This window comes from Diabrotica virgifera, chromosome 4, assembly GCF_917563875.1.
Source record: "Diabrotica virgifera virgifera chromosome 4, PGI_DIABVI_V3a".
In the NCBI taxonomy this organism is placed as follows: domain Eukaryota; kingdom Metazoa; phylum Arthropoda; class Insecta; order Coleoptera; family Chrysomelidae; genus Diabrotica; species Diabrotica virgifera.
In genome coordinates this window covers 180210877-180271824 of record NC_065446.1, presented here as the reverse complement: position 1 = coordinate 180271824, position 60948 = coordinate 180210877, and the positions used below count along the sequence as shown (strand labels likewise).

Below are 60948 nucleotides of genomic sequence, written 5' to 3'. Positions count from 1 at the left end.
TATTTATGTAACCTTTCTGGAAACTCCAGGTTATTGTTGAGACTCGCATTTGAACCCCTCGCCGGGGCAGATCGTCAAAAGCTTCCTAACGAGAATCATCTCTAATCTATCGACGCTCCCGCTATTCGTAAAAAGGCCGCATTTTACCGGCTTTTTTTTGCTATCGTTTTATACCGCTCAGATAATTCAATCTGCTCAGTATTATCGACGATGATTTATTTAGCGTATTAGTGAGTGCCTTACAAATGAACCAAATGGATTATGGAATTCAATCAGAGCTCTGATGTGACACGTCATCAAGGAATAAAACTGTAAGTACTCTACATGTATGTGAACATAACTTATTAGTCGTGATACTGTATGCATTTTGAACCATATACCTCTCGTAGCAAATATTCTTTGTGCCATTTATGCAGATAATACTTTAAATTACATATGAAAAATCGTTATCTACTCTTAACCAGCTTACCTATGGGAATATACTCTATAACCGTACAATAAGTATAGGTTACTATTGTTAAGGATACTTTACGTATTGCCTAAACAGAATCCTTATGCCTAAGTCGTTTTTAGTCTCTCGTCTCTCAATCACTTATTCGTCAACTACCGAGCTAATCGGTCGCGTCTCTCGCTCAACTCTGAAAGTGTTCACGTCTCGTATTTTCCTATCGCATTACACGGTTTTTCACGCGAATCTTCTCTCACTTGTTACTAATCACATGTTTCACTCTTAAATCGCGGTTCACTTTACTGTCAATTGCACATAGCAAATTTATGTATGTTTTTTTGTTGTAGTAAAAACAATAATAATTATTTTGTACGATACTTGTAAATATTAGTGTTTGTGTTAAATAAACTAATTATCTCACACGTATTTTAATCATTTCAACACCGATTTACACCTTGCTTCGACTCGACAAAGAATATCAGAGTCTAATTATATCAACCACTATAGAAGCTGGTTCCCCTCTTGTGTGAAGGACAGGAGATATTCACCAGGTCCTTTTACCACAGGTGAAGCGTCCTACACATAATTTGGTACCCCTGGTGGGACGATTCAAAGAATCGTCTGCATACCCAGAAGCAAGGCTCGCGGTGTTGAAATTGAATCGAATCGTTATCGGCTGTTCCGGTGATCGTATTACCTCTACTTGGACCGTTGCTGTCCCGCTGACCGCCTCCACCTTGGACCGTTGCTGTCCCGCTGATCGACTCCACCTTGGACCGTTGCTGTCCCGCTGATCGCCACCACTTTGGACCCTTGCTGTCCCGCTGACCGTCTCCACCTTGGACCGTTGCTGTCCCGCTGATCGCCTCCACCTTGGACCGTTGCTGTCCCGCTGACCGCCTCTACCTTGGACCGTTGCTGTCCCGCTGATCGCCTCCACCTTGGACCGTTGCTGTCCCGCTGACCGCCTCTACCTTGGACCGTTGCTGTCCCGCTGATCGACTCCACCTTGGACCATTGCTGTCCCGCTGACCGTTTCCACCTTGGACCGTTGCTGTCCCGCTGATCGCCTCCACCTTGGACCGTCGCTGTCCCGCTGACCGCCTCCACCTTGGACCGTTGCTCTCCCGCTGATCGCCTCCACCTTGGACCGTTGCTGTCCCGCTGGCCGCCTCCACCTTTGAACCGTTGCTGTCCCGCTGATCGCCTCCACCTTGGACCGTTGCTGTCCTGCTGACTGCCTCCACCTTGGACCGTTGCTGTCCCGCTGAACGCCTCCACCTTGGTTGGTGTCCCGCTGACCGCCTCCACCTTGGACCGTTGCGGTTCCGCTGATCGACCCCACCTTGCACCATTGCTCTCACGCTGATTGCCATCCAACTTGGACCGTCGCTGTCCCGCTGACCGCCTCCACCTTGGACCGTTTGCTGTCCCGCTGACCGCCTCCAACTTGGACCGTTGCTGTCCCGCTGATCGCCTCCACCTCGGCCTGGTGCTGCTCCCGCTGCCCGCCGCCACGCTGACACCGTCCCATTCTTCAAGAACAACGCTTTCTTGACGCATACTAAGGTAACATCGCAATAATAAAAAACTTTATGAACTTTTATTTTATTTCCTTAAATATTACTCCACATTTTATCATTAACTCAATAAGTTTGTGTACGCATGTGTTTTTAAAGGACAATTTATTTGTTTACTCTTTATTTTTTATATATATCTGCTCATCTCCTTTTTAAATATTTTGCATAATTTTTATTTCTTTTTACACTACATACTCACTATATTTTCAACCACGATCTCTCTTTGTGTACCGTTAAAATCACAATATTTACAGATTGTCACTGGACAATCAATATTTTAATTTTTTAAATTTTATATATTTTAATTATGGACGCACTGAAGAGGGAGATTGGTACATGCAAATCATCATTTGAACGAAATGTAAACTGGATAAGCAATTTTCTCGAAAGTCAAACTGATACATTTGAACTTAGTCACAGAAGAACGCACTTAATTAATGCATTTAATAATTATAATGACATTTGTAATAAGATAGACACTCACAAGAATGCTGATTTGCACACAGAAAATAGAGAAGAAGTTGAAAATAAATACTTCTCTGCTATGTCTCGAATTGACGGTAAATTGGCGCAATTTTCGAAAGTTAATTCTTCTTCTTCGGTACCTTCTCAGTATCAACACGGTAATCATGGTAATTCCAACGTACGCCTCCCCCCTGTTTCTGTTCCAATATATCATGGCGAGCCCAGTAAATGGGTCTCATTTTACCAATTGTTTTCCTCCATTATAAAGGATAATCAAACACTCACCAAAGCTCAAAAGCTAATTTATTTGAAATCTTCCCTCCGCGGAGAACCCTTAAATTTAATTGATTCGCTTGACGTAACTAACGAAAACTTTGATCTCGCTATTGACATACTCGAAAAGAAGTACGACAACAGTCTTGCTATTATCAATTCTCACATCAATCTTATCATAGATTTCCCTACACTCACAATGAGCAATTATCGGTCACTAAGTGATTTTACAAACGATTTAAAAAGAAATATTGACTCCTTAAAGGCTCTACAAGTTCCCGTCGAATCGTGGGATTATCTCTTAATTAATTTAATAACAAGAAAGCTCGATTTTGCCACCAAACGGTATTATGGGGAAAGAAGAGATCGAAATTGCACTCCCTCAACTGTCGAACTCTTTGATATCCTCAATGAACGCTGCAACATTCTCGCAGACTTCACCAATATCCCTGAAACAAAAAGGGACAAACCACATGCTAAATCTCACGCCACTGCTCTTCTCTCAAATACCTCTCCACCTCTCTCCCCTAGTAATAACATCAAATGCAATTACTGTAATAATTCAGCGCACAAGATATATTCATGTAGGCAATTTGCTGCCCTCTCTCACTCAGAAAAATATAATTTTTTAAAATCGCGACACATGTGCTCTAATTGTCTTGGTACAAAACACACTTATGCTCAGTGTACTTCTCGCGGTTGTTTTATTTGTTCTAAAAACCATCACACCCTTCTGCACCAAAACTCATATGCAGAAAACACTAAACGTACTCGTTCTTCTCACGCTTCTCACCCCGAAGAGAATCGCAATGCAAGCACAGATGTAAATTCTGCTAGATTTACGCCCTATGCACAAACCGATCAACAGAATAGTAACATAAATACACGTTATAATGCTTCTCGTTTTAATAATGATGCAAATTCGCAAGCACAAGTTGCTGATGCTCGCAGTCTCTCACACCTCACCACAAATGTCATAAATTCCACTAACTCACTCCACGCAAATATTGCTCAGCCATCTTATTTTAATGACTCCCAAGAAGATGAATGTAACCCTAACGTAGCTCTAACCGTCACAAATAAACCTTTTACACACTCTTCGACTCTTTTACCCACCGCTCAAGTAATTTTAATTGACAAATCTGGAAATGCCATATTTGCTAAGGCAATCCTTGACTCTGGTAGTCAAAATTCTTTTATAACGGAAAATCTCGCTAATAAAATTAATCCCGAAATTTCTCGCAATGAACTACAAGTTTGTGGCATTGCCCAAAGTTCTCTCACTTCGAAATCAATGGCAAAAATCATGCTTTACACACCTGGTTTCGAACGTAATGTCAATTTAAACTGTGCAATACTTCCAAAGATTTCTTGCCAGCTACCGCAATTAGATATCAACCCTGATCTTCTTAAAATTCCAAAAGATCTCAGCCTGGCTGATAAATATTTTTATATGGAATCAAATATTGAAATTCTGATAGGAGCAGATGCTTACTACGAAATCCTCTTACCGGGTATCGTAAAATTAGGAAAAAATCTACCCACACTCTTCAATACAATATTTGGATGGGTAATCGCCGGTAATATTCCAAACGCAGCCCATTCTAAACAACAAAACATTTCTTTATTTTCTCACTCTACAAATGTGTATTTTGACAAAATCAATTTAACCCATAAAACACCATCCGAGAATTTGAATATTGACGAATCATTTCCTATCCCAAGAAAACGTCTAAAATCTCATTTTAAAAGGCATTAACAAAAATGAAAATATTTCTTCCCTTTTTAGGAAACACAGTTCAATAACCGACCTTACCCTCAAAATATTACCGCTAGCATTGTATAACTAGACAATGCCTCTATCTACTCAAGTACCCAAGTCACCCGCACTTTCACTTGTTGACAATAAATTTGAAAAATAAAAACACCACAACAGTTCACTCAGGGCAAAACGCCTATAATTTATGACACATTTACAGTTACCCGCGACAACTGATTTGTAAATTTAGGTCAAAACCCTTTTGTACAAAATAGTATATACACTAAGAAAAATGAAAAAAAAAACAAGTTTTGTTTATTATTGTAAAGAATTATCTCTTGATTTTTCGCAATTTATTTGTAAATATAATTTTTAAATAACTCACAACTGAAGATAAAGTTTCCCATAATCTCTTCTTCTCTCAAGCAAATTTACTAAAAACCGCACTCTCTCTCTCCCTCTCTCGCTCTCTCTCTCTCTTTCGATCTCTCTCTCCCAATCGCTATCTCTCTCCATCGCTCTCTCTTTCTCTATCTTGCTCTTAACATTTATTTTTCCTCCTCTGGCGCGGGGGGCAATTTATGTTAGATTTTCTAACATAAAGCTAATTATCATTTCTACTTATATAAGAATCTTAATAAAATTCGTCGAATCATTGATAATTTCAAACGAACACATCTGCCCTTTGTAGCTTCCAAAATTAACCAATTCCGAGAAAACATTTGCTTGTCCCGTGGCCTCCCATTTCAGTCGGCGATACAAGGACCCGTGCACTACGAAAACATTCTAGGTTAAGATATATCCGGTTCCCAGGGTTTGGATCGAAATTAAGAACAATTCTTTCAACTTGACAATGTGTGAAGCTGTCTTGCTGTCGGATTTATGTATCCTTAAACCAATAAAGGCCTTTGTCGTTACTGGACTAAATTAAACCTTCTGTTTATTTCTGAACGTAAATTAGACACGCATAGGACATTGATGAATGAGTTCCACTTCTTTTTGGGGACCCAAAGGAAAAAGGAATCCTTATGCCTAAGTCGTTTTTAGTCTCTCGTCTCTCAATCACTTATTCGTCAACTACCGAGCTAATCGGTCGCGTCTCTCGCTCAACTCTGAAAGTGTTCACGTCTCGTATTTTCCTATCGCATTACACGGTTTTTCACGCGAATCTTCTCTCACTTGTTACTAATCACATGTTTCACTCTTAAATCGCGGTTCACTTTACTGTCAATTGCACATAGCAAATTTATGTATGTTTTTTTGTTGTAGTAAAAACAATAATAATTATTTTGTACGATACTTGTAAATATTAGTGTTTGTGTTAAATAAACTAATTATCTCACACGTATTTTAATCATTTCAACACCGATTTACACCTTGCTTCGACTCGACAAAGAATATCAGAGTCTAATTATATCAACCACTATAGAAGCTGGTTCCCCTCTTGTGTGAAGGACAGGAGATATTCACCAGGTCCTTTTACCACAGGTGAAGCGTCCTACACACTAAGTATGTTATCGAAAAAAATATTCTTAGTAAAAATATACCTTATAAAAAAAGTGTAAAATATGTTGTATACGAATTCTTTAAACCCAGTAGGTCATGAAATGTAGGTTCTTATTCGTCAAATTCCAAATCGAATATTTCAACGTGAAATAACCAAAAATTAATCAATTTTCGAGAAAAAGTCATCAGAACTTTTTTAAATTTTTTTAAAAAAGCTATATTTTTGTCATTTTTTAGTTTATAGCATCAATATTAACTATGTAACGCTCAAAATAAAGTTGGACACTTTTTTTTTGGTAAACAAATCGTAAAAATCGCCCCATAATTAGCATCCCAAATGAAATTAATCGTTATCGCTTAACAAGTTACTTGACTTATGTATTGCTTATATGATCTGTAAGTTTTACCGCTTCAAAGTGCTCATTTTGAAAACAATTTTGGTTTTAAATTAAAAAAATTATAATTGTGAAAAAAAAATTTTTTTTTTCAAAATAACTTATTAGTTATTGGTGTTACCAAAAATCTCAACTAGTATAAACAATAAATATAGGTTTTGCTATTGTGAATATTTTGGACTTTTTGTTTTCCTGAAGACAAAAATTAGTTATAAAATATGTCTGTTCAAATTTTGCATACACTCGTGATTAGTGACTCGTTTAAGCCCATTTGACTACAGCCTTTTCAAAAATAGGCACTTTGAACCAACGAATATTACATATCTTATAAACAAAAGTAAAGTAATTTGTGAAGCGGTAATATCATTTCGGCTGCTAATTAGAAGGTGATTTTCACCACTTTTTTTACCAACCAAAAAAAAGATGCCAACATTATTTTGATTGAAATTTACTTACTCTTGATGTTAGAAACTTTTTAAAAAAATAATAGACTATTAGAACAGTAAATTATTATTTATCCTATTCTCAAATTGCATAATAAATATCATACATTTATAAATAAGTTAAATAATTACATACAAACCTCTAGGGAGATAAAACGCTTAAAAAATATATCAAAACACCTTGGAAACGGTGGGGTTGATATCTTTTATCAAACGACGAGATTTTCTTAAGAAGAAATTAGTGTCTATATAATTATTATGGTGTCTTGTTATCCTTACCACTATTATCTATATTTAGAATTTAATTTCAATTTTTAAGGATTACCTACCTATATAAAAGTACAGGCTGAATGATGACTGTTCTATAAACACGAGTATCGTGCCTATTGTATTGGGATTAGTTTTATGACCCTATAAAACCTGCAATGCATATTTACAACTTTGTAGTTTACCTACATCTTATTCATGAATCTTGGTAATATACAAGTGTTTTAGTTATCACGTGTAGTCAGGCCCAGTTGGTTAGTCTTTACTTTTACTAATCGGCTCTTGAAACATCGGCTTTGGAAAGCAGGTAAAAACGTGTAAGGCTACGGCTCCACGGGCGAGAAATTGACGCTAGCAGTAGCAGTAAAATGAACTTAAGGTTCCGCGGAACGGAATAGGAAAAGACGAACTGTACCGACTACAGGATTTGTGAGTCGTCGGTTCAGTTCGGCTATTCCCATTCCGTTCCGCGGAACCTTAAGTTCATTTTACTGCTACTGCTAGCGTCAATTTCTCGCCCGTGGAGCCGTAGCCTAAGGAACCTTACGACAGCGTTCCCAGTATTTCAATAAATTTTGTTTTTAAATTTTTTGAGGAACAGGATATTCTATTCCTCAAAAATTCGTTTTTATATTAATAAGTACCTACACAAAAATTAAAATCTATTAAGCAGTTACATTTTCTATGTGTGTACTTGTCTAGTTCAAAATGTCCTTATCAAATTAGAAACAAAAGAAGCAAAAAGCACATTAGAGCGTGCCCCTGCGGGACCCGGGCCCTGGTTCCGCGGAACCATGCTCAGTACGCCACTGATCTTTACTCCATAATAATGAGTTTATCTGACTTGTGATGGCTCTTCCTCTACCCAATTTTTGTTGTATGTCTGTTTCGTCGTTTCCATCTTCCGTCAATGTAACTCCCAGGTATCTATATTCTTTAGTGTTTTTTATTATTTTTCCTTCTAAGTCTAGGTCTTCGCCTGTGCAGCCTATTGGCATGTATTCTGTTTTGTTTGTATTTATTTCCAGACCCTAATCTTCATATTCTTCCATCAGTTTTCGAACCATATAAGCAGCGTCCTCTGTATCCTCCGCTAGAACCACCTGATCGTCAGCAAATAACAAAGTAGTCAGATTACCCTCTTCTATTTGTACTCCCATTTTCTTACATTTTCTGAACCATTTCTTCAGAGCCGTGTTTATATAAATTTTGAAGAGGATAGGGGACAGGCAGCATCCCTGTCTTAGACCCTTGTTAACCTGAAAGTATTCTGAGTCTCCATCTCTCGTTTTTATATAACTACTGTTTCCTTGGTAAAAACTTTTCACCGCATTAATGTACTGTGGGTGTACATTGTTCTCTATTAGAGATTCCCAAAATCTATTTACTGCTACACTGTCATAGGCATTCCTCAAATCTATAAATACTAGATGTAGCTGACTCCCATATGCTAGTGATTTTTCAATTAATTGTTTTATACAAAACAGGTTATCAATACACGATCTTTCTGCTCTAAAACCACTCTGCTCCTCCCAGTCCTCATATTGACTTTCTATTCTATCTCGTAGTATTCTGCCGTACAGTCTACCTGCGGAAGCAATAACACTGAGTCCTCTGTAGTTTGTGCAGTCAGGTTTACTCCCTTTCTTGTGTATGGGGCTTATGCTTGCAGTTTTCCATTCGGATGGTATCTTTTCTCCATTCAGGCATTTATTAAATATTATCGTCAAGTTTTCCAATACTACATCCGGGGAAAATTTAAAGAGTTCCACAGGTATACCTCCTGGCCCAGGAGCTTTATTGTTTTTCATTTTCGATAATGCTTGTTTTATTTCCTTCAGTGTAAATGGATCACAGTTATTCTGAGTCATTTGGAAGTCGTAATTAACATTCTTAAATTTCTCTCTTTTCTCAGTTAGTAAGTCTGCATAATAGTTTTTCCACGTTTCTTGTCCAATTGGGTCTATCGTTACTTTTTCGTTTCTATTAGTTTTGAGGGTTCTTACAGTTTTCCAGGCTTCTCTAGATTTTGAGCTCCCTAATAATCTGTCAATCTCATGGCATTTTCAAGTCTAGGTCTTCGCCTGTGCAGCCTATTGGCATGTATTCTGTTTTGTTTGTATTTATTTCCAGACCCTAATCTTCATACTCTTCTATCAGTTTTCGAACCATACAAGCAGCGTCCTCTGTATCCTCCGCTAGAACCACCTGATCGTCAGCAAATAACAAAGTAGTCAGATTACCCGCTTCTACTTGTACTCCCATTTTCTTACATTTTCTGAACCATTTCGTCAGAGCCGTGTTTATATAAATTTTGAAGAGGACAGTGGACAGGCAGCATCCCTGTCTTAGACCCTTGTTAACCTGAAAGTATTCTGAGTGTCCATCTCTCGTTTTTATATAACTACTGTTTCCTTGGTAAAAACTTTTCACCGCATTAATGTACTGTGGGTGTACATTGTTCTCTATTAGAGATTCCCAAAATCTATTTACTGGTACACTGTCATAGGCATTCCTCAAATCTATAAATACTAGATGTAGCTGATTCCCATATGCTAGTGATTTTTCAATTAATTGTTTTATATAAAACAGGTTATCAATACACGATCTTCCTGCTCTAAAACCACTTTGCTCCTCCCAGTCCTCATATTGACTTTCTATTCTATCTCGTAGTATTCTGCCCTACAGTCTACCTGCGGGAGCAATAACACTGAGTCCTCTGTAGTTTGTGCAGTCATGTTTACTCTTTTTCTTGTGTATGGAGCTTATGCTTGCAGTTTTCCATTCGGATGGTATCTTTTCTCCATTCAGGCATTTATTAAATATTATCGTCAAGTTTTCCAATACTACATCCGGGGAAATTTTAAAGAGTTTCACAGGTATACCTCCGGGCCCAGGAGCTTTATTGTTTTTCATTTTCGATAATGCTTGTTTTATTTCCTTCAGTGTAAATGGATCACAGTTATTCTGAGCCATTTGGAAGTCGTAATTAACATTCTTAAATTTCTCTCTTTTCTCAGTTAGTAAGTCTGCATAATAGTTTTTCCACGTTTCTTGTCCAATTGGGTCTATCGTTACTTTTTCGTTTCTATTAGTTTTGAGGGTTCTTACAGTTTTCCAGGCTTCTCTAGATTTTGAGCTCCCTAATATTCTGTCAATCTCATGGAAATTTCTGTCCCAGAAATCGTTTTTTGTTTTCGCTGCTTGCTTCTTGGCCATGTAGTAGTTCCTTTTGTACATTTGTCTGTCTTCTAGGTCTTGTGAGGCTAGCCATTTATTATAAAGTTCTTTCTTTTGTTTTATAAGATCCTCTAGTTCCTCATTCCACCAGTAGTTTTTCCGTGTATCTACTAATGATTTTTCTCCTACAGCCTCATTTGCCGTTTCGTGTAGATACGTTTTAAGAGTGTTATACATTTCTTAAGGCGATCCTGTAGGTTCGTTTTTCATCTTTTCGGCTAATCTTATTCTATACAAGAAGACTGTGGAGTCGTTGTAAAAATTATCTAGGTTATATATAGGTTGTCTAGATGGAAACTCAGGTCTTGATTTTTCCTCTTTTTGCGTTACCTATATGTTTGTATTTTATGAAGGTAACGGTTTTGAGTAAATGGTGATCTGATCCACAGACTGCACCTCGTTTCACAATGACGTCAATTATTTTTGTTTGTGATTGTTGTCTGGTTATACAGTAGTCAATGATAGATTTTAACCCCCTTGTTCTTTGTTTCTACGTGAATTTGTGGATGTCTTTATGTCTAAAATATCCATTTTGTATTTTTAATGAATGTTGCTGACACAGTTCTATAAGACGTGTGCCATTGTCATTTAGCATATCTTCTCCGTAGTCTCCTATCACTGCACTATGTTTTTTCCTTCCAACTCGTCCATTAAAGTCCCCTAGTAGGAATATATCTTTCCGATTTCCAAAACTGCTTATTAATTCACTTATTCTTCAAAGAAATTTTCTTTCGCGTCAGCAGTGGCGTCATCGTTTGAAGCGTATACACCTAATATTATCAGGTCTTGTTCTCGTAGTTTTAGTTCCATTGTGATTATTCTTTCGTTGATGGCAGACCAGTTCTTAATATTTTTCAAATATCGTTTCTTGATTGCTGTGGAAACGGCCGCTTTTGCTTGTTTTTCTTTTTTGACTCCGCTATAGAAATGTACATAATCTCCTTTTATTTCGTTACCTTCTCCTTTCTTCTTTGTTTCACTGAGGACTACGATATCCATGTTGTATGCTGATAGTTCTTTGAAAACTTCAGTTTCTTTTGTTCGAATTCCTTGTACGTTCCAACAACCTAAATTCATGTACCTTCTTTTTTGACGTGTTCGTTGTAAGTTTGTTTCAGTCCATATTCGAGGCTTGTTCGAATTTTTTGCAACTATAATTTTTCCGGAGAATGAGGAGCAAACCCATCGCTCCAACCCCCATTCTAGGAGGACCCGGAAGATTTATGTAGGAGCCTTCTACCCTTAGCCGATATGTTCCAGTTTTATGTCGCCAGAAACTTGCCTATCACCCTCTCTCGTCTGCTACATACCGTACACCCATTGTACGCCATGCACCCAGTGGTTACGCGACATAAATGTCTTCGTGGACGTGAGAGTAGGATTTGTTGGCAGAGCTGAGTTCTATTCCTAGAACCCCCAACTAAAGTCGGGAATCAGTGGTAATTTCTCAGAGTTTTATTGCAAAAGGATTATCGACAAACTACTTTGCCTCCAAGACCCCTTACGAACCTTAAACCACTTTGAGCGTAACTTGCTTATTTCTGAGGATAGAAACTTGTTTAAAAAAAACAAAAATAAAGATTTTTTTTTAAATACTTTAAAAACATTGTGATGAGTTTTCTCCAAAAAGTGCTTGAGTTTTTGGTTATTTTACGTTAAAATATTCGATTTGAAATTTGACGAATACGAATCTAGTTTTTATTACTTAGCCATAAGTCTGCTTCTTCTGGGTCTACAGACTTCGTATATACCTACACCATTTTTTTACTTTTTTATATGCTATATTTTTGCTAAGAATATGTTTTTTCGATAAAATACTTATTTTTTGAGTTATTTGCAAAAAGTCTAAAAACGTGTTTTTTTTTTATTGAAAAATAAATATATTCACTCGCAAATAACTCGAAAAGTATTGACTTAGTGAAAAAACTCTATAGAACAAAAGTTGCTTAGACTTTAGTCAGTTTATCAAATTCCTGACTTACTTTGAACGTATGCTTTTTTACCCCTTAAAAGGGGTGGTACTCTCACTCCCAGTGCAAAATCACACATCAGCATAATATCACTTCTTTCCTTTAACATGTTAGCTATGTATGTGCGTGCCAAATTCTATATTCTATATCAATCCAGGTTAAAGTTCTTTAAAATTTGGAGGTTTTGCAATATTTTACCGTGAGTGAATGGACTAAAACATAAATGTAACAATAAAAACAGAATCATCAAAATATGTTCCATCTACTCCTATATTATGTTATCAACAGGTTTATTTACTTATACATATTATTTGTTAAGTGTACAAATTGCAATTGCACTAGAATGTTTTAAGGAATTCGTATCCCCTCCTTTGGTTAAACATCTTATTATCACATAACCAGCTAATTGTTTTTACGAGATAAGTTCTGCTTGTACTCGATATATCAATATAACAAAACATACTTATTACATTTTTGAGACAAGTTACCGATGTATACTGCATCTATGTCAGCACGTGACACAGTTAAGTGCAGAAAGGCGCCGAACGTCATGACGCCTTTGAAAATCGATTTAGATACACGCTCACAGGATTATTGCATTAATTCGGTATGTTTCGAAAAATGGAGCACCGTGTTTAATTTAACAGAAAAAATCGAATATAATATATTTTTACAATTGTGCGATGGTATTAAATGGTATAATACAATAAGTTTTTATAATTTATAAACAATATGGTGAAGCACCTAAGGAATAGAATAGAATAGAAATATGCTTTATTGTCACTGAAAATTATACAATTTTATGGACAAAGCTTAACATAGAGTCACGAAAAAGATATACATAACAATAACAAATACAATTTTATAAAATTAGACAAATCGTCAATAAAAAAATAAAAACAAGTTAAAAAAGTGAAGTAAAAAAACAAAAACCAATATATTGCAAAATTACTATAAATTGCAAAATTGAACATACAACATAATATAATAAAACACAAACAAAGGAACTAATAAGTTTAAGCTGCTCTATGTGACTCCCAAATATAGATAAATACACTTTAGTTACTTGTACATTACTGTGATTTCTTAGTTAGTTATTAAGAAACTCTTCTACTGAATAATATGGTCTTTTAGATAAATGAGCTTTTGTCATTTTACGGAACTTGAGAAAGGATGTTACAGATTTGAGTTGTAAAGGGAGATGGTTGTATAGTTTTTTTGCGGAATATAGTATAGATTTCTTTACTAACTCAGAAGACGGGATCGGTAAATAGACATCAAAAGTTGAATTTCTGGTGGAGTAGTCATGATGAGGCCTTGCTGGAAAGACATGCATGTGTTTACGAATTAAGCAAACAGTTTCTAAAATATACAAAGATGGAAGGGTTAAAATTTCGTGATCTTTAAAGTAACTTCTGCAATGGGTTGTTCTTCTGAGGCCAAACAGATATCTTATTGCTCTTTTTTGTAATTTGAAAATAACATCAAATTGGGCAGCTGTACTAGCCCCCCAAAAAGGAAGACCATATCGAAGATGAGACTCGAATAAAGAAAAATATGTTATTTTAGAAGATGCTAAATTGAGTTCCTTCGAAACAGATCTTATGGCATAGCAGGCTGAGGCGAGTTTCTTACTTAACAAATCGATATGGAGGGACCATTTGAGGTTGCTGTCTAAAAGAATATCAAGAAATTTTACAGAATCAACGGTAGAGATCTGGCTGCTATTCACAAGCAGGGGTTGAAGAGCACCTTTATATGATAATGCTACCGTTTTATCCACGTTAAAGGAGAGTAAATTAGAGTCCGAGCAGGTTTTTATCGTAAGAAGATCAGAAGTTATAGTTGCATGAAGAGTTGCAATAGTTGAGTTGCTCCAAGTGATACTGGTATCATCAGCAAAAAGAAAAAATTTTCCATCGATTTTTAAATTAGTGATGTCATTTATAAAGATAAGGAAAAGTAGAGGACCCAATACTGAACCTTGTGGTACTCCACATACAATGTTTTTGAGACTAGAGTCAGCATCATTTGCTCTAACCCGTTGTTTCCTATTATCTAAGTAAGATTTGAAGAACATCAAATCACAACTTATAAGATGCAGTGTCGATCTAGAGGACCCAGAGTCATATAATGAGTATATAATATACAGGGTAATTGATTAGTGTGATTAAGCTTAGTAGATTCGCTATAGTAATAGATAGCAATAAAAGTTAATAACAAGAATTGTAGCCAAATTTGATCTTTACATTACAAAATTAGTTAGAATATTACAGGGTGTTCGATAACAATGTTCGGTAAAAATAAGCACAACAGCAATGGGTTATTGGTGCCATATTTTTTATTATATACAGGGTAATTGATTAGTGTGATTAAGCTTAGTAGATTCGCTATAGTAATAGATAGCAATAAAAGTTAATAACAAGAATTGTAGCCAAATTTGATCTTTACATTACAAAATTAGTTAGAATATTACAGGGTGTTCGATAACAATGTTCGGTAAAAATAAGCACAACAGCAATGGTTTATTGGTGCCATATTTTTTTATTGATTCTCAAAATTTTCGAGAATGGTTGATACTGCTAATTCTCTTTATTCGTATTGAGTCGATTCATTTAAACTTATTTCTAAACTATCCACTACATTTCAATAATTATTATTATTGTCACACTTGTCCTCAATGCATTCAGCGCATACATTTCTGCGGGTCGCCCACGTTTTCTCACCTGTCATCAATACTACTAACTTCAGGCGTAACTTTGATACAAGAATTATAAAAAAATAAGCATTGAAATCCAGATCCCGTAATTTTTTGAGCGTTATAAAATGAGTACAAAGACATACATATTTCTTTTTTTGTAATTACAGCTTCAATTTACCGTACACTTCTCGTAGACTCTGAAGATAAGGTAGTCGTGTTGAGAAATCCTGGCGCGCCCAATTTCTGCAATAAAGTCCACGCGTTTTACACCCTGCAAATGGTTCTGTAACTTCGTTTTTCATTCATTTAAAAGCATGTTTAGCAAGAAATAAAACCTAGTTTATTTGAGATTCTCTATTTCCAAAGTAATAGATACATAAACCAATACTATTTTTAGAAATAATTGAATACTAGAATATTGGTAATTTGTTTTTTTTTTGTAAAATCTATTATAAATAAATTATTTACAAAGTTGATTTAAGAAGTACATATAGCAATGATAAATAGGTTTTATAATAAAAATTACCTCAAGTTTTACTAAAAAAAATAAAAAGTTGTTAACAAAATGTTTAAACAAATTAGATGATTTATTTAACAATTTATTTATTTTGAGGACCACATTTTGAAGTTTGTGGACGATTCTTCTTGTGAAAGATAATTACAATATCCTCCTTTATTGTACTATCACATCGCAATGTTTTTTTATGTTATGTAGTATCAGGTCAGTTAACAGTTGTCAAATTAAAATTATAAAAATGTTCTATACGCCAGCGAATGGGAGCAAGAAAAGGATATTACCTCCGAATTCTATCTCTACTGCTTGGATTTTAATGAAATTTTGGCAATAGCCTCTACTTATCTTCTAATTCAAAGTCTACCCGATGCCGATGTGTGCTTTTATTTTGGGGGTGGTTCCCACCCCTTCTCGGGGGTGGAAAATTTTTTGGTTAAAATAACCACGGAAGTCGCTAGAGAGCCTAATTCTAAGCAAAAACTGTTCTATAATATTTTTTGGAAACTTAATAGTTTTTGAGTTATTCGTGGTTGAAAATTTGCCATTTTCATTGAAAAATGACACATTTTAGAACGGTTTTTGCGATTACCTTAAAAACTATGCATCTAACGAAAAAAACTATAAAAAATATTTTTGCAGCTTATAAAAAACAAAGAGACTCGCTCCTTCATAAATCTTCTAGTTATAATATAAAAAGAGATATGGTAGGTGAGAAGAGTTTGTTTTTTTTTTGGTGCATGCTTAAATCGGTGTATTCAACTTAAAATAACAGAGAAACGGTCGATTTAAGGTGTATAGTGCTACCAATGCCTTTTAGAGTGTTTGAAAAGACCTTTAAAATGAGCAATATTAAATATCGATTACACTCAACCTAAGCGAGATATGCTGCAAAATATTGATAGCTAATGTATTTTAAGAAAAAATGGGAAGTATATTTTTCACCCCTCATCCTTCAGAATAGAATTTAAATACATCGTTTTCCATCTACAATACTTCTTATTATAGTGTTATTTCTATGTTCAAAAAGTTGGACGGGTTTTAAATGAATGGTTTTTGAAATAAAAATAAAATCAAATTATAGAGCGCATTTTTAAATTTTCTTAAAAAGCTTCCTTTTTCTCCCTGTAACTTGAAAACAATAAGAGATACAGTAATGAAAGGCAAAAACAAAATTTTTAACTAAAAAAACCGTACGGTTATGTTTTTGTTTGGTATCTTTTTTTCGTATCTCTTATCATTTTCGAGTTACATGGAGAAAAAGGAAGATTTTTTTAGAAAATTTGAAAATGTCCTCTATAATTTGAGCTTATTTTTTTCAAAAATCATTCATTTTAAACCAGTCCAACTTTTTAAACATAGAAATAAAACTGTAATAAAAAGTATTGTAGAAGGAAAACGAATTATTTAAACTCTGAAGGATGAGGGTGAAAAATATACTTCCCATTTTTTTCTTAAAATACATTAGCCATCAATATTTTGCAGCATATCTCGCTTAGGTTGAATGTAATAGACATTTAATATTGCTCATTTTAAAGGTCTTTTTAAGCACTCTAAAAGTTGTTAGTATTATTATACACCTAAAATCGACCGTTCCTCTGTTATTTCAAGGTGAATACACCGATTTGAGCATGCACCAAAAAAAAACAAACTTTTCTCACCTACCATATCTCTTTTTGTATTATAACTAGAAGATTTATGAAGGAACGAGTCTGTTTTTTTTTTTATAAGCTGCAAAAACATGTTATATAGTTTTTTTCGTTAGAAGCATAGTTTTTAAGGTTTTTAATTTTACTTAATTTAATTTAATTTTAATAAATCTGAAAAAAAATAAAAACTGCACCCATCTCCAAAAAAATATGTTATAATCTTTAAAAAGAATAAAAAAATTTTAGGTTTGTACACTTAACCTACTGGTCTATAAAAAATAGACGTGTTGAGTAAAAGCCTTAACAGAACAATGCGTGTGAATTTTTCAAATTTTATAATTGATTGCATGCCACCTAAAAAAATACAAAACGAAAAATAAAGTTTTTCGCTACTATAATATCCTCCTTTTTCACTTCGCAATGTTTATATGTTATTGTTATGTAATGTCAGTTCAGTTAACAGTTGGCAAATTAAAGATACAATAGTAATTTTTTTTTTAATTTAACAAATTAAAAGTATTTACTCAAATAACGCTAATTAGATTTCTTAGTTATATATTTTTTAGTCAAAGCCCGAATTTCAGGCACTCCTAGGTTTGACCAGGCAATCCTCAGGTCTGACTGACGGTCTTAGTCAAAGCACGAAATAAATTACAGTTTCGGGTTTCGGCCTTTGACTAGTCAAACCTAGGAGAAACTAAGTTGGTCGGGCAAAGGTCGAAATTTATTTTTATGAAATCGGGGTTTGACTAGTCAAACCCCGATCAGCTATTAAAAAGTCGTAATTTGTTAGATTAGGTTTTTAAAACGTATTTTTTTAATTTTAATATTTATTATTTTTATATTGTCGTAATTAAAATAAAAAAAAGTTAGTGTTTATTCTAACATGTTGAGGCATTATGGCATTTAGAGTTGCACAATACGTTAGACTTTTTACACGTACATAATTTTGAAGAGTATTTCTTATTACAGTAGCATTTTATTAAGCCTTGTCCTCCAAATTTAGAATCTTTTGTACTAATTTCTCTTAGAGACAGCTTAACGTCTGGAACATCTTCGAAATAGGACTTTTTATCGATTGTCATTTGTTTCGAGCTTCTGTCATATGTCGTATAATCCGTGTATAATATTAATATACACATATTATACAACATATGATAGAAGCTCGAAACAAATGACTGTTGTTGAAAAGCCTTATTAAGAAAATTCTCTTTGCATTCTCTTATTTGATTTCTTGAAAAAAGTGTGTTTATTGTTCAGTATTTCGTACCAACTCTATGTAAATAGTCAATTGTTGTATCTTGTATCATACCCAAAATATTTCGAGCATCTCATTTGGCTCTATAAAAGCTGGGGATAGGTATTGCTACAGTTTTTCCGATCGAAATTGAAGAAATTTTTTTTTCTCTTAATTGTTTCATAGCTATAGCCCGGATATGATGACCTTCAATCGCCTTTCCCTTAGTTTAATCTTTTCTGTCTATGCACAACGCATGCAAGTAACTTTTCTTTCAAAACCTTCATAGTATGAGTATGTCCTGTCTGTGTACATAACATGTACCACCTGATTACAAATTATGTACGTATATGCGTCAAAGCTCTCTTTTTGGCAAATACAACAAACCACATCTGAAAAGGTAATCTGAATTCTTTGACAATTTTCTTCCTCTCCCAGTGACGACGGTCCAGGGGCTTCGTTAGTATTATGGTGATCCTTAGTTTTTTCTCCGATTGCAATATATTCTTTCACAGTTGACGATGACATTCCCCTTCCATCTGTTTGTGCTAAAATAAAATTCATATACTTAGTCAAACCAAATTACGTGTAAATAATAATCAAACTCCGTTCACTCAACTCAGACGTATTTTGATAGATTCCGAGTAGAAAACGTACAATACAAAATTTCATACTTCACAATATAACAGCTCAAATAAAGTTTCATTAAAAAAAGAAGAATTGTTGAAAATATTGGTAGTGTAGGTATACTAAACTAATACAATTCTGTGGAATTTATAAATAATTTTCTCATTTTTTATGGTGTAAATAAATTACGCAAAAGCAGTAGGCCCAGATTAGATACCCACTGAGCTAACTAAATACATTGACGAAGAAACACTGCATATTCTTTTAGATCTGTTCAACAAGGTATATACAACAGGAGTAATACCCCAGGATTGGTTGCTGTCCACATTTGTAACAGTACCAAAGTCAATACATGCGACAGAATACTTCCAGTACAGAACAATTTCTGTAATAAGCCACACACTTAAGATATTCCTCAAAATAATACATGGAAGACTATACAAAAAAATAGAGGAAGATATAGATGACACCCACTTTAGTTTCAGAGGAGGACTAGGAACGAGAGAGGCTCTGTTCGCTTTTAACGTTCTCGCGCAAAGACGACTAGATATGAACCAAGATCTCTATGTCTGCTTTATAGATTATCAAAACGCTTTTGATAGAGTACGACATCAGAAACTCATAAAACTTTTAAAAGAGAAGAATGTGGACAGTCGAGATATACGGGTTATTGTTAATCTGTACTGAAATCAAAAAGCAAAGGTTAAAATCGAAAATGTCGAAACAGCGGCCATAAAAATCAAGAGAGGTGTTAGACAGGGTTGCGTGTTGTCTCCATTGTAATTCAATCTGTACAGCGAAGCTATTTTTAAGGAAGCAATATCGGAGGAAGAACAGGAGAAATATATCAATAAACGGAGAAATCTTGAACAACATAAGATTCGCAGACGACACCGCTATTTTTGCAGACAGTCTAGATGCACTGCAACTATTAGTAAATCGATTACATCAAGTCAGTATGGACTATGGACTACAAATGAACGTTAAGAAAACCAAGTTCATGATTATTTCTAAGCAACATACAGTAGGAAGGTTGGATATCGAGGGAAAACAAGTAGAAAGAGTGAACAACTACAAATATCTGGGAACCTGGGTTAATTAAAACAATGACCAGGGCAGAGAAATCAGGGCACGCATTGAAATTGCAAGACAAGCATTTGTAAAACTGAAAAAGATGTTTGTTAGTTGAGACCTTCCTCTGGAGCTGAGGATAAGAGCCTTAAGATGCTACGTGTTCTCGACTTTGTTGTATGGAGTGGAAAGCTGGACACTAAAAGTAGAAAATATAAAGAAGTTGGAAGCTTTTGAGATGTGGTGCTACAGAAGGATTTTGAAAATACCATGGATCCAACGAGTTACAAATGCAGAAGTGTTAAGAAGGCTGCAAAAGGATTGCGAGGTGATAAAGAACATCAAAACAAGAAAGCTAGAATATTTAGGCCACATTACCAGAGGTGCGAAATATGAGATATTAAGGCTCATAATGCAAGGTAAAATAAAGGGTAAACGATCTATAGGTAGAAGAAGAATTTCCTGGCTGAGAAACTTAAGAGAGTGGTATAGTTGTAGCTCAGTAGATCTTTTCAGAGCAGTCGCCAATAAGGTACGGATAGCTGTGATGATAGCCAACCTTTGATAGGCGAAGGAACTACAAGAAGAAGAAATAAATTATAATTATTTATTGGCGTAAGATGTATGTTATTTATGTTTGGTTAGATACTAGCTTAGACACTGGTTAGATAGATATTGGTTATGAGCACATGTACTTGGTTGTATAGTAATTTCCAGCCACGTCTAGTCTGCAAGAAAATAATTACTAAGATTACTAGACGGTTGTGTCTGAGATTAGCGAACCGACTATACTAGTTACAAATTTAAATAATGTAAATTCGTTCAACCGAGATTCATTTTGACAGATTCAGAGTAGGGAACATACAACACAAAAATTCCTACTTGACATTATTAACAGCTCAAATAAACTTATCCTTTCATTAAAAAAGAAGAATTATTGTAAATACATAGTGGAATTTGGGGAATTTGAAGCGTAATCTTAACTTTTCTGATTGACATGTGACGTTTTGTGGAATTTATTTTCTCAAAGTATTTTTATTTCGTACAATAAATAATTTTCTCATTTGTTATCAATACCATTATATTATGGTGTAAATAAGTTATTATTTATTTGCCTAAAATTTATGTTTGTTTACTCTTAATATTTACTATGAGCACATGGGTTTTGTTGTGTAGTAATTTGCAGCCACGTCTAGTCTTTCAAAATGTAACTAAATTGGCAAAAAAAATAATTACTAAAATCACTATTGTTTGTTTTTTAACCAAGAGGAGTGATTCAAATTTACCGCGTCGTAATGCTTGTTTCTAGTTGGTCCAACCGCAGGCAAGTTTACTCCACCGCAAGTTATTAAATTTTGACACTAATGACATTTATGAAATTTTGGCACTTCTGTCATTTTATAGGTTAATTAAGTATATCGGCGATTTTTTGTGTTTTCTGCATTATTCCTTTAATTTTAAGATTTTTAGTCTACTTTTATATAAAAACAGTTGTTTTTAGAACTCTTTAGCGTTGTGTTAGTATAATATAATATGTATGGATTATCATCGAAAGCTGATATGATCAACGAAAAAAGAAGATGAATTTGGTGACTTATCTAGTGACTTTCTTGGGTGTATCTGTCTTTTTAGTTTACTCCTCTTGGTTAAAAAATCAACTATAGCCACATAGAGGTATATATTAACATAGAGGGAGTCTACCTTCCGCGCTTCCTGACGACAAGATCTCATGCACTGGTTTGCTGCATCTCTTTCTAACACATTGTATCGAAAATCTATGATGACATTCAGTGTGAATATAGGCACGGAAGAGGAGGATAACTGTAGCAGCTTTACTATGCGTAAGAGTGAAACAGCACTAATCCAAATAAAAAAGATGGTGTCGTCACTTCGCTCTGAATGACACTCTCTCTATGCTAATATTTAACTCTATGTATAGCCAGTTGTGTCTGAGTTTAGCGAACCGACAATATAGGGCTTTTCATCGATTGTCATTTGTTTCGAGTTTCTCTCATAATATGTTGTATAATCTGTGTATAATATTAATATATAGTATTTTTACTACAAAAGCGATATTACGTAGGTCAAAATTTTTGAAGTAAGAGAACTGTCAAAACATTAGAATGTGACTTTTCTTTATTGCCATGTTTATTATAAACATGGCAATAATGAAAAGTCACATTCTAATGTTTTGACAGTTCTCTTACGTCAAAAATTTTGACCTACGTAATATCGCATTTGTAGTAAAAATACTATACACGGATTATACGACATATGACATAAGCTCGAAACAAATGACTGTGAATGAAAATCCCTATTCGCGATGTTAAGTCACAATTACGACCTATCGTGGATATTTCCAATAATTCTTCTTTTTTTAATGAAACTTTATTTGAGCCGTTAATACTGTGAGGCAGGAAAGTTTGCGTTGTATGTACACGTTTCCTACTCTGACTCTGAATCTGTCAAAATGCGTCTGAGTTGAGCGAACGGAGTTTGATTATTATTTACACGAAATTTGGATTGACTAAGTATATGAATTTTATTTTAGCACAAACAGATGGAATGGCAGAACAATTAACAAAATCATAAAACACAATAAAATACCGGAAGAATGGAGAACGAGCGAACTAATTCTATTATTTAAAAAAGGAGATGAAAAGCAGCCAGAAAACTACAGAGGTATCAACTTGTTAAATACTACCCTTAGGGCCGGTTGTTCGAACGCTAATCAACAATGATCATTATCAAATATTTAATTACTGTCACCAAAACTGTCAATGTCAACTTTTTTTGGGTTGCTGAAAACATAATTAATTACAATTATGAGATTTATTATTAATTATGTTAATAATTATTGTTATATTAATTGATTATAGTCTCAGAATTGTAATTAATTATGTTTTTAACAACCCAAACAAAGTTGACATTGACAGTAATTAATTATTTGATAATGATCATTGTTGATTAGCGTTCGAACAACCGGCCCTAAAACTTACAACTAAAATTTTACAAGACCTAATGAATCAGATGATAAGTTTAGCAGATGAACAACAGGGTTTTCGTACTGAAAGATCGTGTATAGAGGCAATATTAGGCTATTGATTATGTATTTTAGACAAGAACTACAACGTTAACGAGGTTTTATTGTTTCATATGTCAATGAACCTCTAATTATGAAAAAACCGCGGAGTACTATCATTCAAAGGGGTGCGTTTTTGAGAAAGGGGTGAATTAGTCCCTAGGCACAGGGCGAATTAGGTTGAGTTCTATGCACTTTTGGTACAAACACGTCTACAGGAAAATTGTTCCAGGTTAAATTTACTATCGAAATATCACATCTTAAAGTCAAAAATATTTTCTTTTTGCAAAAATAAATTCAAAAGAAAAGCAAGAGAAAAATACCAAAGATAACAATTTTGTTTTTTGCCCCATAACTGTTTTCCACGGGGATGTAGGTATAGACATTGCTTTATCGAAAAAAAACTTCCCTCCTTCGTTTTTAAAATGACATCTGGTAGAAGTCTCTATCACTTACAGTTTCTATAATATGATTTTTCAAACTTCGCCACTCACAGCGATTTTGGCCCATTTTCCTTGTTACTTCGCAAACATTGTTCTGTAACTTTTTTCTATGCAGCTTTGGGTAATATATGTAATGTCATACTTAATAGGAAGAAAAGTCAATTACCTTTAAAATGTTCTATTGTACAGTATTTCTCATGATCATCTTTCAGTGCGTCACAGTTTTTTGATTTCTTTCTAACGCATTAAATTGTATGTGACAGAAAAAAAGGCACGTCGGTGATTACATTTCGTCGGTGACATTTTTAAAACATTTATTCTAGTTATTCTAGTTGTCGATAGATGGCGCCATAATAAAAAAATATTTTTTTTAATTAGATAATAATATTACAAATATAATCTGTATAATTTATAAGACTATACAAATCAAAGAAAATACCATTTTATAAATGCAAGAAACACTTTTGATTTGTTTTTATTCCAAATTGAAAATAAAATGTGACAACTGTCAGATTTAACTAAAATGTCATGTTAGAATAAATGTCTTCTTCTTCTTAAAGTTCCCTCTCCTATCGGAGGTTGGATATCATAATGGCTATGGTCACTTTGTTGGCTGCTGCTCTGAATAGTTGTAATGAACTACAGTTAAACCATTCTCTAAGGTTCCTCAGCCAGGAGATGCGTCTTCTTCCTATGCCTCTTCTTCCTTGGATCCTTCCTTGCATAATAATTCTCAGCAACTCATATTTTTCTCCTCTGGTAATGTGACCCAAATATTCCAGTTTTCTAAGTTTGCGAAAGAATAAATGTCATAAATGTGTATTATCACGGACTTACCCTTTTTCCTATCATTTGAGCACTGAAAAAATGATCATGAAAAATACTGTAGATGGCTGTATGTGTATGACTATCTTTAAGCAAGATATTGTTTTTCAAAGTTTTATACTTTTAATGATTTTTGATATTATTTACGATTATTTTTAAATTTCTCATTATAACTTGTTTTATTGTACATTTAGGTACAGTCGGAAAAATGAAAGAATACCCATGAACGATCACATCAATCACTTATTTGCTGTCTTTTTCTACAAATAGGGCTTTTCATCGACTGTCATTTGTTTCGAGCTTCTGTCATGTGTCACATAATATTAATATATCTACGCCATACGTCTTTGGTTTGTATCATTGTTATAGACCAATAACGTATGACGTAGATATATTAATATTATGTGACACATGACAGAAGCTCGAAACAAATGACTGTGAATGAAAAGCCCTATAACAAAGGTTTGTTATAGAAAAAGACAGCAAATACAAAATAAGTGATTGATGTGATAGTATATGGGTATTCTTTCATTTTTCCGACTGTATGTATAATATACATTGTGCAATAAGAAAGAAAGCATAATTTGTTTACTTTAAAATGGTGTATGGTAAAAAATTTTAGGACTATTTTTAAACTAGATAATGCTTTTTCAATATGTGACATGTACACATGCAATAGGTCCCACTAAGTTATAACCATATTATGGAAAACTTTTCATTATTAACTTTATGAAAAGAATTATTGTTTATAAAATGCTCTGTATAGTCTAAAACCTAAGATGCAATCATCAAAATCAAATTTTATCAATAGTGTACGAGGTATGTTAAAAAATATGAATTTCGCTAAAGAGTAAAGTACTTTTATATTTCACAATATCGAAAAGTGTTATTAAGAAAAGTTATTTGGAATAAAAAATTATGTTTCAATATACAATTATATTCTTCAAATAAAAAAAAATAAAAAAATGTATAATTTTTCTCAGAATACGGATACGTTTGAATATTCTACGGATATCCTGTTTAAAAATAGTCCTAGAATTTTTTGCAATACACCATTTTAAAGTAAAGAAAATAAGCTTTTTTCTATTCCACAATGTATATACCTAAATGTACAAGAAAAAAAGTCATAATGAGAAATTTTAAAAATATTCATAAGAAATATCAAAAATCATTAAAAGTATAAAACCTTGAAAAAGCTATCTTAAAAATAGTAGTACAACCTTACACAGTAGACCGTTATAAAGGTAATTGACTTCTCTTTCTACTAAATGCACCATTGCATGTACCTAAAAATGCGTAGAAAAAAGTTACTGAACAATGTTTGCGAAATAATGGGGAAATGGCCCAAAAATGCTGTGAGCAGCGAAATTTGAAAAATCCTATTTCGGAAACTATAAATCCTGGAGACTTCTACCAAACGTCATTTTACAGAGGAAGGATGGACGTTATTTTTCGCTAAAGCAATGTCTATACCTATGCCACTGCGGAAAAAAGTTATCGGGCAAAAAAACAAAATTGCTTTCGTGTTTTTTTCTTGCTTTCTTTTGAATATATTTTTGTAAAAAAAGAACATTTTTTACTTTAAAATGTGATATTTCGATAGTACATTTAATCTGGAACAATTTTTCTGTAGACGTGTTTGTACCAAAAGGGCATAGAACTCACCCTAATTCGCCTTGTGCGTAGGGACTAATTCACCCCTTTCTCAAAAACGCACCCATTTAAATGGTAGCACTCTGCGGTTTTTTCAAATTTAGAGGACCATTAACCACATGAAATAATATAATCCTGTTAACGTGACATTTCAACTGTTGAAATGTCAACAGTTGCAAACCTCTATTTCAAAAAATGTTTTCGAAGTTAGCTTTCTATTAACATTTGTGCAACCAGACAATGTTCTAACTCTGGTTTTCTTTAATTGTAGCATTTAACTACTTGTAACGCCGACCTGAAGATGATCTGAATAATGTAGAGATCGAAACCGGTCGTCAAAGTATAATTAAATGATTGTGAGTAAGTCTGTGTTTCATTACTACATTTAATATGGACTCACATATGCAACCCATTCAATATTAGAATACAATTACTTCGTTAAAATTATATAATAGAAGAATAACTTCTTACGTGCGTACAAAGTACACACACATTCTTTTTTTTATAATCTCTTGGTATATATTCAAATTTTGGGTACCTGAATGTAGTAACTAATAAAAGAGCGGCTTATTATATGTAGGTACACAGTTTTGTCACGCTTTGGTTACAAAGGTTCCAAAATCAGCCCGTTTATATCTCTAGGTAAAAATTTTTATTTTGACGGCCCATTTCGCTTTTGTTGTAAAATAAGCCGTGAACACGTGTCTTCGTAATTGTGAATAATTATTGTGCTTTGAAAATGCCGCAAATAGACAATTCAGTGTCGTGGTGTCATTCATAAAATCTAACTATAGTTTTGTTCAGAAAACTATTACTCAATCAGAATCCTCCAAATAATTATCGTTGTTAGACAGTACATTTTAAATAAAAGAATTTGAATCATTGTTTTAAAACGTTAAAAATAATACATATTGGATAGGAAATTTTTCAAAATTTAAAGCAACCATGGAAAAAAACAGTGGTTATTACTAGATTCTTTCTCAAGTGGTTCAAGTACTAGCTGTGACATTTTTCGAAGCACTTAATTTAGAACCAACTATTATCGTAAATTTGAACAATGCCCCAATTACATCAGTTAATATCGCAAGAAGTTTTTCTATGTATCAGATAGAAGCCATAAGTATTTGTTAGAAAATTTTGAACAGCATTTGATATTTATTTATTGTTACCACAATTCGAAATAAGATCAATTATTTATTTGTTAAAATACTTAAATATTTAATTAATTAGCTTAGTTAGTAAAATATATACATCTTAATTAATACACCATAATATTGTAAATATGTTTGTAAATAAAAAATACTGTAAATATTTTTTTAATTACAGTCAAACCTGCCATATCCGGATCAATGTGGCGACAGACCGATCCGGATATGAAAAAATCCGGATATTAAGACCACTACTTCTTTTATAGTCTCTGAAACGTTTTCTCCTTCATAGATTCCAGTAATCAACACCGTCAATAACTTTCGTCGATAGACACGTTTTATAGATTCTATATAATACATTATTTCGCCATCTTTTAGTTCTTCTTTTAGTGCGTTCTCCAACAGCAGGACTGCCTGTCTCGGTAGATTTCGGTAAATCCGGACGGCGCAGAACCGTCCGGATATGGGGAGGTCAGGATATGACAGGTCCGGATATGGCAGGTTGTACTGTACATACATATTTTCTAGATAAACGTGCATATTTTTGGGTAAAATACTGCATATTTATGCGCATACTTATGCGCTACTAAGAATATAGATGTAGTAATTAGTCTAGGCGCCAAATAGAGGTCACCGTGTCCTTTTCAATTCTGATGGACAAACTCAACGGTTTCTTATGAATTTTTGGCTGCTGATTACAAATTTCGAGGGTGGAATTCGATCCGAGTGGTCAAAAAAATTGTTATAAACAATTTAATTGTTTATAAATTTTTTATAAGGCTCTGGCTCATAAACTAAAAGAGATCAAAAACATGTTTCAAGTAAAATTTGTTTGTTAATGAAAAACGAAGAAAAAAACGTTTACTAAACTTAAATCCAACAATTAGAACTCAAGATATTGTAAAATTAGTGCACAATGCAAATTGAAAATTGCAAAATAAGTATTTTTCGAAGCTTTATCGATCGTAAATCGATCGAAGGTATAATTATAAAGTTTGATGAATATGCTTCCAAACAAAGTTTGTTAAATTACCTTGTCTTCATTTGTTTTAAAGTTATATCCGTTTAAAGTTAAAATTTTCTTTAAAAAATTGTTCATTAATTTGTTTATAAGAGTTTCAAGCAAATTTGAGCTATAAACATTTATACTTTAATTAACCACAATGATAGAAAAACTCAAAAGGAACATTTTGAGCTCAAGAAAACATTTGTATGTTTATTTTTGGCCAAGATATCGATATTTTAATAGCGCGCTCTGAGGCGCGAGATTGGCTCACCGTGTAAAGGTTCACCCGCTAAGTTCTCGATGCAAATTATAATTTCTATGTATATATGTGTTACCTTCATTTTTCATTTTTGAAGATCCTAATAAAATTTTATCATATAATTCTTATAATTAAATCATCATACTGTACATCGTATCACTTTTTATTCTATTTACTTTGTCTTCTATTTTTTGTACTAAATGAGAAAAAAAAACATTAAATAAAAACTAATATTTCAGAAATATAACTAAAAAGTAAGTTGATATTAATTATTAATACTATTTTTACAAACATTATCTTTCATGCATCTGCATCGAAATATACAGAGAATCTCAGCTTTTTTAAATCTGCATAAGTTCTTAGAGCCATTTTTACAGTTACATGGTGGTACTAAGTCTGTTCTTGTAGGCAGTGAAACTAAAACTTTCTGGGGCTTCAGAGTCTAATTATCTATATGATATCCATATAAAGTGGATCTAGTTCTTTTGCAACATCATCAAGGCACGTCAATTGTGTGTATGCCGCCACAACATAAATGCTCGTTTTATATATGTACAATGATGATGCTGTAAAAGAACTCGATCCATTTTTATATGGATATCACATATTGGCTCATTTGCACTCGTAGAAGCCGAGTTACGATCGATAAAGCGTCGAAAATACTTACATACTTGACTGTGAGCCGATTTTGCGCCTCATAACGCGCCATTAAAATATCGATATCTTGACCAAAAATAAACGAACAGACATTTTAAAAAGCTCAAAATGTTCCTTTTGAGTTCTTCTATCATTATTGTTAATTAAAGTATAAATGTTTACAGCTCAAATTTACTTGAAACCCTTATAAACAAATTAATGTACAATTTTTTTTAGAAAATTATAACTTCAAACGGGTATAACTTTAAAACAAATAAAAATAATGTAATTTAATAAACTTTGTTTGAAAGCCTAGTAATGAAGCTTTAAAATGAGACCTTCTAAGGCTCATTTACATGCGTAGAAGCTGAGTTACGATCGATAAAGCTTCGAAAAATACTTATTTTGCAATTTGCAATTTGCATTGTGCACTAATTTTACAATATCTTGAGTTCTAACTGTTGGATTTAAATTAAGTAAACGGTTTTTTCTTCGTTTTTTATTAACAAACAAATTTTATTTGAAATATTCTTTTTTATTTCTTTTAGTTTATGAGCCAGAGCCTTGTAAACAATTTATAAACAATTAAATTGTTTATAACAATTTTTTGACCACGCGGATCGAAATCCACCCTCGAAAGTCGTGATCAGCAGAAAAAAATCCATAAAAAACCGTTGGAGTTTGTCCATCAGAATTGAAAAGGACACGGTGACCCCTCTGGCGCCTAGACTAAATAGGGTTGCTGAACAGGTAAATGTCATTGTATATCGGGTGAAACAATGTTTTTCCTGAAAGTTCGTAACACCCTGTGGAATATTCAAGCATTTAAAAAATATTGAAATTAAAACTCAATTGTAGTCTTAGCCTTTCTTAACATTCTGTTTTTTGACTCATTCACTTATTTTTGGATAATGAAAAAGTTAAGTTTGACAACTAGCCATTCTTCATCAATACAGGGTGTTTCTAAATACGTGCAATAAACTTTAAGGCTTAATTCTGCGTGAAAAAATAATGAGTTTGCTTTATGAACATATGTCCGCAAATGCTTCGTTTCCGAGATACAGGATGTTGAATTTTTTCTTACAAACTGACGATTATTTATTTATTGCTCTAAAACTGGTTAAGATATGCAAATGAAATTTGGTAGGTTTTAAGAGGTAGTAATTTCACATTATTTGACATACAACTAAAAATTTTATATAAAAAAAAACTAAGTTTTCAATCTAAGAGCACATAAAACAACACCCAAAAATGTTATTCTACATCCTACCAGACTGAAAACAATGGGAACCTTCTCTGGTAACACCTCCGAGGCTTCTACAATTTGCAAGCCATAACGGATGCTGAGGCTAAGGAAGATGAGGGAATTTTACAATTTATAATTCACGTCCCATCTGCTCAGCGCGGTAAAGTTCCAACGAGAATGGTTCCCTTCGTACTCCAATCGGAATAAACATGTAAATCAAAAATGAATATCGCCATTTTCAATTTCGTTGCAACACAAAACTACAGCCGCATCATTATTCCAGTTCAATCAGAGAGTGCAGCAAGCACCTCTACCGGTTTCGAAACTTATTAGTCTCTCATCAGGAGTCACATATGCTGCTCTCTCTGACCCAACTAAGACAAACCCCGGCGTGCAGTCACGGATTGCAACGAACGAAATGGCAGGGATGCCTTAGGCAACTGCTATCAAAAAACTAAGTTTTCAATCTAATAGCACATAAAACAACACCCAAAAATGTTATTCTACATCCAGGGCAGCTTTATCCATTAGCCAATATAGGCAGTTGCCTAGGGCGGCACATTATGACAGGGCGGCAAGAATACTGTACAAAAAATATTTGTATATAAAAATTATGCATCTAGGTTCTGTCATTAAAGAGTATATGAATCTCTTTCAAATTACTTTACCGCAAGGAAGCCAAAAAATTGTGCCCAAATAAAAATATAAAGAAATAAGAAAGAGAAAAAGAAAAATTCAATTTGACGAGGAGGCCGATGATGAACTAAAGTTTTCAGCTAGTGATGAGATGAAAATCCACACATGCTATATTATAATCGACACTCTGATAAGACACCTGAATAGACATCTGGAATCTTATCGACTTATTTATCAACGTTTTCGTGTTATTAACAGATTTGCCAAAATTAAGCAATGAAGAAATTATTAAAGAAGCTGAAAATCTGATACAAAATAATGACGACCAAGATACATCATTCATACATGAATGCATTCACTTAAAGTTTAAAGGGTCATTTGGATATCACAATAAAATTAGCAGTTGCTAGTCTAGAGTGATATCACAATAAGAAGAGTTAGTGCAGTCACTGAATGTGGATATGAGCTATTACCTCCGATTTCGTTAAACCTCTATTGATTTGCATGAAAATTGGTTAGAGGATATCTCAAGGAACAAAGGTGACATGGTGTCAACTTGCACTTTTACCTTGGGGGTGAATGCCACCCCTTCTCGGGGGTGAAAATTATTTTATTAAAAATATTCCCAAAATTAGATAGAGGGACAAATTCTAAGCAAAATTTGTTACATAAAGCTGTTGAAATAAATCAAAACTTTTTGAGTTATTAAAGATCAAAGATTTTAATTTTTCGTGAGAAAAATGCATGTTTTTAACCTATTTTTCATAAATAACTTAAAAACTCGTAAGATTTTACTAAAAAGTTATTATTACCAAAATTGAAGCTAATAAAAACTGAAATAAACTCCTTACGGGAAAAACCTTTTAATGTTAACTAAAAGTGAGTTATATGTAATATGTAATTGAAAGTATATTTTTTTCGGCGAGTACCCAAATCTAAGTACCTACCTATTCAAGCTTAAACGGGAAATTGATGCATTTTATAACATAACCGTATTAAACATTTGTCAAAGTACTTAGAAATATCTATAAAATGAGCCTCCGAACAAGGTGATAGCATTAAAATTTATGCACCAAATATTTTTCAAAATATATCTTTTAAAAAATTTTTCCAAAAAAATTATTGTTTTTTTTTAATAACTCCGTTAATTTTTACGATATCAGGTTTGCCTAAAAACCATTTGAAAGTTAATTTTAATGGCTATTAAACCACGTTGAATTTAATCTTTTAAACCCCTTACTTTTTTAAAAATAAAAGGTTGAACGGCCCCGGTTACATGGTTCTCGCAGCAAAATTTAAGCTTTAAACGTTTCTATCTCGGTTATTTTTTACCCTACAGAAATAGTAAAAAGGTAAAATATTTGATACAGAAAAAACTAAAATTTTGTTATACATATATCACTTTTTACGTATATTGAGTATTTTTGGAGTTATTATCAAAAGAAAATGAAAATTACGATAATTTTAAAAATCCTGATTTTTTTAAATTATATCTTTTTTTCATAAATATGAATTCTAAACCGGTCAAAATTGTTGAAAGCATTATATTTTACGGATATATTTTATAAAATGCATTGTTTTCCTGGTATTTAAGCTTGAATGCTTAGATTTGCGTACTCGTCGAAAAAAATATACATTCAATTACCCATAACTCAGTTTGAATTAACATTAGTTTAGTGCTTTAAGTGAGATTTAGTGCTTTAAGTGAGTTTCAGATTTTTATTATCTTTAATTTTTGTAATAATAACTTTTTTGTAAAAGCTTATAGTTTTTGAGTTATACGTGAAAAACAGCTTTAAAACATGCATTTTTTTATTAATAACTTTATATAACAAATTTTGCTTAGAATTTGTCTCTCTATCGATTTATGGTATTATCTAAAAAATAATATTTTTCACCCCTGAGAAGGGTGGCATCCACCACCACGGTAAAAGCGCAAGTTGGCATCAGGTCACCGTTGTCCCTTGAGCTATCCTCTAACTACTCACCAATTTTCATGAAAATCGATGGAGGTTCAACGAAATCGTAGGTGAGAACCTTCAGTGACTGCACTAAATGGATTGAAAGATATTTTCCCTAATTTTGACATTACTTTGCACATTTATTTGTGCATTCCAGTTGCCAACGTGTCAGCTGGGAGGTCATTTTCAAAAATGTCAAGAATTAAAAATAATTTCCCATTAAGTATGACGCAAGAACGTGTTAACAATTTGTCGATTTTGTTAAGAAAAAAAATTTTCTTGAAGTCTTTTTTTTGAAAAGAATTCTCTGGTGCGATCGAACTGGAGTGACGATTTTTTCTGTTATAGGTATATAAACATCGTAGTTTAAATCCATTTTTAATGTACTCTTATTTAAATAAAAATTTCTGCAATTGTTTTCGCAAAAATGGTAGGTACATGTTTGAAGGGCGGCTACTAGAGAATTGCCTAGGGCGTCAATTGACCTAAACGCGGCCCTGTCTACATCCTATTGTTTTCAGTCTGGTAGGATGTAGAATAACATTTTTGGGTGTTGTTTTATGTGCTATTAGATTGAAAACTTAGTTTTTTGATAGCAGTTGCCGCTAGGGCATCCCTGCCATTTCGTTCGTTGCAATCCGTGACTGCACGCCGGGGTTTGTCCTAGTTGGGTCAGAGAGAGCAGCATATGTGCCTCCTGATGAGAGACTAATAAGTTTCGAAACCGGTAGAGGTGCTTGCTGCACTCTCTGATTAAACTGGAATAATGATGCGGCTGTAGTTTCGTGTTGCAACGAAATTGAAAATAGATATTCATTTTTGATAAAAATTTTATATTCACCATTGGCGTGCATACAGGTAATATGACCTGTATGCACGCCAATTGTGAATATAAAATACATAATTGCATGTTAAAATGCGCAATAACTGCCTCTTAAAACTCACCAAATTTCATTTGCATATCTCAACCGGTTTTAGATCAATAAATAAATCGTCAGTATGTAAGAAAAAATTCAACATCCTGTATCTCGGAAACGAAGCATTTGCAGACATATGTTTATAAATCAAACGGTCATTATTTTTTCATGCAGAATTACCCCTTAAAGTTTGTCGCACTTATTTAGAAACACCCTGTATTGATGAAGAACATGACTAGTTGTCGAAGTTCGTAACTTTTTCATTATCCAACATAAGTGAATGAGTCAAAAAGCAGAATTTTAAGAAAGGCTAAGGATACAATTGAGTTATAATTTCAATATTTTCTAAATGCTAGAATATTCCACCGGGTGTTACGAACTTTCAGGAAAAAACACAGTATTATTGTAACACCCGGTACACAATGACATTTACCTGTTCAGCAACACTATTACTACAACATTTTACATCCATATTTTTAGAGAATAAGGTTATAACATATTAAAAAAATCACTAAAATCGGACAACAGGTTTAGGAGATTCGAGAAATCCAAAATGACCAATTTTTAAGGTGTCCCGATTTTTTTGGCCAGGAGTGTATAACATTTATTTGAAACATTTTCCTCTAAAATCCACAAGAAACGTTTTATAGTCAAAAAACCCATGTCTTCATTCTTTATAATTGTTAAAAAACAAAGCAAAATTAGTTGTACATTGTCACGGAGTTATCAACAGTTATCCCTCATCTACCGTTTAGAACGTTCAAAATCCTGTAGAACATTTTTTCATGTTTTTCCCTATTGCTTGTGGTACCTACTTCAGGTGTGAAGTACCGATAAATGTTTATTTTTTTAGGTCATTCCAGAATTTAGTCTACGACATTCCAGAATGTGCTGAAAAGCTTCCTTATTTGACGAAGTAAGTCTACAATGTTATTAGTCGAGAAAATGAAGCTGAAAAAATGGCAAAACCTCGCAATTTTTTCGTCCAGCATCGATTTGTACAAAAATTTGGGATTAGGCTCATTTCACCCTCTAGTTCATTTTCTATATTGAGCCGTTGTACGCTTTTGGTTTTTTAAGGGTGAAAACTACCCTTAATTGTAAAAAATTATAAAATAACATTTTAAACTTTAATATTGTCAACATTTGGTTCTTATTAGTTACATAATGATTGTTTTATGCTTTAAGATATAATATCATAATATTTCAACCCTTAAAACCACCCTTGTTGGAGCTATATAAAAAAAATTACTTATTCTAAAAGAATAATTTCGGCTTGCATCGATTTACATAAAAATTTGGGACTAGTATCATCTCACCCTGTACTTCATATTCTATATCACGCTTAAGGGCGTTGATTATTTTTAGGGGTGTAAACTACCCCTTATTGTCAAAAATTATATAAAAACATTGTAAACTTTAATATGGGTAAAATTTGGTTTTGATTTGTTAAATAATGATTGTTTTATACTTTAGGATATAATATCATAATATTTCTACCCTGAAAAACCACCCTTAATAACATTACAGTTTTTATAAGTAGATATTTTAATAGATCTATACAGAAAAAAAGTAGAATTAAAGAATTACAAAAACATTTATTTACAGAAAAATACGAATTTACAAATATGTACAAATACAAATACAAATAGTTTTTTAGTCATCTTCCAGTATACGAACCGGTTCTGTGGTATTATACATACATTGAAAATTATCCATAAGCGGACTATCCGAATTTTTCGAAAAAAAAAATTCGTTTTATAAACATAGCTCCTTCATTTTTGGCGATAAAAAGTTTATTCAAAAATGACTTTGTAGGATATTTGAAGAGTTATAAGTCTGTGTAAACTAAATTTCGTAAGATCCCTTAGTTTTTAATTAGGGTGGGTTTAAAGGGCTCGGGGGTGTTTGCTCGTAAATAGAGGTTTTAAACAGCTATACCTCGCTAACTGTTCACTGTAATGAAAATATGTGCACAATGGAATTTTAGTTATTAAAAAAACTACAATTTAGTAGTCTATGATTTTTTTCGGATCTCCAGTATTTTCGGAGATATTTTGAAGTAAAAAGTGAAAAATGGGAAATCCCAAAAAAATTATTTTTCTTTAAACTCCAATTTTTCTAAAATTAGGCCTTTTAAATAGGTCAAAAATCTTGCATATATTAATAATACAAATATAAAAGGAATTACAGAAAGGTGAAGACCAATTTTTAATTAGGAGGGTAGTTAGGGGATTGTTTTCACTGATTTTTTCATAGAGAAAAGCAGGTACCGACTTTTTTTATCATAAGTCGCCTAATTTTCAGGCTAGGAACTTTTTATTATTATTTTTTGAGAGGTCTAACTGTATACTTAAAAAAAGATTATTTAAGTTTTCCTCGAAAAATGCAAAGTTTTTCCGTTATTTTACTTTGAATATTTCAAATTATGCGTTTGACGAAAAAAGCTAACTTTTAACATGCCGTATCTCGATTTGTATTAGTCATAAAGATATTACAGAAAAATAATTTGGTTTATGTTACTAAAAGGTACAATTTTGATATCTACAGTTTTTTTGATTAAATGCATATTTTTCGAGCTATTCTCAAAAAAGTCGATTTTTTCATCGAAAAACTGTTACTTTCAAGCGCGAATAACTCAAAAAATATTAGTTTTACGAAGAAAATGTAAAAAACATTTTTTTCTTAGAATTACTTTTTACATCGATTGACATAGTTAAAATGTAATAAACAATTTCCGCCCCCGAGATGGGGTGGCAACCACCCCCAAGGTTTTAGCGTACAGACATGATATAGAAAATGATTCTTGGACTATTCCCTACCTTCTGTGAAAATTTCAAGTAAATGCATGCTGGACGAAAAAATTGCGAGACAAAATGCTTCATTTCCTCGACTATATAATTTTTTATTATACATCAGCTTCAAGCTTTTGTCCAGTGCCGGAATAACCATTAGGCAAAGTAGGCAGTTGCCTAGGGGCCTCGACCCCAAAGGGGGCCTCGCAACCCTCGCAGGACCCAAAACGAAAACTATAAAATTGCTAAAATATAAAAATTTGCCAAATTTTTCCCTTAACCAACTGACAATATAATCTAAACAATATATGTTTCTATGAGTTGTATCTGTTTTGAGTAATACCTACTAAAATATTTTTATACCTAAACTGTTGAAAAACATTTCAGGTAACCCAGTAAGTACAAGATTTTAGCAATATAAGTACCTACAATGGGGTAAGGTTATATCAACCATAATAAATTTATTTGAATTTGGACATTTGTCACGTAAATTCTATGAAGTTTTATAATTCTATTGTATATGTATTAAAACTTAATATTATTGGCGTTGGGTGGTTTTATCAATGGTTCTTTCAATCTAATATTTATATCGAAGTCATCATTTCTTAGTTTGGTTTTGTTCTTTGGAAGAGAATAATTGTGATCGTGTAGTTAGGTGCAATAGTTGATTTTCTAAATTTGCACATCAGATTGATTAATATTTTATTCTAATAACTCTTCATTTTAAAAGCAGTGCCAGGGCACTTTTAAGTGATCGCCAGACACCTTAATTTTTGACTTAGTGTATTTATCTGTTGTGCTTGGTATAATATTGGAATTTAAGCATTTGTTTTGATCTCTGCAATATTTAAACCAGGTAAGTTATTTTCAATAAAATGTACATAGTCCAGGGTAATACCTAAGGTTTTTTCCACGACACTTCAAGAGCAAGGTCACTGAAGCGTTTTTTCGGCAAGTAATGCCTATAAGAGCAAATTTTAACTATTTCCTTTTTTTGTAGCAATTTTGTAACAAAAATGTAGCATTTTTCCTTTTTTTTTCAAATCAATTGAAAACAGTGAAATTTATGGGGTTTTAGCACAAATATCTTCGAGAGTATGGAAAAAGCTTTAAAATGGATTATTACAAAGTTTGATATACTCAATTGATACTCAAAGTTTGATATACTAATGGATTATTACAAAGGTTAATATAATTGCGAAAAAGGTCAAAATTGCAAAAAAATTAATTTCGCATAACTATTGTAAAAATGAATGTACATCTTTGAAATTTTTGTCAAATGAGGGTTCTTTGGTGCTTAATATGTGACAACAATTTCAAAGCGATTCATTTAATTGTTTAAATTTTATTTAAATTGTTTATCCCAGAGAGCATTTTTTTGCAATAACATGTCAGAAAAAAAAATGATGTTAGAACCAATCCACAATGAAAGAGCATGAGCTATATTTTCAACTTGGTTTAAAAAAAGTAAACAAAAAATGCATTTATTAGTAATAAATCATTATGCAAAAGTATCGTCAATTTTTCCTTATAACCTTTTTATTTTTTTATAGAATAAATTATATATATTTATTACAATTTTTTATCAATTATAGGTATATAAATAATATTACTTATTAGTTGTGCATCTAAAACTAGATTTAGAGTAAAAATAGATTTTTTAAAAAAAGTTATTCAAAAAGTTTATAAGAAAAAATTGACGATACTTTTGCATAGATATTTATTACTAATAAATTCATTTTTTATTTATTCACTGTTTTTAAAAGAATTTGAAAGTACAGCTCATGCTCTTTCATTTGACACCTGTAAAATTTTTATCTCCTATTAAGCACCAAAGAACCCTCATTTGACAAAAATTTTAAAGCTGTACACTAATTTTTATAATAGTTATTGTGAAATTAATTTTTTTGCCATTTCGACATTTTTCGCAATTATATTAACAATAAATGAGCATATCAAACTTTGTAATACGCCATTTTAAAGCTTTTTCCATGCTCTCGAAGATGTTTATATTAGAAAAACCATATTTTCCATTGATTTGAAAAAAAGGAAAAAAGGCCGTTTCTTGACACTAAATTGTTTATAACTAAAAATGGCCGCCAGACCCTACGCAGGAAATAGTTACAATTTGTTCTTATAGGTATTACCTGTAGAAAAAACGCTTTAGTACTTTGGCTGTTGAAGTGTCACGAACAGGGTATATTTTTGTCTTATAACCCTGGCCTAATATACAATTCCTGTAACGCCAATTACACATGCCGATTTTGGACGGTCGATTTTTATATCGACCTTCCAAATTCATATAGTGAACCACATGTGAGAAGAGGACATTGCACATACGCCGAACGATGATCGACGGTCGTGCCTGTGTGTAATGTCCCATTCTCACATGTGGTTCACTATAGGAATTAGGAAGGCCGATATAAAATCGACCGTCCAAAATCGGTGTATGTGTGTAATTAGCGTAAGTCAGGCTATTAACGGTTGTGCGTTACTTCGTCAGAGGAATCAGTGGCGGCACTAAGATCCCGCAGGCCCCCCGTAAGGTGGTTCACCAGCCCCCCCTCCCCTAATATTGCACGATCAGTATATATGCACGATACAGAGAGCAGAGATTAAACTTCAAACTGCAGTTCAGCTTCTAAATTTGCTTTTAGAATTCTTAAAATCCCAAAGAGACAAATTTTGAGTACTACGAGCAGAAGGCCTGCGATCTACAATACCCTGAATATTCCAACGAGAAGAAACGAAAGCGAGCAAGAAAACTACATTTTGATGATGCTAAATCCGCTAATTATTGAGCTAAGTCGTCGGTTGACAGCGTACGAGTCAGTGAAATAAGTATTTGGTGTTTCAAATACAGTGTGCTTTAAAATTACAAGAAAACTATCCTGATGATATTGAACCTGAAATTTCAGATGAACTAGTGCAGTTCAAATATTTTATAGCACAGCTTCAGGACTTGCAGGGAAAATAATTTATTCCTGCTTCACAATCATTTCGGGTTATTTATGACAACAAACTCGAATCGACGTTCCCAAATGTATCAGTAGCTTTTAGGATTTATCTTACGCTAATGATTACAAATGTAACAGACGAACGGTCATTTTCAAAAATGAAAATTATTAAAAACTGTCACCGTTCGACAATGGCACAAAATAGACTAACATGTCTATCAATTATGGCTATTGAGAATGATGTGCTCGAAAATTTTAAATTTGAGGATATTTTAAGTAGTTTTGTTTCTATGAAACCCAGAAAAGTTCTTTTATAATTTTCTTTCTTGGAGTTGAATAATGGCCCTTTAAGACTCGCCGATACACCAATTTTACTCATTTATTTTACAATATATTTTCCTATACTTAATATTCCGTATCCTACTTAATTTATTTAAGGATTGACCACTTGTCAGTGGAGAGACTACATTAAGACCGCTTTACAGCTTGCAAGAAAACTTGCTGCAATTTCTTGCATGCAAAACTTTCATGCAAGTCTATTGCATGGTCTTTTACAGCTTGCAACCCGGCTTGCATGCAATTTGAAAGTTTTACCCTTAACCTAACTTATAAACTTTTGTTTTTTTTTAATTACTTTATTGCTGTTTATTTAACTTGGTAAATTTCGAAATGCGAATGCTATCAGAAATAACCAAATATAAAAGGAAAAAGGCGATAGCAGCAACTTTAAGTATTATTATTGCTGCAGCCAGCCTTTTAGTCACTAATTTAGAACGCCGAGATCGCGCGGAGATGGTGAGTAAGATCTTAGTTGAACAAGAAGAGGGGTAATAATGTATCTCCAACAGAAGAATTTATCCAAGTAGATGATGAAAATGACTCTAATTTTCTAGGAATGAATGTACATTTTAATAAACTCTTGGGAAAAATTGAACAATTACAAAGAAATCTATATTTCGAAATACTATTTCTGCGAAACACAAATTAATTATTATCCTAAGGTACTTAGCTAGAGGAGAGAGGGCTTCCGTAGCTTAATATACAATTTACAATAATTATGGAATCTCAGAAAGTGCCATTTCATTATTCATTCATTTCCATCGTTGATATATTTCACAAACAGAAAACAGCTGATCGGCATGTATTCGTGAATTCGTGTCGTCAATGACATTTGATATTGTGGAAAAATCAAATTCCCCTAGACTTGCATGAAAACTTGCAGAAAAAATGGCACCAAACCGATTATCGCGCAATTGCAAGAAGTTGCATGCAATAATCAACTGACGACATACTGCGCATGCCTTTAGGCAACTTTCTTGCGTCTTGCAGGTAGAATTGCAAGCTGTAAAGCGCCCTTTAGGAAAAACGTACATACTTCCGCTTATACAGGGTGTAACAAAAATACAGGTCATAAATTAAATCACATATTCTGGGACCAAATATAGTTCGATTGAACCTAACTTACCTTAGTACAAATATGCATACAAAAAAAGTTATAGCCCTTTGAAGTCACAAAATGAAAATCGATTTTTTCCGATATATCGAAAACTATTACAGATTTTTTAATGAAAATGGACATGTGGTATTCTTATGGCAGGAACATCTTAAAAAGAAATTATAGTGAAATTTGTGAACCCCATAAAATTTTATGGGGATTTTGTTCCCTTGAACCCCCTCAAACTTTTGCGTACGTTCCAATTAAATTATTATTGTAGCACCAATAGCTAAACACAATATTTTTAAAACTTTTTTCCTCTTATTACTTTTTCGAAAAGCTAGTTTTTATCAAGATATTTTGAATATTTGTCAAATCCACCACATATTTGTATACTGACAAGAGACCTGTAGTATAGTATAGTTGACCCAAAAGATGGCATAACCCAGACATCCAAAGTGAAAGTTATCTTTCAACACCAAATTGTTCTAGATGGTCCACACAATGTCCAGAAAAAAGTCACATCATTTTGAGCGTCGGGTTTGGGGGGGGAGAGGGGGGAGAAATCGGTAAATTCGTAGTTTTTTAAGTTTTTCGCCAATATTTCTAAAACTATGCGGTTTATCATGAACAACCTTTTATACAAAATTGTTCTACATTAAATTTGAAATAAAAAAGGCCCTATGCATAATCTTTCTAAAATGAATGGTTCCAGAGTTACGGAGGTAGTACAACTGGTTCAAAAAAAGACCTAACCCAAACATCCAAAGTAAAAGTTTTCCTCCAACACAAACATGTTCTATATGGTCCACATATTGTTTTTAGTAAAAAGTTACACCATTTTGAGCGTCCGTTTGGGGAGGGAGATGGGAGAGAAGCCGGTAAATTAGTAGTTTTTTTACGTTTTTCGTCAATATTTCTAAAACTATGCTTTAGCGTAAACAATGTTATATACAAAAATATTCTACATGAAATTTAAAACAAAAAATGTTCTATACATAATTGTTATGAAATCAATGGTTCCAGAGTTACGGAGGGTGAAAAGTCGAGGTTTTCGATACTTTTTATATTTTTTGGGCAATATTTATGATATAACTATACCAAAAACCCAGACATCCAAAGTGAAAGTTATCCTCCAACACCAAATTGTTCTATATGGTCCACATAATGTTCAGAAAAAAGTCACACCATTTTGAGCGTCGGGTTTGGGGGGGAGAGGGGGGAGAAATCGGTAAATATAAAAAGTATCGAAAACCTCCACTTTTCACCCTCCGTAACTCTGGAACCGTTGATTTTATCACAATTATGTATACAACCTTTTTTGTTTTAAATTTTATGTAAAATATTTTTCTATAGAACATTTCTTACGCTAAAGCATAGTTTTAGAAATATTGACGAAAAACTTAAAAAAACTACTAATTCACCGACTTCTCCCCATCTCCCCCCCCCCCCAAACCGGACGATCAAAATGGTGTAACTTTTTACTGAACAATATGTGGACCATATAGAACAATTTGGTGTTGAAGGAAAACTTTTACTTTGGATGTCTGGGTTAGGCCTTTTTTTGGACCAATTATACCATACTACCTCCGTAACTTTGGAGCCGTTCATTTTAGAAGGGTTATGCATATGGCATTTTTTATTTCAAATTTAATGTAGAACAATTTTGTGTAGGGGGTTGTTCATGCTAAACCGCTTAGTTTTAGAAATATTGACGAAAAACGTAAAAAACTACGAATTTGCAGATTTCTCCCCCCTCCACCCCCCAAACCCGACGCTCAAAATGGTGTGACTTTTTTCTGAACATTATGTGGACCATACAGAACAATTTGGTGTTGGAGGATAACTTTCACTTTGGATGTCTGGGTTTGGGTCTAACTATACCATACTACTGGTAGTAATATGAAAATTTATTTATAAATAATTACAGTTTGAGATATATTTTGAACTATATTAGAAAAGAAGCCATATCTCGATAAGAGGTGTCTTATCGAAAAAGGACTAAGAGGCAAAAAAGTTTTAAAAACATTGTGTTTAACTAATGGTACCGCAATAATAGTTTAACTGGAACGTACACAAACATTTGGGGGACTTGAAAGCACAAAACCCCCATAAAATGTTTATGTAAATATATTAAAAAAGAAACCGCAACTCGATTAAAACCTGTTTATCAAAAAAATACTAAGAGGCAAAAAAGTTTTAAAAATATTGTGTTTAACTAATGGTATCACAACAATAATTTAATTGGAGCGTACATAAAAGTTTGGGGGGGTTTAAGGGAACAAAACCCCCATAAATTTTTTATGGGGTGCACAAATTTTACTATAATTTCTTTTTAAGATGTTCCTGCCATAAGAATGCCACGTGGCCATTTTCTATAAAAAATCTTTAATAGTTTTCGATATATTGGAAAAAATCAATTTTCATTTTATAACTTCAAAGGGCTATAACTTTTTTTGTAGGCATATTTGTACTAACGTAAGTTAGGTTTAATCGAACTATTTTTGGTCCCAGAATATGTGGTTTAATTTATGACCTGTATTTTTGTTACACCCTGTATACTATGATACACTTTTACTCCTATCATGACGTTAATTAATTTACAATTTGATTTTCATATTTTTAATATGTTCTATAAACAATAGGGAACTTGCACATTTTTTTTATTAGATAATAATGTACAGTTTTGTTTAAAAATGAGATTTCCAAAATTTCACTCTTCAAAAACTCGTAATAACTTAGAAATACATATTTAAAGTCTTCTGCGGTATAAAATAGTTCAAACAGCCCGTGATGTCACATAGTGTTGCATTAGTTTTGATTATGGTTATATTTCGCTGTGTCTACTAGGTATACGCTAACATGTACGCAAATAAAAAAGTTAGGTAGACGCGAATTAAACTTCATCAAGCCAGTGACGTCACTATTTAGCTTGCGCAGTGACTATACATTTTAGTACATGCTATTTTGATATGTTTAGTGTTTGTTTGATAAAAAAATATTTGTTAAGGGAAGGGAAGCAGAACTATTCAGATGTTTCAAACTTAATTGTAATAAATCAATGTATATATATATATATATATATATATATATATATATATATATATATATATATATATATATATATATAGTATATATTTAGGTTAGAAAAATAATTATACAGTGCGGTGGAATAAGTGTTGCTCCCCCCCCCCCTGTTAACTTATTTATTTTAAGAATATAAGCAAAACGCTCGGATAGGTCGATTTTTAAACTAACCGTAGTATATTATGGCATCAACGTTTCGAACTTTACGCGATCCCTCTTCAGGTGACAGCCATAACTTTGATTTTTTTTAATCGGAAAGTACATCATGTGGCACCTCATTTAAAAGCCCTTAAAATACTGATTTCAAAAATGTATAATACTTTTATCCTATTTGAGAGCGTAGGCGCAAAATTTCGGTCGAATTCTTTCTAAATGCAATTATTTTTTTCAAATCCTGAAAAAACTAATAAATATACTTGAAAATTTTAAACGCAGAATGAAATACTACAGTATTAGCGATGGTCCAAAGTCTCTGAGAACTCCTATCAAGTTTATTTTAATAAGTCACAGTGGTGAAAAAAAGAGAAAATTTAGTGTGATTTTTAATTTCAAATATACCATTCAAAAGAAACTTTTTGTTTATTCTAAGGGACTGTCAGCCCTCCGTAATAATCTAATATTTCATTCTGCGTTTAAATTTTTCAAAAATACTTATTAGTTTTCTCAGAACTCGAAAAAAATAAATGCGTTTAAAAAGTGTTCGACCGAAATTTTGCGCCTACGATCTCAAAAAGGATTAAAGTATTATACATTTTTAAAATCAGTATTTCAAAAGCTGTTAAATGAGGTGTCACATGATGTACTTTACCTTTTAAAAAAATCAAAGTTATGGCTGTCACCTGAAGAGTAATCTCGTAAAGTTCGAAACGTTGATGCTATAATATACTATGGTTAGTTTAAAAATCGACCTATCCGAGCGTTTTGCTTATATTCTTAAAATAAACAAGTTAACAGGGGGGGGGGGGGGCAACACTTATTCCACCGCACTGTATGTATTTAGTTGACATGACATGTAGGTACAAAATATTGTTAAAATAATTTTTATATGTAATGTAAAATTATTTTATTAACAATAAAAATAAAAATGTATACCATTTTTATTCATTCAGTTGCGGTGCGAAACCAAAACTGTCTTAATTTTTACTCAGATCAGAGAGTGCAGCCAGCACTCTTATCGACGATTTCACCTCTTGTTAGAGGTTCATCAGAGACTGCATAGGCTGCTTTTCTCTGGCCCAGGTAAAAATTTTCGACATATCCATCTCCCACCGCAACTGACGAGATGGTAGTAGGTGCCTAGCGGCATCTGCTAAATAAAAGACTAAGTTTTTCAACCTAATAAAAATATTTGTAAATTAAATATTTTTAAAAGATTTTTAATTGAAAAACTTTATTGGCCCATTTCACTCTCTGATCTGAGTAAAAATTAAGACAGTTTTGGTTTCGCACCGCAACTGAATGAATAAAAATGGTATACATTTTTATTTTTATATTAGTATTACTCCTATAGAGTAACTAGGTCCATTTTCCGTTGGAGCTTTACCACGCTGCAGACGGGGGTTGTGAATTGCATAGTGTAGAATTCCTTCCCTTTAGTCTTCACTGCAGCATCCATTTGGCTTGCATATTGTAGAAGCCTTTGAGGTTGTCACCAGGAAATGGGCCAATAAAGTTTTTCAATTAAAAATCTTTTAAAAATATTTAATTTACAAATATTTTTATTAGGTTGAAAAACTTAGTCTTTTATTTAGCAGCTGCCGCTAGGCACCTACTACCATCTCGTCAGTTGCGGTGGGAGATGGATATGTCGAAAATTTTTACCTGGGCCAGAGAAAAGCAGCCTATGCAGTCTCTGATGAACGTCTAACAAGAGGTGAAATCGTCGATAAGAGTGCTGGCTGCACTCTCTGATCTGAGTAAAAATTAAGACAGTTTTGGTTTCGCACCGCAACTGAATGAATAAAAATGGTATACATTTTTATTTTTATTTTTTTGTATTAGTATTACTCCTATAGAGTAACTAGGTCCATTTTCCGTTGGAGCTTTACCACGCTGCAGACGGGGGTTGTGAATTGCATAGTGTAGAATTCCTTCCCTTTAGTCTTCACTGCAGCATCCATTTGGCTTGCATATTGTAGAAGCCTTGGAGGTTGTCACCAGGAAACGGGCCAATAAAGTTTTTCAATTAAAAATCTTTTAAAAATATTTAATTTACAAATATTTTTATTAGGTTGAAAAACTTAGTCTTTTATTTTATTAACGTTTCGACGTCCAAATCGGATGTCATTGTCAAAATACAAAAATTAGTCAGATTAAATAAATTATTAGAAAAAATGTTTTACTAAGCAACAACATTTTTGTTTAATTTAATAATATTTTGTATTTTGACAACGACATCCGGTTTAGACGTCGAAACGTCGAAACGTCGTTAATAAAATCAATTTTTTAGTTAAATTGTGGCTTAGTTCTCATTTAGAATAGTTGATTACAAAAATTCCACAAGGATGTTGTTCTGAAGCTATTTCCACAAGGATGCCTAATAGCTTCAGAACAAGTTAATTATTATTGTGAAAGCTTTAGGTCTTCCTTTTATTTTAATCTTGGACGGTAATACTATTTCATTTATAACTAAAAAAATATATATTAATTTATAGTCTCTTATCTTTTTTGTACTGTTTTAAAATGTTCTTAAACTCGTTAAAAGAACTAAATAATTGTCCACACTCCATAGTTAATTTAAAAACAAACACTAAACAAATAAAAAATAAGAAATCACTGACACTCTAACTTTTTTATTTGCGTACACGTTAACGTATACCTAGACACAACCTTATATTTAGGTATATTCTTCTTCGCCTTCTTTAGTTTATTGGCCTCCACCTACTTGGGTATTTGGCCAGCTCATCGTCGTGGAATAAGTCAAAAATATTTATATTCTAATGACATTTATCGTATGTCATTGTAATAATATATACCAGTTTGTTAAAATTGGAGTTTTATACTGTTTTTAAAGGAAAGGAACGAAGGTTTACTATTGAAAATAAAACCATTTTGTAAAAGAAAAATTTTCTATGAATAGTTCAAACGATCAAAAACACTTGTAACGTCACATAAATGTATTTTCTACAGACGTTTATAACGTCTAATTTAAAATTCTGTTTACTTTATTGGAAAAATGTAAATGTACAACCCAGTGACGTCACGACGCGTTTTGGACCACCTGTTTTAATTTGAATTTTTAATCGTCGTTAGGGGCCAAACGAAAGAAAAACAAAACTTTTTTATCTTTGATATATGTTTTAAATTATGTTCTGTTGTGATTTATAACATTTTTTTCGAATTTAAAAATTTATGCAAGTTACCTATTATTGCATTAATTCTATAATATTAATTTATCTACTCTATGTCATATTATGTATAAGTTTTTAGTTTGTGAAAACTGTCATTATAGATAGAAGTGCGTGAAGTGTTTGAAGTGTGCGTGAAGTAACAATGTATTTAAAATGGGACTTACTTTTTCGCACTGTTTTTGACACACTTTCATATAATCAAATATCCCTAACTTTCGCGTTGTCATGGTGATGACATGATAAGCAATACATTACGACAAAAGTTTTGACAGTTTTGTGGTTTGAAAGAAGTTAGAATTTTTAAATGTCAAAGTCCTAAAAATTGTAGAATAGAAATAAATACCAGTGACGAAGAGTTACAGTTTTTTATTTGTTCGTCATAGATAAAATATTGTGTGAAACTGTGCGTGAAGTACTTTTTGCGAACTTACGCGATGTATAGCACTCGCTCCGTTGTCGCTCGTGCTCTAAACATCGCGTGCGTTCGCAAAAAGCTTACTTCACGAACTGTTTCATAAATAACTATTGTGTTAATGTTAAATTGATATTTAGATTTATTTGTATTAGAGGGCAGTTTAATCATATTTATGTTTATAAGTAAAATATACAAATAATGTAAAAATATAACACATCCATATATTAAGGATAATGGAGCTTCAATTTTGGTAATATTAACTTTAAAACCGATTTAAAACATGTATTTTTTTTCACAAAAAAATAAAATCTTTGATCTTTAGTAACTCAAAAAGCATTGATTTATTTTGATGACTTGATATAACATATCTTTTGCTAAAAAATTATCCCTCTGTTCATTTATGAGGTTATTTTTAATAAAATAATTTTCACCCCTTGAAAAGTGCTTATTTTTGACACAAATTGGTTTTAAAGTAGATTTTTTATTTTGAAAAAAATGCTTTTTTTTAAATAACTTAAAAATTATTAGAGATACCAAAAATTTCAAACCGTAAAAAAAGTAACTTTTTCTTAAAGGGCCTCATAGCTTTGGTTGCCTAGGGGCCTCAAGATTCTTAATCCGGCACTGCTTTTGTCGAAGCTCTTTCACTTTTTTTCTATCACTACACTAGTATTTTTGGCTAATTTGAGATGCTCCTGAAGATGCTTCGATAGTGAAATTACTTGGGCAAGATTCAATAAATAACTATACTTGATATGCCTTTTATTTTTTGTAAAATTCAATATAATGTATTCGTGCAATCAAGCGTATGTTATTGAACATGTTTATTTGTCTAGCTGGCAAAATTTTACTATTGGTGATTGTACAATTTGTTTTAGCTAAGTATAGATTTTAACGATGTTGTTTTAAAATTGTGTATAAACTTTATATCTTAGGAAATCTGTTGGCGATGTTTGATGTAGTGTAGTAGGTATCTATGTATGTACATTAGTGTAGATAAACGAAGTAGGTGGAACTGATTGCAAATAAATAATGTTTGGACTAAAATAATTATTGTTCTTGCAGTTGTGATAACTTATATTTTTTGTACTTTGTAAATGTGGATTCATCCGTGATTATGAATGAATGAAGGTTTATGATTAGTCTATTGATTATGTATTTTAGAAAGGAACTGCAACTAGACCAGGACTCATCTGTAAAAATATTAGCACATTTGGACGTTGAGAGGTGACTCAAATTTTTTTGCAGAAATTGCTTGAAAATAAATCGAATAATAATATTTGAGTTATCCTCCCTCTCAAAAAGGTCCGGAACATTGTTGAAATAATCAAAATGTCAAAAAATGAAGGAAAAATTCGATTTTTTTCTTCGTTTTTTGATTATAACTTATAAAGTATTCATTTTCGAGAAAAGTTGTGCTAACATAAAAGTTGTGTAATTAAATTTCCTACAATATAGAATTGGCTCAGAGTTTAAAAACTAGTCACCCTTGTTGCAAAATAGCAATAATTGTGAAAAAAACATACAAAAACAAGTATTCGCATTTTACGTTTTTCAACCATTTATGCTACACTTAGGACCTTCATATTTCACCCAGAAAAACTTTATGATACAGTAAAATAATACTGTAAATTTAATTAAGATCGGTTTCACAGATTTTGCAAAATAAATTTTGCAATCCAGCTTTCGCAAAAAAAATTCATTTTTTCAAAATGTTACAGGACTGAAAATAAAGCAGATAAGTTGAATTTTTTTTGCTTATAGAAATTTACTGTACCTTTAATTTGCAATTTTGCAAAATTAAAATCGATTAACTACCACGGCGTCAGGAATTTTTTTAAATAAGCATTCATTATTTGTGCTACGCGCAGGACAGCGGATAGTTTGCTCTTATTGGGCATTCCAATAATAGCCTAATAAAATAAAAAAAAATCAAAATGTAAATTCGTACAGGTTAAAACAAATTTTATATCAAAGTTTAGGTGGTTACAAAAGATATTTTTAAGAAAGTATCCAAATCATACAAGGGGATCTTTGTTTAAATAATTAAAAAGGGGTCATTTTTGCAAAAAAAAAATGCTTTTTTAACTGCTGAGGTAATTCACTTATTAATGAAGGTCTATGGGATTCTATTCTGCAAAGTTGAAGGGTAAATCTTTCACATAAGACTTAATATATTAAATTTGACCCCCTATTTATTTTAATAATTGTATATAAAACTTTAAAAACAAATTTGCAAAAAATTATTTTTAGCGTTTTAGATAAGCACTATAAAATATCTTGTTTTACAGATTAAGTTGCGCTATGTTACCAGTATTAAGGAAAAAAAATTGGTCGGAAAATATTTAATATTTTTTGAGATATTGAATTTGTTTATTAAATGTTACTATATTTTCAATTGCAAAAACGCGGTTGTTGCCAAAGAAATATTCACCTACTTAAAATCTCGTTATTTTTATTTTTATGTATGTTTTCGATAAAGGTATTGATAAATTTAAATTTCAGTTAAAGTCCCCCCTAAAATGGCATTTGAAAATTATTCAAATTTGTTTATAATTTGTTTTTTTAATAACGTCGCGGGGATTAAGTACTTTGAAATTCCGTTTCGATAATTGGGTTCCTGAGAATTTTTTACTAATTAACAAAATTTTATTGTCGTTTTTTCTTCTTCTTTTTTTTTCTTGTAGTTATATTACTACGGGCCCTTTTAGGGCTAAATTTTATTAAGAATATCGAATCTCTAAGTTGTAGATTGTAGACCTAAAAATATTAAGATTTAACTAAAATCTCTTAAATAAAATGTGGCTACTTAGTGAGTTACAGGGTGTTTTATTTAAAAATTTAAAAATTATTGTTGCCAAGAACTTTAAAACTGTTTGACGTATCCTTATCATACTTGGCAGAAAGTGTGGCTATTATACACTCTACTAAATTGTGATTAATATACGTTTCTAGCTAGTTCCAGAGGCGTACGACAGGGGATAGTGAATGATTGACCCTTCCCAAATTCTACGCCACTGAGTGAATTACTATTTTAGCGAAATTTTCGATTCTCCAATACTTTGTATGTAAGTAGCTTTATTGATATCGATAAAGTCATCAGTTTGAGAGATATTGGAAGTTTAAAATGAATGAATGAATGAATCAAAATAACTATGCCGTTTCATTTTTAACGTCCAATATCTCGAAAACTAATGATTTAAGCGCTACCAGTAAAGAGTATATTATTTACTTAGAAAGTATTGGAGAATCGAAAAATTTCGCTAAAATAGTAATTACCTCAGTGGCATAGAATTTGGGAAGGGTTAACCATTAACTATCCCATGTCGTACGCCTCTGCTAGTAGCTAGAAACTTTTATTTATCACAATTTAGTAGACTGTATAGTACCCACACTTTCTGCCAAGTATGATAAGGAAACGTCAAATAGTTTGAAAGTACATACTTGGTAAAAATAATTTTTAAATTTTTAAATAAAACACCCTGTAACTCAGTAAGTAGTCACATTTTATTTAAGTGATTTTAGACCAATCTTAATATTTTTAGGTATAGAATTTACAACTTAGAAATTCGACATTTTTAATGAAACTTAACCCTAAAAGGGCCTTTAGTAATATAACTCCAAGAAAAAAAAAGAAGAGGAAAAAAAGACAAAAATATTTGATAATTAGTGAAAAATTACCAGGAACCCAATTATCGAAACGGCATTTCAAAATATTTAATACCCGTGACCTTATTAAAAAACAAATTATAAACAAATTTGAATAATTTTCAAATGCCATTTTAGGGGGAAGTTTAATTAAAATTTGAATTTATCAATACATTTATCGAAAATATACATAAGCATAAAAATAATAAGATTTAATACAGGTGAATATTTCTTTGGCAACAACCGCGTTTTTGCGATTGAAAATAGAGTAACATTTGATAAACAAATTCCATATCTTAAAAAATATTAAATATTTTTGGACCAATTTTTTTTTATTAATACTGATAATATACCGCAACTTCTCCTGTAAAATAAGATATTTTATAGTGCTTATTAAAACGCTAAAAATATTTTTTTGCAAATTTGTTTTTAAAGTTTTATGTATAATTATTTAAATAAATAGGGGGTCAAATTTAATTTAGTAAGTCTTATGTGACAGATTTACCCTTCAACTTTGCAAAAAATATTACTATAGACCTTCATTAGTAATTGAATGACCTCAGCAGTTAAAAAAGTAATTTTTTTGCAAAAATGACCCCTTTTTAATTATTTAAACAATGATCCCCTTGTATGATTTGGATACTTTTTTGAAAATATCTTTTGTACCCACCTATACTTTGATATAAAATTTGTTTCAACCTGTACGAATTTACATTTTGATTTACATGTAGTGTAATTTTATTTTACTAGACTATAACCTTTGATAATGATTGATACATTTTAATTTTTATTAAATTTCGGTATAAATAAATAAATTCGTTTATTGCAAAATAAAAACACATACTTTATCCTTTGAAATAACACTTTTATTAGCAAAAACTTTATTGTTTATATATTTTAACTTAGAGAATAAAAGTTTATTATTTTTAAACATATGCAATTGTTTAAACAATATTTCACAAAAAATAATAAAATTAGTTTGATTTTTGTGGAATTAAAATATTAAAATACAACAAAATATAGAGTAAGAAAATAATATATTACATAAAGATTAGAAGAAATGGTGGAAATCAACTTGTGTGAATGGAACACCGCTCTCCTGCGCGTAGCACCAAAAATTAATGTTTATTTAAAAAATTTCCTGACGCCGTGGTAATTAATCGATTTTAATTTTGCAAATTGCAAATGAAAGGTACAGTACACTTCTACAAGCAAAAAAAAATTCAACTTTCTATCTGCTTTATTTTCAGTCCTGTAACATTTTGAAGAAATGAATTTTTTTTGCGAAAGCTGGATTGCAAAATTTATTTTGCAAAATCTATTGAACCGATCTTAATTAAATTTACAGTATTGTTTTACTGTATCATAAAGTTTTTCTGGGTGAAATATTAAGGTCCTAAGTATAGCATAAATGGTTGAAAAACGTAAAATGCGAATACTTGTTTTTGTATTGTTTTTTTCGCAATTATTGCTATTTTGCAACAAGGGTGACTATTTTTAAAAATTTTTACCAATTCTATATTGTAGTAAATTTAATTACGCAACTTTTATGTCAATAAAACTTTTCTCGGAAATGAATACTTTTACAGTTATAATCAAAAAACGAAAAAAAAATCGAATTTTTAATTGATTTTTTGACCTTTTGATTATTTAAACAATGTTCCGGACCTTTTTGAGAGGGAGGATAACTCAAATATTATTATTTGATTTATTTTCAAGCAATTTCTGCAAAAGAATTTGAGTCACCTCTCAACGTCCATCTCAAAACAGATGCGCCCTGGACTAAACGTTAATGGGGTTTTATTGCTTCATATATTCAATGGACCTCTAAATATGAAAAAACCGCGGAGTGCTACCATTTAAAGGGGTGCGTTTTTGAGAAAGGGGTGAATTAGTCCCTAAGCACAGGGCGAATTAGGGTGAGTTATATGCACTTTTGGAGCAAACACGTCTACAGGAAAATTGTTACAGGTTAATATAAATTTACTATCAAAATATCACATTTTAAAGTCAAAAATATTTTTTTTTACAAAAATATATTCAAAATAAAAGCAAGAAAAAAACACGAAAGATAGCAATTTTGTTTTTTGTCCCATAACTTTTGTCCACTGGGATATAATAGGCATTGCTTCACATTTCCATCCTTCCTCCTTAAAATGACGTTTGGTAGAAGTACCAAATGGTTTATAGTTTCCAAAATATGATTTTTCAAAGTTCGCCACTCACAGCGATTTTGGGACATTATCGCAAATGTTGTTCTGTAAGTTTTTTCTACGCAGCTTTAGGTATATGCAATGTTAAATTTTTTAATAGGAAGAAAAGTCAATTAACTTTAAAATGGTCTATTGTAGAAGGCGGTATGACTATTTTTCACGATTTTTCACGATTATTTTTAAATTTCTTATATTCTCATTATAAATTTTTTTATTGTATATTTAGGTATATACATTGTGCAATAAAAAAGAAAGTCTATTTTCTTTTCTTTAAAATGGTGTCTTGTAAAAAATTCTAGGACTATTTTTAAACAAGATATTATGTTTTTCCAAAGTGTTACATATACACATGCAAGCGGTCCCACTAAGTAGGAACCATATGGAAAGGGTCATTCCATGTCAAATCACTCAATTTTGGAGCAAAAAAAATTTTGGACCTCCGATTTGTCTGAAAATTTGTATATAGCTTCTGCGGGACGTACAAATAAGATATTTAAGGTCAAAAATCTTCTTGTTTTTTTCTCAAAATGTTATTTTATGCGATTTTACAGTGATTTGGTGTTTATTTATACAAATTTGCATTTTCTATCGTAAAGTATCAATGAAAAACATAACATTTTAATAGAAAGGACTCAAAAATGTCATTATATGGCATTATAACAAGTTAATTTGATTCAAAACAAGCTTTTGATCAAATTTTATAGTGTAGAAAACGTTAAAATACCGTTTTTTACATTTTTCTCCATTCCCAAAATACATCATAATCGATTTGGCTGAAAATTTGCCCACAGATAGACAAACATAGGACTTTAAGTGGTGAGAAGGATTTGAATTATATTACAATAACAAAAAAGTTACATGCAATATTATAGTCAAAAATATAGGCGTCTACTGTAAGTAAAATTAACTCGAAAATATCGACCTCACGACAAAAATTGTTAAAAAGAAATTGTAATAATTGTAAATACGATTTATTTGGAACAATTTCAGTTCCTACCATTTTTGTCGAAAAGTTAAAAATGGCGGAGATATTGAGCCAAACAGGTTCTCCTTTAAAATCAAGATGGCGGCTAACGTAACGGAGGAATTCATTCGTGATTTTAAATTTAGGTTACTATTGACTCCCTTAAAGATCAGAAAAATAAAATTTTGGGCAGCTCGGCATTCAAGGTCAAATGCTATCCCGACTGGACTAATATATACTTTTGAGTCTGATATTACTGCATGTAACTTTTTTGGTATTGTAATATAATTCAAATCCTTCTAACCACTTAAAGTTCTATCTTTTCGATATCTGTGGGCAAATTTTCAGCCAAATTGATGATGATGTATTTTGGGAATGGAGGAAAATGTAAAAAACGGTATTTTAACATTTTTTACACTATAAAATTTGATCAAAAACTTGTTTTGATTCAAAATAACTTGTTATAATGCCATATAATGACATTTTTGAGTCTTTTCTATTAAAATATTATGTTTTTCATTGATACTTTACGACAGAAAATGCAAATTTGTTTAAATAAACACCAAATCACTGTAATATCGCATAAAATCACATTTTGAGAAAAAAAGAAGAAGAAGATTTTTTGACCTTAAATATCTTATTTTTACGTCCCGCAGAAGCTATATACCAATTTTCAGACAAATCGGAGATCCAAAATTTTTTGCCTGAGTGATTTGACATGGAATGTACCGAAAACTTTTTTATTTACTTTATGAAAAAAACTTATTCTTTATAAAAATGCTCTGCATAGTCTAAAACCTAAGATGCAATTATCAGATATAAAATTTTATCAATAGTGTACGAGGTATGTTAAAAATATGAATATCGCTCAAGAATAAAGTACCTTTATATTTCACAATATCGAAAAGTGTTATTAAGAAAAGTTAATTGGAATTAAAAATTATATTATAGTATGCAATTATATTCTCCAAATTAAATAAAAAATAATTTAAATTTTTCACAAATTACGGATACCCTTGGATAGCCTACGGATATCTTGTTTAAAAATAGTCCTAGAATCTCTTGCAATAAACCAGTTTAAAGCAAAGAAAGTATGCTTTTTTTATTTCACAATTGTAATAATGAAAACCTTGAGAATTAAAGGTTTTAATAAACTAAAATTGTACATACATTATGATTGACAAACTGTGATATAATGATATGACAATGACATGACATTGACATGAGTGAATGACATAATGACAATAATAACAATAATAGTTATGCAGAAAGGAACACCACATTCATCCACGCTGTTAGTTTCTGACATAATCTTGTAAATGGGAAGGAGGCTTTCTTATTCGCTTTTGCAATATCAGTTCTGGGGGAACTGAAGTTGAAGTAGTTGGACCGTCACCAGGAGCAGAAAAAGGTTGTTGAAGTTGACTATCTATGGTATTAATTTCTTCTACACTGTTCAATGGTTCCATGTTTTGATTTATCATGGGGGACTGGTTTTCTACATGTTTTTCATTATCTTCAATAGTTGCCTCATCTACTGCCAAAAGGGAAGTATTTCCTCTCGGAGCTAAGTGTCGGACCGATACTGTGGTTTCATTTCCATTTGGTAATCTGACATGTGCATAGTCTGAATTTGCTTCTAGGAGTTGGACTTCTTCCACCAGAGGTTCATATTTCGAATTTCTAACATGTTTCTTGAGGAAAACAGTTCCAGGAGTACTAAGCCAAGTTGGAATAGATGTACCATTTGTTGATCTTCTGGGATGATTAAACATACGTTCGTGTGGAGTACAGTTAGTAGAGGTACACAGTAAAGATCTAATTGAATGTAAAGAATCAGGTAGTACATCTTGCCATTGGTTTATGTGAAGATTTCTAGATTTAATTGCTAGTTGAACTGTTTTCCAAATGATACCATTATATCTTTCACATTGTCCATTTCCTTGAGGGTTGTATGGAGTTGTATGACTGGAAGCAACACCATGACTTGTTAGGAATGATTTTACCTCAGCAGACAAGAATGAAGATCCTCTATCGCTGTGAATATATGCAGGAGTTCCGAAAGTAGTAAACAACTCAGTTAAACAACTGATGACTGTTGAAGATGATAAATTTGAGCATGGGAATGCAAATGGAAACCTTGAATATTCATCTACAATATTCAGCAGATATTTATTTTGATTGTTAGATGGTAAAGGTCCTTTAAAGTCTATATTCAGTCTGTCAAAAGGTGCTGTAGCCTTAATCAAAGTGCTTTTGTTTTTGTAAAATGTTGGTTTAATTTCAGCACAGATTGGACAAGAAGAGATAGTTCGTTTGACATCTTCTAAAGAATAAGGTAGATTTTTACATCGTATCCAGTGATAGAATCTGGTTATTCCAGGATGACACATTGTGTTATGTAAATTGAATAAATTTTTATCTGACATAGTGGGGTGAATAGCAGCAGATATTCTTGAAAGAGTATCCGCAACAATGTTTTGATTCCCAGGTCTGTAAATAATTTCAAATTTATAGCAGGACCGTTCTATACGCCAACGCATTATTTTCTCATTTTTAATTTTAGATGTTGATTTTAAGTCAAACATAAAAGCAACTGACCTTTGGTCTGTAATAATTTTAAAGTGTCGGCCCATAAGATAGTGTCTCCATTTTCTTATGGATTCCACAATTGCATAAGCTTCTTTTTCAACACTTGAATGATTATGTTCTGTTTTTGAAAGTGTTCTTGAATAAAATGCTACTGGTTTTCCTTGTTGTGTAAGTTGAGCTCCAATGGCAAATTCGGAGGCATCTGTTTCAACTGTAAATATTTCATTTTCGTCAACAGAAGTGACTACTGCTTCTACAATGTCCTGTTTCAGCTTTTCAAAGGCATATATTTGAGTTTGATTTAAGGGAAATTCTTTGATATTGACAATAGGATGTATCTTTTCCGAAAATTTGTGTATGAATTTTGAATAGTGGGCGAACATTCCTTGAATTCTTCTTAATGAAGTGATATTTGTTGGTACTGGTAAATTGATAAGGGGTTGCAGTCTTTCAGCATCTGGTTTTATAGTTTTCTTTTCAATAGTATATCCAAGTATATTAATTTGAGTCATGCAGAATTTCGATTTTTCATCGTTTAAAATTAATTTATATTTCCTTGCGATTTCCATAAAGTTTTGTAGATTCTTGTCATGTTGTTCTTTTGTTGTTCCACAAATAGTGACATCATCTAGGAATGCAAATGTATCTGTTAATCTTTCATTCTCTATTATGTTGTTAATCGTTCTTTGAAAACATGCTACTCCATTGGTGACACCAAATGCAATTCTTGTAAACTGATAGAGGTTGCCACATGCTTCAAATCCAGTATAGATTTTCTCATGTTCTAGTATGGGAATTTGATGATAAGCACTTCGTAAATCGATTGAACTAAAGTATTCATATTGAGAAATTTTATTTACTAAAATTTCGAGATTTGGTAAAGGGTAGGCATCTAGTTCAGTAAATTTATTAATAGTTAAAGAATAATCGACAACCATACGTTTTTTATGATTTGTATTACTAGTAACTAGTACTTGTGCTCTCCATGGAGAATTGCTTGCTTCAATAATATTTTCTTTCAATAATTTTTGAATTTCAGTGTCTATGAATTTGGAATCTTCAAAGGAATAGCGTCTTGATTTTACGGCGATAGGTTTGCAGTTTCCTGTTAAATGGGCAAACAGTGGGTATGGTTTTACAATTGCTGTTGTTAGATTACAGATTGAAATTGGAGGTTTCTTACCATCAAAATTGAACTGCACTCCAGAATGCTTATTAAGGATATCATGACCAATTATGACATCTGAGCATAGGTTTTCTAGAACATAAAGTTTAAAATTTTTATAGGTATGTTCAGATATTTTTAGGTTAACAATGCAAAAGCCGCAAACTGGAGAGTTTAAAGATGAGGAAGCCATTTGTACATTTAAATTTGTAGGGAATATTTGTAGTTGATTTTGAATGGCAATACTATTTGAAATGTAACTGTCTGTACTACCAGTATCTACTAGAGCTTCAACCTCAGAATTATTTACATGAATTTTTATTATAGCTTTTGATAAACAGGACGGAGAAGCAGCAGATAGCATTCCAACTAAAGCAGCAGATGTTTTGTTATGAACATGTGATTTTTGTTTTTGATTCTTACTTTTACAGACTTGCTCAAAATGTCCGAATTTACCACAAGAGCATTGGTGATTTTTAGCAGGACATCTATCTCTAGTATGGCGACTTTTTCCACAAAACCAGCATTTTGAAAAGGTAGCTGCGCTAGTCGAGTTGTTTTGATCAGTTTCGTGTGCAGTATTCTGAAGGGTGTTATCAGTAGTAATAGAATTTACAATAGAATTTGACATAATATATGAATCTGATTGTTGTTGGGCCATTTCTAAAGCTCTGGCTGAATTATATGCTTGATCTAATGTTAAAGTGGCGCTTTCAAGTAGTCTTTGCCTAATATTTGAAGCACTTAAACCTCGAATAAAAGAGTCCCTGATGTAATCGTCTTTATTTCTATCAGCAGACACTGCTTGAAAATTGCAATCCTTACTTAAGTGTTTTAAGATTAGTAAATATTGATCAATGGACTCACCCACTTGTTGCTTTCGTGTAGATAATGTGTGCCGGGCAAATATTTCACTCTTTTGTTTTATGTATAGTTTTTCTAAGGTAGCAGTTGCATCAGTGTAGGTGGTACATTCACCTATAGCTTCATATACTACAGGATTTACATAATTCACCAATAAATTCAGTTTATCTTTGTCTTCAGAAACATTAGCTGCTTCTAGAAAGTTTTGAAAGGTTCTCTTCCAGTGTGTCCAGAGTTGTGTTGCATTTGTTGAATTGGAATCGATGTCTAGTCGATCAGGCTTGAGTAGTTTATCCATTGTTGAATAAATTTTAGTTTATTAAATTGTAATAATGAAAACCTTGAGAATTAAAGGTTTTAATAAACTAAAATTGTACATACATTATGATTGACAAACTGTGATATAATGATATGACAATGACATGACATTGACATGAGTGAATGACATAATGACAATAATAACAATAATAGTTATGCAGAAAGGAACACCACAACAATGTATATACCAAAATGTACAAGAAGAAAAGTAATAATGAAAAATTTAAAAAATAATCATAAAAAATATCAAAAATCATTAAAAGTATAAAACCTTGAAAAAGCATAACTTGCTTAAAAATAGCCGTACAACCTTATACCGTACGACCATTTTAAGGGTATGTGATTGACTTCTCTTTTTACTAAATGTACCATTGCATATACCTAGAAATACGTAGAAAAAGTTTCAAAACAATGTTGGAAACTATAAATCCTTAGAGACTTTTACCAAACGTCATTTTAAATAGGAAGGACGGAAGTTATTGTTCGCTGAAACAATGCCTATACCCTATACCTATATCCCTGTGAAAAAAAGTGATGGGGCAAAAAACAAAATTGCTCTCTTTCGTGTTTTTATCTTACTTTTCTTTTGAGTATCTATATTTTTATAATATAAAATATTTTTGACCTTAAAATGTGATATTTTATAGTAAATTTAACCTGGAACAATTTTCCTGTAGACATGTTTGTACCAAAACTGCATAGAACTCACCCTAATTCGCCCTGTGCCTAGGGACTAATTCACCCCTTTCTCAAAAACGCACCCATATAAATGGTAGCACTCCGCGGTTTTTTCAAATTTAGAGGTCCATTGACCATATGAGACAATAAACTCCCGTTAACGTTGTAGTTCCTTTTAGCTCTCTTATTTTGAACATAATCAATAGCCTAGGGCCTAGATCCTTAACCCTAATAAATGAGGATCGTACATTTACAAATATAGGTGATTTTAATTATCTCTCTTTTGCCTTACTTCTTTGCGTTTTATCCGCCTTCTGTAGGCTCCTACCTTCCCTCTTTCTCCATCCTTATATGTAATGGAGGGAGGTCAATCATGATGACCTCCATGGAGTCGATTGGTGTAGTCAAAATCTCTCCTGTTACGATTAAGCTTGCTTGTCGTTGAAACTTATTAAGCTTCAACGTAATGTAGTAGCGCAGTAGTGTTAGTTCATTATGCACAAACATAACATT

At 32.2% G+C, this 60948-nt stretch overlaps 2 protein-coding genes across 6 annotated transcripts; both read right to left on the bottom strand.

Moving 5' to 3' along the window:
* Positions 1–552: 552 nt before the first annotated feature.
* LOC126883272 (uncharacterized) lies at positions 553–2013 on the bottom strand. Of its 5 annotated transcripts, XM_050648606.1 has the most exons (3): positions 1457–2013; positions 1219–1388; positions 553–1150 (listed from the first exon to the last, which is right to left on the bottom strand). In XM_050648606.1, the coding sequence occupies exons 1-3, from the start codon at positions 2009–2011 to the stop codon at positions 1006–1008; spliced, it is 870 nt and encodes a 289-aa protein (XP_050504563.1). In that variant the 5' UTR covers positions 2012–2013; the 3' UTR covers positions 553–1005. The 5 variants fall into 5 exon arrangements, with proteins under 5 accessions (XP_050504563.1, XP_050504559.1, XP_050504561.1 ...); XM_050648602.1 differs by having other exon boundaries at positions 1219–2013; XM_050648604.1 differs by having other exon boundaries at positions 553–1184; positions 1321–2013.
* Positions 2014–3114: 1101 nt separating this feature from the next.
* LOC126883755 (uncharacterized) lies at positions 3115–59737 on the bottom strand. Its single transcript, XM_050649419.1, has 2 exons — positions 59032–59737; positions 3115–3215 (listed from the first exon to the last, which is right to left on the bottom strand). Exons 1-2 carry the CDS (start codon positions 59735–59737, stop codon positions 3115–3117), a joined length of 807 nt encoding a protein of 268 aa, XP_050505376.1.
* Positions 59738–60948: the final 1211 nt, after the last annotated feature.

Coding starts and splice junctions, on each gene's coding strand:
- LOC126883272 (XM_050648602.1), bottom strand. CDS start 2,011: ATGCGTCAAGAAAGCGTTGTTCTTGAAGAATGGGACGGTGTCAGCGTG. Junction 1,151..1,218: donor CGGGACAGCAACGGTCCAAG/GTGGAGTCGATC, acceptor CAACGGTCCAAG/TAGAGGTAATACGATCACCG.
- LOC126883755 (XM_050649419.1), bottom strand. CDS start 59,737: ATGGATAAACTACTCAAGCCTGATCGACTAGACATCGATTCCAATTCA. Junction 3,216..59,031: donor AAATCACCAATGCTCTTGTG/GTAAATTCGGAC, acceptor TTTTTGTTTCAG/GGATATTGGTGAAGTCTGCG.